At 40.6% G+C, this 60,948-nt stretch overlaps 3 protein-coding genes across 7 annotated transcripts; 1 reads left to right on the top strand and 2 right to left on the bottom strand.

Annotated features, from left to right (window-relative positions):
• The first annotated feature begins 681 nt into the window (after positions 1–681).
• phf11 (PHD finger protein 11) lies at positions 682–12,162 on the top strand. 3 transcript variants are annotated; one of them, XM_021317418.2, is made up of 17 exons: positions 682–920; positions 3,705–3,809; positions 3,897–4,030; positions 4,109–4,137; positions 4,218–4,270; positions 4,653–4,665; positions 4,754–4,827; positions 4,962–4,984; positions 6,930–7,000; positions 7,076–7,143; positions 7,228–7,250; positions 7,424–7,458; positions 7,547–7,611; positions 7,767–7,911; positions 8,909–9,271; positions 9,683–9,754; positions 11,799–12,162. In XM_021317418.2, exons 1-17 carry the CDS (start codon positions 810–812, stop codon positions 11,873–11,875), a joined length of 1,461 nt encoding a protein of 486 aa, XP_021173093.2. In that variant the 5' UTR covers positions 682–809; the 3' UTR covers positions 11,876–12,162. The 3 variants fall into 3 exon arrangements, with proteins under 3 accessions (XP_021173093.2, XP_012719670.2, XP_021173094.2); XM_012864216.3 differs by having other exon boundaries at positions 4,650–4,665; XM_021317419.2 differs by lacking the exons at positions 4,653–4,665; positions 4,754–4,827 and having other exon boundaries at positions 683–920.
• A 4,385-nt stretch (positions 12,163–16,547) lies between these two features.
• On the bottom strand, positions 16,548–33,370 carry LOC105927539 (RCC1 and BTB domain-containing protein 1). Of its 2 annotated transcripts, XM_012864338.3 has the most exons (12): positions 33,094–33,348; positions 30,260–30,426; positions 28,005–28,155; positions 27,751–27,917; positions 26,539–26,697; positions 26,357–26,464; positions 24,460–24,602; positions 24,192–24,382; positions 20,444–20,570; positions 20,206–20,357; positions 19,932–20,062; positions 16,548–18,008 (listed from the first exon to the last, which is right to left on the bottom strand). In XM_012864338.3, the coding sequence occupies exons 1-12, from the start codon at positions 33,128–33,130 to the stop codon at positions 17,868–17,870; spliced, it is 1,674 nt and encodes a 557-aa protein (XP_012719792.2). In that variant the 5' UTR covers positions 33,131–33,348; the 3' UTR covers positions 16,548–17,867. The 2 variants fall into 2 exon arrangements, with proteins under 2 accessions (XP_012719792.2, XP_035995006.1); XM_036139113.1 differs by lacking the exons at positions 16,548–18,008; positions 19,932–20,062; positions 20,206–20,357 and having other exon boundaries at positions 20,464–20,570; positions 24,160–24,382; positions 33,094–33,370.
• Positions 33,371–37,747: 4,377 nt separating this feature from the next.
• On the bottom strand, positions 37,748–59,587 carry kpna3 (karyopherin alpha 3 (importin alpha 4)). Of its 2 annotated transcripts, XR_002428257.2 has the most exons (18): positions 59,373–59,587; positions 52,742–52,786; positions 49,842–49,931; positions 47,865–47,894; positions 47,727–47,779; positions 47,538–47,633; positions 46,715–46,800; positions 44,873–44,959; positions 44,622–44,791; positions 43,460–43,504; positions 43,218–43,349; positions 42,980–43,108; positions 42,572–42,676; positions 42,268–42,339; positions 41,842–42,004; positions 40,707–40,801; positions 40,238–40,626; positions 37,748–38,062 (listed from the first exon to the last, which is right to left on the bottom strand). XR_002428257.2 is itself a non-coding variant. In XM_012864339.3 (17 exons), exons 1-17 carry the CDS (start codon positions 59,439–59,441, stop codon positions 40,528–40,530), a joined length of 1,566 nt encoding a protein of 521 aa, XP_012719793.2. In that variant the 5' UTR covers positions 59,442–59,587; the 3' UTR covers positions 37,752–40,527. The 2 variants fall into 2 exon arrangements, 1 of the variants encoding a protein (XP_012719793.2); XM_012864339.3 differs by having other exon boundaries at positions 37,752–40,626.
• Positions 59,588–60,948: the final 1,361 nt, after the last annotated feature.

Raw genomic sequence — 60,948 nt, 5'->3', positions numbered from 1 at the left:
AATATTCGGGAAATATCCCCCCTTAATTCTCATAATATGGAGTTTTTCTCACAATATTACCACTTTTGTCTTTTTTTTTTTTTTTTTACTTTATTGTCCTAGGATTTTTTTTCCCCTCATATTAGTAACTTTCTCTTTAATACTCCCCCAAAACGTCTGTTCCTAATCTGTTACTATACCAGAATTTAAAAGATTCACATGTGACACGGTTTTATGAAATAATGAAGACCACACTGTTTAGATTTCACCAGTTGACTTTTATATTCATAACACATACATACACACACACACATAGTATATATATATATATATATATATATATATATATATATAGATAGATAGATAGATAGATAGATAGATAGATAGATAGATAGATAGATAGATAGATAGATAGATAGATATGTATATATTTATATCTTATAATATATTTATATTATTTAATATAATATATATATATATAAAGAAGTTAGGTTATGTTGTAGTGAACTTAACTTTAACATATATATATATATATATATATATATATATATATATATATATATATATATATATATATATATATATATACACTTTAAAGTTAAGTTCACTACAACATAACTTAACTTCTTTCTGCCACATACAATCTGGCGGTGACGTTGACGTACAAACTGGAGAACTGTATGGGGGAATGTTTTGGAATACCTGGCAACCCTGCATGATGAGCGGTGAGGGGTGTGTTTTGAGCTTCGGGTCAAGGAAGGAAAGTGTAGCGGGTTAAACGCAGACGTCTGGCCTGGGGTACGTTTTAATTATATTTTTTGCGTTGAAAGATGAACCATGGCCAACCCGCGTCCTGCGTCCTCTGTTGCCGCTCCAAGGAGACGAAGATAACCGGAACTTTGTCGACAAAAGAGCGGATCACGGCGCACCAGAACTGCCTGGTAAGCATCACCACATGTGAACCATCTCAGTCACAAGCAACCCCGTGTCTTCTAGCTGGCTGCGGGTAATGGAGATGGCTCCAAAAGTGAAGCGTTTCCACACGCCACATGTAGAAGTGAGCTGCTTTTTGTTTGTTAGTTACAAGAAAAACAGCGAACAGACGCTAAAGTCGAAACTGGTAGCACTGCATTGGTCTGTGTTTGAAAGAAACATGGATTTTGCACATTATAATACTAAATAAATCAGGCAGTTGAACACAGAAATGTAGCAAAACGGGAACAGTTAACTTCCAACTGCCTCTAACTGCCGTGGTAACTGCCATGGTAACTGAAAATAAACCTGAGATTGGGAATGTTAAAGTGAAAATGGCACTACAAAATAAGAGCTCATTCAAAACAAAGGTCCTTTCAGATTCACGCCTGAAAGGCAACACAAAAACAATAACTTGATTTTCTTACAGGTTTCTGACGTTGCGTTGTTGTCAGGGGCGTACACACACGTTTTTTGTTGTTGTTGGTTGTTTTTTTTTGGGGGGGGGGGTATTTATTACAGGCACAGCTTGTGTTTATGTATACCTATTTTTAATTAATAGCCATATGTTGTCTGATGCAGATTTATAATAATGTTCAACACGGCAACTTGGTTTTTATCGAACAATCAAACTGGCAACAACAGAACAAAGTATTAAATTGCCGCACCAGCCAAGTGCATCTTAGGTGCCTTATACATAATTCTTAAGATGAGTAAAGCAACATAATTACTATAAATTGATTACGGTAAATGTTAGATTAGTGACTCACAGCCAGCCTTTAAGCTACACTTTCAGAGTCAAATTTGACATTACCCTTTTTTTTTTTTTTTTTTTACACAGTGAGACACAATGTCTTTGTCTTGATTACATAATTCTGTACGTTTATCACAAAATATCTGCCCCTTATAACCTTATGTTGTACAAAGCAGGTTACCCAGACACATTTACCAGGTATGGGTCACATGACTTATCTTCAGAAGTCTGAGTAACTGATGACTATTCAGCTTAAATGTATAATGAGAAAGAGTTGTAAAATATTTGTAGTCAAAATTAAACCAATCATAAGAAGTATCGTATGCATCAGCATGAGGCCAGCGTGATATATGAAAGAAATTACTCTTAGAGAGTTAAGATTAATGAGACTGACTACGGGCCCTGAGATCTGATGACAAGATGTCTGCTCCATGTTGTATTTTTACACACACAGAAATAGAAACTACGACACAGCCTACATGGCTCACATTTAATGAACTGCATTAAAGGAGTTATCGATAGTCAATACCCAGCAGATTCAGACTAAAATGTATTTAAATGAAATGTTTAACAGACAGAGGTAACTAGTCTTCAGTATTTGCAATAAAAAACAATATAAACCAAGTAGAAGTCATGGGGGCCATTAAGGCAAATATAATAACTCCATCTTTGTGATACATTTAAATCAAATTCCTTTCTAATTTAAGTGCTACATTTTTTATGTTCTCCGGGCACCTGGTGATGGAGAAGACGGAGCAGGAGGGTATTCTCAGCTAGCTTACACACGTTTGAAGTTTAAACTTTTTCCATCTGATGTTTAGGAAGCAAATGCAGAAGTTTTGTTTGTTACGTGGCAGGTTAGACGGGCCTCCACCAGGGCAGGGCTCTGACACACAGCAGGGAGATGAGAGGAGAGAGGAGGAGATGCAGCTGCTGCAGCTGCAACAGCGCATGTCCGTCTACCTGTCTGCTGCGCGTTCACTCGGAGAGAGACGCGTGGCAGGGTCATTCACAGAAAATGTGGTGGAATGATACAATAAGCTTTTAAATCCAGAAACGTTAGCCCGCCACATGCTATACCCTGTAAAAGATCAAATGAAAAAGAAAGAAGAAAGAAAATGTCCAGTAGGGCAGAAGAAAAAAGGGCAGGTCCTCCAGCCCCTCCTCGGGTCTATCTGTGCACGTCCCTTGTAGTCAGAAAATATCCCACTTTTAGAATAGCAAATTTATGCCTATAATATTTGCAACCTTTCAACATCAGAGAACATGCAAGTGTTTTTTTTTGTTTTTGTTTTTTTTTGCAAATGTGTGTAATTAATTAAACGAAGTGGTAATATATCACGAAAATAAAGCCACACAACTGTTTGCACAATCGTTTCAAATTCCTGATACTAATAATAATGCAGATAATTTAAGGTTGAAGGAGTCTTTATTGTCCCCATAGGGTAATTTGTTATACAGCTAGCAGTAATAAGCAAACGTTTAAACAACAGTCACTCAGCCACAATAATAATAATACGGTGAAGCCGGATCATCCAAGGTTTGCATTCATTTATAAGCTTTTAATTAAGGTCCCTTTGGGGTAAAATTCAGGAAGATAAGCAAACGTTTAAACAACAGTCACTCAGCCACAATAATAATAACAATAATAATAATAAAAAGATTTAGTATTTCCTTATTTGTGAAACCAGTGTTTCCCATACATATTCTTCTTGAGCGGCACGCAGCCAGGTAAATTGAGACTCGCTCAGGAAGATAGAATTTGATGTCTAATCCAGTTTAAATGTTTAAAACGAGCCTTTTTTTTAGATCAATAAAATGTGACAAAACGTATGAAAACTTTTACAAGAGGCTGTACATGCTGCAATAATAAACCTTCCCACAGGTTCCTCCTTTATTGTGGTTGTCTAATCTCACGGTGAAAATAGCTCATTGGACCTTCTCCTCACCTGTCTGTCTGTCTGTCTGTCTGTCTGTCTGTCTGTCTGTCTGTCTGCAGCTCTTCTCGTCCGGCATTTTCTGCACTAACTCTCCGCAGTTTGACGACCTGTTTGGCTTCTCGGTCAAAGACGTGCAGAGGGAGGTGAAACGAGGAGCCAAACTGGTAACTGCTGTCGAAATCTTTTCCCTGGCAGCGGATGCCACGTGCCCGGCATGTCTTTAATGGCCGTGATCACGTTCTCTGGTTTAGTGTTGCAGCCACTGCAGGAGAAAGGGGGCCACGGCAGGGTGCGAGCTGAAGCGCTGCAAGAGGACCTTCCATTATCCGTGCGCTGTGGAAGGGGGAGCCCGGACGTTTGAGGATGACAACTATGGGAAATACGGGTATGTCTGAAACAAGAAAAATGACATTCTAGAAAAAAAAAAATCTATATTAATAACTTTACCTTTGTTGTGCAACAGACTGTACTGCATGGACCACAGTGATCAGAGTAAGATCTGCATGTGTCTACGTTTGTACTTTTCTTTTTCTAATCAATGATCCGTTAAAGTTTTCCTTTTTTCTGGGCAGCTGGAAGCGCTGTAAGGAGAACCAAGAACCCCGGTGAAGCCGGATCATCCAAGGTTTGCATTCATTTATAAGCTTTTAATTAAGGTCCCTTTGGGGCAAAATTCTGGATTAATGTATGTGCCAACATAAATGGTTATTTCCCTTAAATTATCTCTAATTAAAAATAAATCCAAATATCTTTAAAAATATCTGATCTGGACCACAGCCTTTTTGTTTTATCAACTTATGATACCCATGCTTTGTTCCTATGAGACTTATTGCCTTGCCTGTGAGAAGAAAGAAGGAAATATCCGCTTGTTGTGAGTTTTCACAATGAAATATTTTTTTTTATTAGTACATCTTACCATTCACATTCACATCAAAGTAACCAGAAGTTTTTTTTTTTTGTTTTTTTTTAAGGTTTTCCTCTGACAAACATGCTCTTTCTTCCAGAAGAAAAAAACCAACGGTGAGAGTTGTTCAAGAGCTTCGTGCTCTCTGGTTTATTTTGTTTTCTACATTTTTATTCAAATCTTCTAAACCTTTTTTTTTTTTAGGAACTCCTTCAGTTTTCAGACAGTTGTCTTCATGCAGCAGTGACACGTCCGGTGTTTCACTTTCATCCACCAAAGTATTACATTTAAACGCTTTTAAAAACTCTTTTTTTTTTTTGGGTGGCGGGAGGGTATTTAGGTTACTTCTGTTTCTTAATGATCCGATGTTTAATTGTGGTTGTTTTTGTTTGTTTGTTTTTTTGCTTTTCAGAGAGAGCTGAGTTTTGATGACCTGTAAGTAACAATTTGGATTGCTTCTTTGAAACTTACTTCTTGTCTTTTTTTTTTCCTTCTTAATATATCTTACAATATTCCAAAACACATTTGAAAAAAAAGAGGATGAAAATTCAACATATCCAATTTGAAACTGTAAAAATTTTGCTGTTTTTTACTTTTTTGGAACATGATCCCAGAAACGCCTCTTGGAGAAGTTACAGGATTACACATAAAGCATGGCATTGCGTCAATGCCATGCTTTATGTGTAATCCTAAAGATTGAAGCGTTTGAATATTAAAGGTGCGTTCACAAAGCTGCCACTTGTGCGTTTTGCGTTGCTAGAATTTCCTCTGCGGCCTCTCTTAGCGTTGCTTCGCGTCCCGTCGCTCCGGTGTGAAACCTGTGCACCGGGACATCATGTAAATCACAGCCGAACACCTTCACTCTCAAAGTGTCTGTAGACATTTGAAGCAACAAACAGCCTAAATAATCTGGAAAGCAGGAGCACGAGTTTTTGTACTCTAATGTATGCAGGTTAAAAATTACACATACACCACCTTTAATGCCACTTGGAAAGCTGTAGAGAAACCATGTTATTTATTTTTTTAACATTCAGAAAGGCCCTGAGATCGTTCTGGCTAGATTTCTGATCACTCTCCTTATCCCTTTTTTTTTAATGCACTCAGTGATTATGCGCCTTTAAAAGGTGGCCATTCCAGAAGCTTAGTGTTAGCTAGCCGCTCCAAAACTGGTTACAATGAATTTAGGATCCTGTTGAGTCAAAGTTAGTCCTGTGACTCCTTATGTCACATTCAGGTGACAGGAGATTGGTCAGCATGTTCAGGAACAACAAAGGGAACCATCAGAGGCCAAGACTGGACAACTACTAGAACATTGTCCACAGGGAAGTTGGCTTTACATCAACCTGGACTTGGAGGGTTCTGACCAAGAAAGAAGCATTTGCTCCGAAATGGACACCTGCAAGATTGATTGAGTTTACCCCTTTGCTGACATAATAATAAATGATAATAATAATCATAATAATCGATACTTTATTCTTCTCACAATGGAGAAATTTGGGGGTGAAGTGTTGGTGTGGCAGGGAGATAATTAAGACGGCGTACTGGTTCTGAAATTTCTAGCTCCACCTGAAACACAGTAATCACACGCATAAGACTTGGATTTGATTTCAAACACACATCAAGACAAATTTACGAATGGCAAAGGTAGCTTAAGGCTGTGTTCACACTGCAGGGCATTGCGACCCAAATCCGATTTTTATTTTTTGTTTTTTAACCCATATGCATATCCGATATCCGTCCATTTCATGGCAGTGTGAACGCCCCAATTCTGATCTTTTCACCCCACAAAAAATCTGATCTGTGCCACCTCCGTATGAGGCTCTAATTTTGGATACATATCAGATATTTTTCAAAGCGCCACATGTCTGAACGGCCATGTCCCATTTTATCCGTCATTCATGATGTGTTCTTAATATGGTCGGCTGCCATTGCTCAACAGCTTTGTAATAATAAGAAGGAGAGACGCAGACCAGTATCTGCGGTTTTTTTTTGTTTTGTTTTTTTACATTTGTTCGAGTTTTTCTATAACAAAACTTCTAGAAACAATCACATTCACCATTACGTGTCCCTCTGTTATCTGTAAATGCGGGTCGTTTTGCAGTCCTGAACCGTTCAGAGAGCAATGACTGTGGTTGCATTTAATAATAGTACAAACGACCACCTCAAAAAAAATCTGACTTCAGCAAAAAACAAAAAATCGGATTTGAGCATCAAGACCTGCAGTGTGAACGTAGCCCAAGTTTCCGGAAACAGCCCAACCTCAGCACCAATCAACGTTACGAGCTGGAATCAACCTTTACTTATGGTCTTCGCTTGTCTTTCCCATCTTGTGAGCGGCTTAGTGAAAGCCATGATGAGCCCTTTGACCTCTTTCTCGCAGGGAAGAAGAGGGCAGTGCGTCCGAGAGGAAATCAAGAAAATGGAGAAAGATATCTGAGGACTCTAGCCCAGGTTAAAACTCTCATGATAGCAGAAGGGTAACTAATGTTGCTTTACTGTATTTATACGGCTTCCTTTTTTATGCAGACGAGGGACTAATCCCCCCATTGGAGACAGATTTAGAGGAAAGTATGAACTCTTTACAGGAGCACGTGGTAGGTTGGATCTTATATTATTTCTCTTATATTAATTACCGGAGGCTGAGTGTTTATTAATCTGATATCTTTTGTCTCCCTCAGTCAGCCGTGCCTCTGCTCATAAGGTGCCCCAAATCAGTTCTTTTACTTTCTGATTGTACATAAAAAATGTTTATAGAGTAAAACAAATGTTTTATTTGTCGAACATTATGGAAAATGCATAAACATTAATTACCATGTGCAACTTTTCTTTAAATGGGCAGTAGAGGATAATTGTCATGATGTTCTGTTTTCACAGCAAGGACTCGGAAAATCCTTCATGTTCCCCAGCAGGTAAGCCTGCGCAGCAGTTTTAGCTCAAATACAACGTGGATTGTAATGTTTCTTGCTTTTATTTATTCAACCTCTGTCTGTTTTTCAGGGATTCAGGTGGAGGATGTGAGTGCGGTTGCAAATCGCAACGAGGATGAAACGCTCATACAATCGGTGCGTTCTCGACCAAGTCTTCAAAGCGGTTTTTTTTGTGCACCTATCGAGATTCATGTCATTTTTCTGATCCTGTTTTTGATAACGCACGCCGTTTAAGGCCAACGCGAGCGGCAGGATGTGGTTGTCACGTCAGATGTGTTGCTTCCTCTCAGGATGCCGAGTCCGAGAGTCTGCTGGCACCGGCGGCGCACAGCCCTGAGCTTCCCTCCAGTCCTGCGCCTCAGCCGGCAGCTGACGAGTGTCTCCAGGTTGAGTGGGTGGAGAAGGAGGTGCAGACAATTAAGAGAGAACTGGAAGGTACGATCTCCATCGCTTGGTTTGGTGCCTCCTTGTAATGAGATTAAGAAGTCGTTAGGAGCGGTGGTTTAGTCGCCTTTGCTGTCGCTTGCTGACATGCAGACCTGAAACTATTAGAAGGCAAAATCAGCTGATATACAGTTTGCAGTGTTTTTGCAGTGGTAGATAAAATCAGGAAGTCTATCCCCCGAGGGCTCATCTTTAAGTCTTTTTGTTGTTGCTTTATGAAGAATTAATTCTATAACAGGAGCAAAAAGAATTATATGTTCATTTAAACTGGATTAACATATTTATGTTTAAGACCTGGGTCAGGGGTCGGCAGCCTTTCCAACCAGCAGAGCCATTTTTGCCCTCGGTGCAGCTAAACAAATTATGTTTAGAGCCACAAAAGTTACACAATTTCTTTGAAACAAGAGCTTGTTCTTATAGTATACTATAGGAAATTTGTTTATTAAAGATCTGGTTTTATTATTTAAACCAACATTATTTTATATTTAGGTTTAATGCATTTTCTTCAATCGGACATTTGACTTTTATAGCAAATGGCATCAAAATGATGAAAAAGCAAGTCGTTTTGCAACCAATTGACAAAAAGATACTTCATTTAGCTATAGTAAAACATTCTAGACAGCATTAGTTTCTTTCTTTATGGTAATGTTATGCATTTATTGCAAAACTAAATGCATCTTAAAGGTAGCAATTTTAAATCACGTTTACATTTAGAAACATTTACAAATTTGTTCCCCCCGCATTTTTGGTCTAAGTATTTAAGAGCCAAAGCTGAAGGTGTTAAGGGCCACATGCGGCCACAGCTTGGAGACCCCTGACTTTGCTTGAGGGTTCTAAAGATTTGATTGGTAGTTTCTTTTGGATCCCTGCTACCAGAATGGAGCAGAATCGCTCATGCTTTGGTGTGTTTAGGTCAAATCAGTCATCTCGCTTAAACATTGTGACCTTTAGAATGGCTGGGAAGTCAAAGCTCCGTTTCTTTTCTCAGAGAGCAGTCTTGATCAGTACCCGGACCGAAGTCCCGAAGAACCCGTCAGCAAACGCACCGCCGTTCCCGATCCTTCCCCGGAGCACTGTCAGCCCGTCAGCCCCCCGCCGAGCTCCAGCTTTGACGCATTTGTCCCTCAACCCGTCTTCATCCTCTCCTCTGCATCCCCGTCTCCCACCGGTCCACCTTCCCCGGACCCTCGCCGGACACCTCCCGCCTCGGAGCAAAAGCCTGACGTCGACTCGGCCAGCTTCTGGAGAAGCTGCAACACGGCTGGATGTACGCGGGCCATCTTCTCGGAGTTCACTACAGAGATGAACAACATTTCCAGCAGGATCCAGTGCGATCAGGCCAGCCAGGAGGGTAAGGAAAAGAAAAAACAGACGCTGCAGCTGAGAGCTCATTTACCTACCAAACACTGGGGAAGGTGGAGAAACAGGGCATTTTAATAGACTTGTAATACCACAGTAATAAAATCTAGGAAACAATCCAGTTTTTAATTTGAGTAACAATATTAGGAGATCAGGATTTCACGAACACATATACTTCTATCTTAAGGTAATCTGAGTAATTTCGGCTTCCCTGGTGTGTGAAAATGATGTAACACCGGTTTCTCTGAGCCTCTCCTGAAACAGGAAGGACAAGAGAGCGTGGGCATGTTTTCCCCCAGCGTACTGTAAGCCTGGCGGGCCGCCACCTTCACGCTGCGCCCCTCCGTCGAGCTGCATGACGCATCGCTCCTCCTGAATCACTCAGTCTCTGCTCTCCTCACAGATTATGACCGTGCACTATCAGTGATGATGGCTTCTGGAAGACTTGCAGACCTTGTTACCAAGCAGGAAGAAGGTAACTTAGTTCAGTTTATATCGTCAAAGAATACGCTAGATTTTGGGCATTATTACTTCCTTTTGAATGTCCAGAAAACTAGTAGGGTTCTCCGAGGTGCTGCACAGCCTTCTTTATAAACAGTAAGTGGAAACTGATGCTTTATGTTTTTCCGCTTTCTAAGCTTTAGCTCCAGCGTAAGCAGTGCCAGTCCCCTTGTGGATTTCTTCTGTTTGCCTTTCCGTCACACTTAATTGTTTCAGATCATTGAAACAATTTCTATATCAGACAAAGATGACCGAAGTAAATACAAGATGTGGTTTTCAAACGATGATTTCCTTTATAAATGAGGGAAAAACAGCTATCAGAACCAGGTCATCCCTGTATAACAAGTAATTACCCTCACTTATTAGAGCATAAAATAACTGTGAATTTGGCTTTAGGAGCTCATTGACTGACTTTCACACCAAGTAGGCGAAAGAAGTTCAAGAACAGATGAGAAACACAGGCATTGACATCTATCCGTCCAGAAAGGGTTACAGAAAAAGACAGATTACAGAGAACCACAGCGAGAGCAGTTAACCACGCATGGAGAAAACATGGAGCGGTGGAGAACCTTTTCAGGAGTTACCTGCCTGCCAAGGTTAGTAGGCAAAGACTCATCCAGGAGGTCACAGAAGAGCCCAGAACAACATCTAAAGCCACGCTGGTCTCACTTGCCTCAGTTAGGGTCAGGATTCAGGATTCAAGGCCAAAGTCACTGCAGACTACAAAAACAACCCATTTCCCAAAAACATCCTCATGATCCCCGGCCCCCAGGAAAATATTCAGTGGATTGACGAGACAAAACCGGAACTTCTTAGGAAGGTGTGCATGTCGTTACATCTTTGCTAAACATTTCATAAAGAGAGCATCATGCTAACAGTCAAACACGGTGATGGTGGTGTGGTGATCTGGGGCTGCTTTACTGCTTCCTAGTCCGGACAATCCTCTTTAGAACTGCTCAAAAATCCCAAATGAAGCTTTTTGGAGGCATTTAGTCATGTCCACAGTTGCTGTGACATGAAATTAAACAGGTTAGGTTTAAGCTGCGTTCACTTGGTTTTCACTGTGAAAAATAAAATTATTTGAAAACTATATTTTGTATTTACTCAGGTTATCTTGGTCTGATGTTAAACTCTTTTGGGTGATTAGACTAATTTAAATGTGAGAGTGAACAAAAAGGGGGGAATATTTCTTCATGCCACAGTACCGGGTGTTTTCAGATTAGCTACGAACATGACAAGCTCAGTGGCACCACAAAGCTTTTTATTAATGCATCAATAAACAGTTATCAACAGAACTGCTTATAAACGTGTTGTTTCTGTATTGTTATGAGGATAGTAGCTTTTTTCAATTGCTGTTTTAGATGCTTATTGTCCTCAGCCAGATTCAAAACATGTCGGCCGCATGTCGCTCTTAGCCCAACATGTTCTCACATGTTCTCTATCTTATCTCGTTTTCTGTTTAATTTTAATGTAGCAACTTGCAGCAAGATGACATCCTGGAACATTTCACAATTAAAACCCGTCTAGCAGGCCTTCTTCTCATCTCGAGTGAGCCGGCCCGCAGCTGGGCTCATTTGAAATTTAAATTCTTAACAAGAAAAACAAAACAAGGAAACAAAACTCCAGTGGTTTTTATGTTTGTGGCCTTGGGGGTTAATTTGCTCTTCATTCTGTGAATTTAATCTACTTAAATGGATTGGACTCCTGGAAATGGACAAATGGGGAATGTATTAAAGTTAAAAAAAAACATTTAAATGAGCGAAAACTTGGGTTTAAAGCCAGAATTGATCAGAATCAGTTTTATTCGTCACGTTTGTGCAAACATAAGAAGAATTTTGACTTCAATTCCCCTTATTCTTTCAATTAAGAAGACATTTTAATGTCTTCTTCTTATTTTTCTGTAGATATGCATGTACCATGTTTTATAAAAGAGAAAGACAAGGTGAAAATAGCTCTATGATTGAGTCAGCTTAGCTTCCAAGCAGGTTTTAACTCTCACCTGAACACTCTGATTTTAGAGCTGGAAAGGAGGCAAATGGAGCTGCAGAGGGCGTCGGCAGCTCTGAGGGACGTCGCCTCCGCTCTGAGGAGATGAGTCCAGCCGCTGGTTTAAACGGCACAAGGACCTCTGTGAAGGTGCTCGTCTGGCGTCGATGATCTCCCTCTTTTATTGCACCCAATTTTATACCGTAGTATTTTAAGGTTTTACATTTGATAGTTTCCTCATATTTATTCTATTTTCCATCTGTAAGCTCACCGTTTTTGTAAAAACAATGTTTCTAAATATGTTAATTTGATGTGTTGATGTTTTTATCTATCTTGTTTTTACGAGGTACGATGTGGGATTATTTCAGAGAAAATAAACATTTTAACTGTTTTGAAGATGGTTTTTGTTGGTGATTTTTTTCTGTCAGGGTTTTAGGTTTTGATCAGGCTTTTGTTTTGTTGAGGAAAATAAATATCTTAGTTGTATTCATGTGGGAGTGCCGAGGAATGCATGAGTTTTGACTGTCTCTCCCTTTGAGGGTAAGCTAAACATTACATGAGTTTTATGGCATTGGGGGGGGGTTAGGTCATTTGGCTTGACCCCTTACCGGGAAGAACATCCTCTTTGTTTGAGAAACAGATAGCCCACAGAGCCCCTCCCTCCCAAACTCAGCGTTTGGGAGGGCAGACGCTGTATTAAAACTTAGATCAGACAAAAGCTGCAATACACAGGAGAAGAACGTAGGTACACTGGTAATGTAAACTTTTGTCTCCTTGGAATTCCAATGAATTAAATATGCATATTACAATGTTTACCTCTGATCAATGTTTTTTCTCATTTACTGTCCAATCTTAAACCGGGGTAAAAATGGGCCTTGAGAGCTAAGTAGGATTAGGCCAGTACTAATAAATTAACAGTTTACTATTTTTTCACTTTTTCCTCCTTGTTTGGGTTTTAGTTATGATTTGACTTTATTTTCTGTTAGTTTTCAGCTGCTCCTTCCCCTCACTCAGCTTTCCCTTCACTCCCTCTGCAGTCAGACACACCTGTTAGTCACTAATCAGCCAGACTCACTTCACCTCCCAGCCTCCCTACTTAAGCTTCCCTCTGCTTCCACTCCTCTGCCGGTTCGTCATCTTGCAACACCTCCTCCTTGCATGTCCACCTGTATAATCCCTGCTTGCCATTGGAACGCTGCCACCTCTACTTCTCTTTAAGGTTCGTTCTCTGCTGAGCTGTGGATCCTGCTGCCTTGCTCTGGTTTTCCCTCTGCCGTACTGAAGGGCCTGCTGCTGTGCTCTGGCTAGCTCTCTGCTGAGCTGTGGATCCTGCTGCCTGTCGCTGGTTTCCCATCTGCCATACTGAAGGGTCTCTGGGCTCCAAGAACTCTCTCTCTGGACCGTCAGCTCCTGCCCTCATCTACACCCCTGTTCCTGTGCTGTCCTGCCTCTCCGGTCACATCATCCACCATCCCATCAACCTTTCAATAAGAACTCTCAATTTTAGTCCCGTGTGTTGTGGTTCTGGGTTGATCCATAAACAAATTGTGACATTTTCTTTTTTGGGGTTAATTTTGTTTTTGTAGACACAGTAAAAAGTATAACATCTGTTCTTTCAAAACATGTCTGACTTGTTATTTTTCATGATTCCCATTCCATTTTGGGTTTATTTGAGGTTACTTTTTTGTGTAGGCCTCCTAGTTTTAAATCAGTGTATGTATTTTGTGTAACCTTTTTTGGCTTTCATGTCACTTTATGCTGGTCTCTAATTGGTTACTTAAAGGTTCCCCTCAAGATGCTAAGAGCTGCACCTGAAGCCAATCAGCGCTCCACTTTGGCCCGACAAACCCGTATATGGCTGTTTTCTACACCTCTAAAAACTGTCAGCCAAAGCCGTTTCCCTAAATCCTTTGCAAGAATCAGCCTTAATATTTCTAAAATAATTCCCTAAATGAGTTTTTGAGAAATAACTATAGATTTAGCGCCCACTAAACACGTTTGGCCCTGCGATAGACTGGCCACCTGTCCAGGGTGTACCCCGCCTCTCGCCCATTGATAGCTGGAGATAGACACCAGCAACCCTCACGACCCCACAAGGGATAGACGCGTTAGAAAATGGATGGATGGACGGATGGATAAACACGTGTGAGGACATTTCAAGGTCCTTCAGAAAAGGCTGACTTGGTGAAAAAAAATGCTACAAAAGACACGTATCTTCTTGCTCAAACCTGTCATGTCTGGTATATGAAACAAGACAAACTCGCCTTTCCAACAACATATTGCGTGTCTTTTTTAGCACCTTTTCCGAGGAAGCAAGATCTGTGCATAAGCGAAACATTATTACGTCCGCTGAGCTAAATGAACGCAACAAACTCCACATCACAATTAAGGTTGTAGAAGGAAGCTGCAGTCACTTTTCTTTATTTCTGATTATAGACAAAACAATATTCAGCAACTTTACACATCTGCTATTTCATCAATGTTTTTTTCTCATTTTATGGCTGTGAATGCTGTTTTGTAGGTCACATGTAAACAAGATTCACCCAGCAGGCTTGTTTGTGTGGGAGCAATTCAAGGCTGCTAGACTGCTGTTTGGAAGTTGATTCTACTGGTTATATTTGTTTCCAGTATGTGTCAGATGCATGTTTTTTTTATTAGGAATTCGTTTTGCATATTACCTTTACACTGTTTTTTTTAATTCATGTTTTTTTTCTCAACAAAATTCCTCTAGTTGGAGAGAAAAGGATTTATCACTCATTTACTAAAGACAGAAACTTGGTCCATAGTAGAAATATATGTTATCAGGACGTACAGATAATATAACTCGCAGACACCACCGACATATTTCCACTGTTTTTTTAAAGGAGCATTGTGCAAGTTTAAAGTTTTTTTTTTTTTTTTCATATCCATGCCCTTACAATTGCCCCACATGTTTAATGAATGATCCTATATTTACTGCAGTTGCCTATTGTTATAAAAATGTTATTCTGAAGTTACTATGGCCTCACACCACTCGGACATAGGAGGCCTGCAGACATGATGGCTGTGTATAAGATCCACTGTTTGCTGATTGCAAGGCCAAATGCTGCAGCTGCTGAGGGATACTGATTGTTTACGATAGACTGTCTTTGTTATGTCTCAAGCCAAGGCCACTGTGCAGTATTAGGGGGAGCCAAAAAGCGAGACAGGGAAGACGCACACTGCAGCGGGACCGTGGGGTGCGATTACTTTCCATCTATGTGATCTCTGCTCTGTTTCCCAATAAAAGTGCTGGAACTATATCAACTCCGTCTCTTCATTTAGTAAAGATGGGACCCCAGTTATTATTGTTTAGAATTCCCATAACACCTAAAGGCCCCAGTAGTCGGTTCATGACAGTGATTTGGGTCGTATTCTCTGGGCGAGCGAGTAGGTGTGACATGCTGCTATTTTGTTGAGTTTCCGCCTTTACCAAGAGAACACGTGCTAACTTAATCACTTACAACTTTCTTACCTCAGAACACATCAGGCCTCTAAACAAAAGGCCTGTGCAGTCGGACAGGCACGTGCACGACACTGGTGTCATTTCAGCTTGTCACCATAGGGGGCACACTTCTGCAAGACCCCAGTTCAAAGGATATTTTCAGCTTGATGTTTGCATTAAAAGATAAGTGTGTAAATATCTTTAATGTCCTGCATACACATTTCAAAGTGCAGCAAAGGTAGGCCGCTTAAGCTGCTCCACTACTGCCCTCTAGTGGCAGAAGCATCACACGACAATTAGGTGCTTTGAAAAATGAATATTTACCAAGATAAATGTGAACTATTCAAATTTGCATGGTATTAAGAAATTCTGATTTATAAAAATAAATGCCCATCCGTGCTTTGAAAGTTTAACTGTGTAATCTTAACATAGAATAAGCATAATTTGGTGATTACTGTTCTATTGAAAGTTGAGCTGCTGCTGTTCATTTGGCACCAGAGCTGAACAGTTCTTGGTAAATTGCTCAAATAGGGAAAGAACATGGTAGGGTTTATACAGTCTGGAAAAGCATGGAACTTGACTTTGGTATTTTCCACATGTGGAAAAGCACAGAAAATGAAGAGTAAGGAAAATATTTTATTCTCTGTCCCAAACGTGCCTTTTTTACCCTCCTTTTTTGTCTTACTTCTTCACATCCTTCCTTGTGTCTTCCCATCCTTCCTTTGTTTTCTACCTCCATATCTTCCTTAAGTCCCACCCCTCCTGCTTTCCTTTCCTTGTGTCCTTTCCTCCCGTCCTTCTTAATGTTCTTACGTATCGTTGTTGTCCCACCCTTTCCCTGTCCTGCTCCCTTTCCTGCCTTGCAGTTTTCTCTTTTGCTAGTTTTCATTTATGTGCTATAAATGTGTGGTATAATCTAGTATATTATATTTTAAAACCACTCTAAAGGGTTGGGAATGCTGGGAGGAGAAATCTGAAAAACGTAACATGAACAATGTTTAGGAACCTGCTGTTATTGCTAACAGATTGCTCTGCCACTACAACGTACTCCCTTTAGTCCCAGTTCAATTTTTTTGTTTTTGTTCTTCCTCGACTAATATCAACGCGTAATAGCAGTAATGTTTGTTACAGACAAAAGGAGGCCCTCTGCATGTTACTTCCTAATACTTTAATCAAATAATAAATAATCAAATAAGAAAAGCATAACTCTGGACACAGATGTCGACTAAAAGAAAAAAATATAACCCAGTCAAATTGTCTTTGGAGAAGTATGTCAGGTGGATCTGCTGGTGAACATCAGAGTAAAACAGAAGCCTTGTAGAAAACAAACAGACAAAAATGTTTTATTAATCTGATTTCAGAGGTCACAACGTTTTACTGGCACATTATCGTTCAGCATCAATGGAGAGATGATCGTTGTGATTTATTGTCTTGTTTTATTTATTAAAAATAAACTTTATAATAGCAAAGATGAATTAATAAGAAATCATAATACTGTTAAATGTAATTGTTAGCATACATGGGATATTTAAGAAGAAAATAAAACCCTTGTTGATGTCCAGCAATAAGCAACTGAACTGACCATCACCACAACCTGGATTATTTTGTAAGTAAAGCTACACAAAATTATTATTTTGCACTATGAAGCAAAAACTTAAAAATAAATTAAAATAAAAGACCCTAATGAAACAAATGAATCGATAAAAATCCCCAATCTAAGCCTGAACGTGACTTTCTGAGGCCAGCTGATAACTCAAGTACCTTTGCATGCTTTTAGCAGAGACTGAGGCATCAGTAGCTCCCACATCGAGGATGACCTACATAGATGAACGCTTCATCGTTCATGACCTGTCAGTCATTATTTACAAGTGCAAAGAGTCTCAACCTGAAAACCCTAAAACTAGACAGCACAACCAAATCATCAATCCCTCTGACCGAGAGCAGCACAATCATTTAAGGGCAGACCTTCCTAATTTACTAAAATGAAAAAACAAAACCTAATACTTTAGTTTATTTATGAGTATTTTATGTTGAAATGAAACAAAAAAGCAATAGCACTCCTCACTTATCCATTACACAATATGTGTAAATAAAAAAAACAAGGCACTATGGGGAACCAGCTGCTGCTCCCAGTGTGAAAATATAGTCAAAGGTAGAGTGGACGATCTTTCCACAAAAGTAGGTAAGAAACACCAAAGTCCTTTTTTTTAATAACTACAGATGCTCAACACTGTCCTGACTGCTCTTCCACTCCCCAGGGGGATCATGTGGAAAAAAAAATCTCCCACATACAGTTTCTTTCTTCTGAGGCCTTCCTCTTCTTCTCCTAAACTTGTAAGACAGTTTGCTTCTTGTGACTTTCAGCCACGCACACTGGCGTTGTACATTGGAGCACGTCCCAACGATCGGCGTGTGGGACAACCAATAGATAAGGTGATACTCCCGGAACTGAAAGCTGAAAAAGATCGTCCACTATACCTTTAATGCACACTCATGTTCGCACTGAGATCAACACCAACCCTGATTTAAAAAAAGCAGAGCTTTCTACTGTGCAAACATTCTTCTGGATTTGATGGTTTGCAGGAAGCTCCTCTGGAGTCTCTCATCATGTGTTCCCATCACTTCCTGCAGTCCAGCTTTAGTTTTTGAAGGCGCCACAGCGACTGGCTCGGCAAATGAAGTCTTTAAGCAGATTGCCGTCGATCTGCCAGAAAGCAGCCGTCTGGGTCACCTCAGTCAGGTGGTTCACACAGAACTTGAAGCAGAACTCCTCCAGGTCCTAAAGAGACGAGAGGAAAATAACAGAAGATCTCATTTTGGTCAAACAACATGAAAACATGTCTATCCTTAGCAAAAAGGTAGCATACCTGATTAATACGTTAATTTTTATTAAGTAAACTTAAGCATAAGCTTAAGTCTTAATATTAATGTACTGAGACTTCTGTTTATACTTTCCAGTATAAGTCAAGTATACTTCACTGTACTATTGTTAAGTATATGAAAAATAGTGTATAAAAAGTAAGCTTCAAGTACACTGCCTCATTTTAAATACACTTGAATAAATCACTTTTTGCTAAGGGTAGATAACTCTGTCAGCTACTCAAAACAAATGTTTTTTACACCACAGGACAGAAAATGTATCAATGTAAAAACACAGCTGATGGGTTGATCCTAGAATATACAGGAAGTGGCTACAAAGCCTGGATCTGTCAACAAATGTCTGCCCAAAGGAGGACAAACAGGCTGCCTGCCTTTGAATTCGCCGGCCCTCTGATGGTGCTTTACTTTTCTGGTTTCAAGACTTAGTATCTGAATCAACGGTGCCTTTCGTTTCTACAAAAGTTACAATATTTCATTGTTAAAACAGTTTTAAACGCCATTGTCTTCCACTTTTTTTTCCAACTTTAAAAGTAAAAAAAATCAGAGAGCAAAATGTGCATAGGTAACATTTACGATGGTCTTCAAGTTTACGGTGAAGCTGTAATTTGAACATATGACGCATTAAAGCGCATTTATTGGCTCGCCTGATAAATGTTGTGTGAAAGGGTTTAAAAGAAGCAGTGTCACACTGCAAATGAAAAACTCAAACCTTGTTTGAGATATAATTTAACTGTATTTCATAAAATGATCAGCGGGTCTATGAAAAATGAGTAACCCATCATTTATATTGCCGTGGCAGGACAGAGAGTCTTATTTCTCCAAGTCACTCCCCAAACTGGGAAAGACAAGAGAACATGCGATTCAAGTAAAGCAGATGTGTCATTATCTCAGAAATCTGGGGGTAAAAAAGCTGTAAGAATAATAACTACTTGCCTAAAATGGCTTATGTTTAAATGGAGTGACCTCTTGGAGACATCGAGTCTGGGGAGGACATTAGAGAACGGCCTTATCTGTCCTATCATCGCAGTTACTAGCCTCTACTGAGAGTTTAACAGAAACCAGGTGCCCTGATCAGAGGAGACAATGAAAGGGTGAAGAGAAATTAAATAGAAAGGTATCTCATCCCTGTTGTGAAGCATGGTGGAGAATGTGTAACAGAAACAGACCCGCAGCACCACAAAGCCTCATTAGAACGCACCCCTGCGTTAACTACTTAAAACATCAGGAGGAATCAGATAAGAAATCCAGTGGCCTCTACCAGAAAACCAAAATATATAGCACTAATGCACAACACAGGTCATCTCAAGGCCCTTTATAAAGGCAAATTCAATCAAATCATACAGATAGTCTGCAAGGAAGATGTGTAAGGAAAGAAGAAAGGTAGGAAAAGATGGAATACAGGAAAGGAAGGAAAAAAGGAGACAGGAAGGATGGGGGATAAGGGAGAAAGGTATGAAGGAAGGCAGGATGGAGAGATCAAAAGGAGGAATGGCACCAGGATGGAAGACAACAGGAAGCAAAGACAGAATGGGGAAGGGCTGAGGGTACAACGAAAAAAGGAAAGGCGAGGGAGGAAGGAAGGACCCAAAGAAGGAAAGATAAAAAGGCAGTAGGTCTGAGCGACTGACTGAAGGATGGAGGATAAAGTATGGAAGAAGGGAAAAGAAAGTAGATGTTTTTGTGAAACTCAGAGGCCAAACTGTCTTGACTTGAACTCCAATGCCTGGATTGAATTTAAGATTATTTTATTCAACATGTGCATTTCTAGACTTGCTAAACATTACAGTACAAAGCAGCTAAGTGGCTGATGGTGCCGACTAACCTCGGCGTCGTAGCGCACCGCCGCAGACAGCAGAGAGAAGGCGTTCTCCACCGTGATTCCCCTCTTGATGATGTGCTGACACAGACGCTTGAGTCGGTTCTCGCAGTAAGACGTGGCCAGGTCCAGCAGCCCTGAGGGAGCAGCAGCCACCGACAGGATCAGCACAGAAACACGCCATCAGAAAACCTGCTGCTGCTGTGTGTGTGTGTGTGTGTGTGTGTGTGTGTGTGTGTGTGTGTGTGTGTGTGTGTGTGTGTGTGTGTGTGTGTCTGACCGATCGCATCTTCAGGGGGCAGCTCCACGGTGTCAGTGTAGAGGAACTCGAGGAAGGAGCGATAGACGGGATAGGAGAACTGGTCTATCTCGATCACCTCCTTCATGTCTTCGTTCCAGTGGGACTGGAACATGGATCGGAAGTGTTCGCACCTGGACGGCAGACGTTAGACAAGGGCATGCACAAGGCGTGAAGGATTCAAACAGGGATCAAACATCTTGGGCGGAGAGTCCCTGACCGGATTTTGAGCACCGCTTTGTGGACGTAGATGTATCTGCCGTCAACGCAGAACTTCAGGTCGGCCGTCTCCGGGTTATCAAACTCCTTCTTGAGAGACTGAGCCACAGTCAGGAAGTCATCGTGCTCTAAAAGGAGAAAAGCGCCACGTTTACTTGAAGCCAGAAGTTTACATGCACTATATAAAAAGACACATTTTATTTTTCCCTCCGTGTGAAATTAAACCGGACTCAACGCACAAGGAAGGGGAAGGCTGTTTTAAGGCTTAGGTGCCCCAAAATGAGAAAGCTCGCTCACCAACAGTGTTTTTAATGCAGGGTGTTTAAATACAGCCCAGGAATCAGCAAATCTGTGCACTGTGGCTTGTTATTGTAGCCTATAGCTTTCATTCCAATGCCATTTGTTATTTTTCTACATAGGCTGGGTCAAATTTTCCTTCTGGCAAAGAAATGGATCTATAGTCAGAAATGCTTTGATGGGAATTTTAATGTACTGTAACAGTTGGCTCCTATATGCTCTCCCGTAGTCTTCCTCCATCCATGCTGGTAAAGAACAACTCAGACTAAGGCCTGCAAACACTGTAGTGTCGGCTGCTCGAACGACCATTTTCTGAAGTGCACCGGCCCCTCCTGAAGCAAAAACACACACAACACTGCCCCCATACTTGACAGTTAGAACGGTGTTGTCAGGCTTGTAAGCTTCCGCCTTTTTACTTTTATTTGTTCCCTTTACTGAGCTAGGTTACCTAGCCCAGTATAGGTCGGTTATCACAAACCTTGGTGTCAAAGTGGATGATGATCTTAAATTCGATAGGCAGATAAAGGCAACTGTGAAGAAAAGTTTCTTTCAGTTAAGGCAGTCGGCCAAAATAAGGCCCATTCTCCCCAGAGATCTTTTAGAGACAGTAATCCATGCCTTTATCACTACCCGGCTGGATTACTGTAACGCACTTTATTTGGGGGTTAGTGCCTCCAACATTGCTCAACTCCAGAGAGTGCAAAACACTGCGGCACGTCTTTTATCTGGCACTCGTAAATATGAGCCCCAGGGGTCTGTACTCGGGCCCCTCCTCTTCATCATCTACCTCCTTCCCCTTGGCAATATCTTCCGCAAATTTAACATCCAATTCCATTGCTATGCTGATGACACCCAGCTCTACCTCTCCACACAACCATCGTCCTCTCTTCCCCCCACCTCCCTCACAAATTGCATCTGTGAAATAAAAGCCTGGTTCACCAAAAACTTCCTTCAATTAAACAGCAGTAAAACTGAGGTTCTCCTCATCGGCACCAAATCAACTCTTTCCAAAACTGACAGTTTCCCACTTGTTATTGACAGTTCCTCCATCTCCCCCTCCCCCCAGGTTAAGAGTCTGGGTGTCATCCTCGATAGCACCCTATCTTTTCAATCCCATATCAATAACATTACCCGGTCTGCCTACTTTCACTTAAGAAACATCAACCGCCTCCGTCCCTCCCTTACCCCACACACTGCTGCCATACTTGTGCACAGCCTTGTCACCTCCCGACTGGATTACTGCAACTCTCTCCTCTTCGGCCTTCCTCAGAAATCACTCCATAAACTACAACTGGTCCAGAACTCAGCTGCTCGCATCATAACAAGAACTCCCTCTATCCACCACATCACCCCGGTCCTCCAACAGCTTCACTGGCTCCCCGTGCAGTTCCGCATTCAATATAAAATTCTCATGGTGACATTCAAGGCCCTTCACCACCTAGCCCCCCCTTATCTGTCAGGCCTCCTGCACATTCCCACCCCCTCCCGTGCTCTTAGATCCTCATCTGCTTTACACCTGTCTGTCCCTTCCGCCCGTCTCACCACCATGGGGAGCAGAGCATTCAGCCGCTCTGCCCCCCGCCTCTGGAACTCTCTACCACCCCTACTTAGAAACACGGACTCACTTCAAAATTTTAAATCACAACTCAAAACTCATCTGTTTAAGACCGCCTATTCTCTTTAATTATCAATTTCCCTGTCCCAGCCTCGGTATTTATTTATTTTTTATTTATTTTTTAAATGTTTTTTGTTTTGATTCTGTTCCTGACATTCTGTTTTTTACCCTTCTGTACGGCGACCTTGAGTGTCTAGAAAGGCGCCTTTTAAATAAAATGTATTATTATTATTATTATTATTATTATGAGCACATTAACCCCATTTTTGCCTCATTACACTGGCTCCCTGTACATTTTAGGATTCATTTTAAAGTTCTTTTATTTGTTTTTAGGTCTCTCCATGGTCTTGCTTCACCTTATCTTTCTGAGTTGCTGCACCTTCATGCACCCTCCCGTTCACTCAGGTCAGCCGATCAGCTGCTTCTTGAGGTGCGAAAAACTAAACGGAAGCTTAGGGGGGATCTTGCTTTCTCTGTGGCAGCTCCAAAAATGTGGAATGACCTTCCATTGCAAATTAAATTGCCTACTTCTATGTCTGATTTTAAATCGCTCCTGAAAACTCATCTCTTTGCCTTGGCCTTCTAAACTGTGTGAGATGTTGATTTTAATCTGTGATACATTATTTTAAATTACTTAGATTTTATACTTAGATTTTATAGTTCTGATTTTAATTTTGTCTTTTATGCTTGTATAATTTTTTGAGTCTGTGTAATGGTGGTATGTTGTTTCACTGTACAGCACTTTGGTCCTTAGAGAAATGTTAAGGTGCTTTATAAATAAAGTTGGAAAGTTGGATTGTAAAGACATCATCAGACAACGGCACATGTCTGCAAAAATGAAGGACTTTATCCCCGGCCATCCCTGACCTTCCAGGCCACGCTGGTTCAAGACTTGGGATTATGACTCTCCTACAGGGTCCAGGGAGCATCTTCACAAGGTCTTGTCAATATTTTGACATCTAGCAAACATGAATTTTTTTTCCTAATCTTTAACTGAACTAAAATGGAAAATGTTTATTCTGTCACACAGTGAGGAGAAAACAGCTATGTCTTTTTTTACATACATTGAATAAACTCTTACAAATATTTCTAAAACTCATCTTTTTCTTTTTCTTTAATGCCTCCGTGGTGCAGAGTCGATAAATCTTCTCAGTTTTACGGCTTCGGCTTCTTGTGAAGGCTGCGCGTGAAAACAAAACATAACAAGAACCGCTCGCGGCTGAGATGAAAAATGGCGTTTCTGTAGCCAGAACGCAGCTCTCAGTTCAGTTTTAATTCCCAAGTGGCGTCATTAACTCACACGGACCGAGACGCCTCGGGGTAAAACTGGAAAAAAAAAAAAAAAAACATCAAAACGGCACGGAGCATCAAAATGCGTCAGAGGGGCACGTCTCAAAAGCATGCAGGTTATCTGTATTAAATCGGATGTAACCGTTGTAAATGGCTCTGTTCACCTGGAAAACAGGGTGGAGAAGCTCGGATCAAAGGAGGAAATACGTACAACACCAAAGACTGGGAGACGAGCTCCAGGGATCAACAGCTTTTTACAGGGGGAAAGAAAAGTTAAATAAATATCTCTCTCAGCACAATAAATCCTGAGCTACTGCCTTTTCATAGAGAAGAAAGAAGCTCTCCATGCATCTGTCCATCTACATTCAAGCCCTCGTCCTGAGGTAAGGTGGAGGTGATGCAACCGGGGATGTCTGTGTTACTTTCCTGCACCTGAGAGCCTCCTGAACACCCCGGACGGACAACTCGCTGCGTTATTTGAACGAAACAACAATATGAAATCTGGGTTTTCGTACCTAAACACTTGGCCCCAGGCTTCTTGTCTTACCCATGGAGAGAGGCCGCCACATTACGGAGGGCGTGGCGAAGCATGCGAAGACGTCGTCCGTGCAAGAGAAGTGGGTGAGGTGAGGCAGCACGATGGACTGGCCCCGGCACTGGCCCCACATGTACACCTGACCGCTCTGGGTCTTAGCGGCCGACGTGTGAGTGGAGTGACAGGCGGCCACCTCCACGATTCTGTGAGGAAACGGAGCCGTCAGACGGAGCGGAAGCTGCAGGGGACATAGTCTGAGCGTGCGGAGAGACTCCGTCACCTCTCCTTCTCCATCAGGATCTGAACGGGGCTCAGCAGGTTGCTCTTGTTTCCTGTGCCCAGCTGACCATAAGTGTTTGCACCCCAAGCGTAAAGTAGCCCCTCGTCTGTTAGCGCCAGCGAGTGGGCGTAGCCGGAGACAATCTGGGGAGAAGAAGGACAACATTTGTTAATCCTAGTAGAGTTTATGGGTTTGGATGGATCAACATGATGCTGCTTGACTCTGTTCTTGACAATTACAATAAAGGTCATTTCAAATGAAGCAATGGTAAAAGTATCAGCGGTAGCAGAAACATTCACAGTATTAGTAGTAGTCACAGGAATAGTAATTGGAGTAATGCATTAGAAGTCATACTAAGTAGTAAAAGTAATCATAATAGTGCGGATGACAGTATTAATAGTAAATATTTTAATAGTGATCATCATATTAATAGTAGTCATACATGTTGTATTATTAGTAATAATTATAAGGTAGTTATAGCATTATCAGTAATATTAACAGCAGTATCGGTGATAGTAGTAATAGTGGTAAGTAAGAATAATTGCAACAATTATATAAGTTATAATAGTAGTGTCAGTAATAGTACTAAAGGTAATAGCATTAGGAATAAGAATAGGAAGCATGGAAATAGTAGTGATAGGAACTATAGTAGTACTAATAGAATAAGCATGAATAATAGAATAGTTAAAGTAATGGTAGTAGTAGTACAATGTCAGTAATAGTATCAGTGACAGGTATCATAGTAATGTCAAGCGAGTACTAATAGCACTACTAAAGTACTAATAGTACTAATTAAAGGAATAGTAAAAGTAATAGTAGTAGTGATAGCAGTAACAGTAACGGACCAGAACCAGTCTAAACTAAATTATATCCCAATGAATCATGGGAAACGTCACAGATCATCCAGTTAGTACAAGGAAGCAGGAGGACTGCGTCTTCAGATCTTTATTCAGGTCACGACTGGATCTCTGATGGAGGGAAGGATCTCCTTCACAAGATGAAATTCTTGGGCTGTTTCTTGGCCAAGTGAGCTCATACTCTCTGGTCTGAGGAGGAGATCCAGACAGATTCTATACATAAAGCTCTGAATCCTGCAGACTACTGTGTGTTTTTTTTTTTACCTACTCTGTCCATGAGCAGGCCAAATTACTCATAGACACTTCTGATTGGCCAACAGGTATGCTAGCTCTCCCACTACCCATCACTGTGAAAGCTTAGAAGCCTTCATCCACATCTGGTTCCCTTTCTGCTTCTTTTAGGGAAGAAGTCCATGAGTGCTGACCCGAACGTTCAGCAGCAGGGATGCAGATGAAAGGCTGTCCTTCTTCACTTGATCAACGTTCTTTGGTTCTTATCAGAATGATGCAGTTTATTACATCTTTTTTTCATAATTAGAAAAAAAAAAACACTGATTATTCCCAAGTATTGTAGCTCAGAATGTCAATTATTGCAAAAGACAAACATTACATTTGCTCCTGTATTCCATAATTCCTATTCAGAGCTCCACTTATTTATTTGATAGGAAGATGGATGGAGCTAAATGTAGAAAAATCTTGGAAGAAAACAGGATTAGATATTAGAGGCTGCCCAAATCCTGACACTGGGGCAGAGGAATACATGCAGCCAGAGCTCAATGGAGCGGTTAAGATCAAAGTATATTTATGTGTAAGAACGGCCTAGTCAAAGTCCAGACCTACACACAATTGAGAATTTAAGACTTGAAAAAGAAATGTTTATAGATACCCATAAAATCCTAATAAAATGGATAGAGGCCTGTAGTTGTGATGTGACAAAATGTTAAAAAGGTCAGGGGTAGTACGCACTTTTTCAAGGCACGGCATGTTTGTCTACCAGCATTTATCAACTCAAAGCTTCGTCCATGTGTGGAGTCCCTCACCTGTTGCACACACGCACCTTGCAGACCCACGAGTCGACAGGGAGTCAGCTGGTTCCCGTTGTTTCCAAGTCCAAGCTGCCCATTCCCGTTGTAGCCCCACCCGTACACCTGGAGACAAATAAAGAGTGCGTCAGGGCACGGGCACGGCCAGCACTGGCTCCGCCCACATCCCACACGGTCACCTCTCCGTTGTCCACCAAGGCCAGAGACGAGGTCTGGCCGCAGACGATGCTGACGGCCACCTTGCTCTGCAGGCAGCTGGAAACTCTGCGAGGCGTGGGCTGGTTTGCTGTGGAGCCGGAGCCCACCTGGCCACAGTTGTTGTAGCCCCACGCGTACACCTGGGGGACAAGGTGGTGACGTTGAAAAGGGAACGACACATCAAGTGGAGTTAAAATTGTGACAATAGTCCAACAGAGTGCATCTGCATGCAGCTTCACTGATTCAATACACTGCAAAAACGAAACTAAAATTTTGTCAAATTTTCTTGAACTGAGTGCATCTGTCCTTGATTTGAGCACGTAAAAAAGATGATTTGCCAATGCAATGAGATTTTTGCACTTAAAATAGGAACAAGTCATCTCTAGCATCTTATTACAGGTGCAGTATATCTAATTATCTTATTTTAGGGGTCAAAATACTTATTCCATTGGCAGATAATCTTATTTACCTGCCCAAATCAAGGACAAATGCACTAATTTCAAGAAAATTTGACTTATTTTTAGTTTTGTCTTTGCAATGTACTTTTCTGGACCTGCTGGACGGTGAATCTCAGCATTAAGTGTTTTACATTTTAAAATTGTTTTGTTTTGGGTGTTTTCCCCCAGAATATTCCTGTATTTAGCTCTGTTCCTGTCCCCACACTCTAGACTACATTGTTCCTCAACTCAGCATGATGCCGCCGCCATCACCATGCTTCACTGTCAGCAGGATACTTTCCTTCATATGAAGTGTCAGTTTTCTGCCACATGCGGCATTCTGGGTGTAACTCTGGTCCCACCTTATCAGAGCAACGTCATGTCCATGTTAGAGCGTCTTCCATTTCCATTTCAGCTCAGTGTGAAACTCAAAATACCTGCCCACTGACGGCACCAAAAGGCTTTGGTGAGACCTTTCAGAATAAAGTTTAAAGCCTAAAGCGTATAGTATTTTGCTTTTACCCCAAGGTGCAGCTTTTACTGTAAACCTGATTCCAGCTCAACAGATTCCTTTATGCTGAGCTGATTTTCCAGGTTTTAGCTTAGAGGGGTTTAGTCACAACTGGACTTTGGTTTCTGCTCTGAACAAAGCTGAGTCACCCGTGCCAGCAGAAAGGATTGAAAACAGCTTTCTCTCTGACACTCTGGACCTAATATCATGCAAAACATTTATTATATTCCTGCCAGGAAACTTACTTCTCCTGAGTCAGTCAGAGCCATGGAGTGGTGGGAGCCACATGCCACCTCTGTGACCTTCTTGTTGAGCAGGTTGACAGATACGACCATAGGAGCTACTCCTTGGTTGGTTGTCCCGTTTCCAAGCTGGCTGTAGCCGTTGTGCCCCCATGCAAAGAGCTCTCCGTCTGAAACACACAGGCATTTGTCGATCCGCTATACATTTGTGTTTTTGCAGCAAGAGTGAGGACGGGTCAGACGTTGTGTGACGCTACCGTCTGTAGCCAGCAGGATGTGGGGTCCACTCCCGTAGCTCAGGCTCACCACCTTCCTGCCGCTAAAAAAGTCCAGCTTCTTGGGGACGATGGTGCTCTGGCTGTCCCCAGTTCCCAGGCAGCTACTGCAGTTCAGGCCAAAAACAAAGACCTGAGCAGGCAGGGACAGAAAACAGAAGACAGTGATGGGAATCAGAGAAAAGGAGGGCTAAACTGAAACAACACTCCTTAGGGTACCTGCACATTTTCTTGTAAAAGTCCCATAAATCCCAAATACAGTCTCTGTAAAATAGATCTATAAAACCTAATTCTATTTAGAAACATTCAGAAACTCAAGAGAGCCACGGGTCCAGCTCAAACCCCTTATCTAAGAGGCCATAGCTATGGTGAAATGTTGCTTTTTTGTTTTCTTTGGATTGATCTGACTGAAAAAAACAAACAATGAATGAGTTCGACCAAAACGTAAGTATTGATGTGGATAAAAGAAGTTTCTAATAAATCAATCAATATATAAATTGCTTTATTTTTTAGAAATTCATATTTTGTGTTTTAGGTAATAGAACAAGGAATCCAGTCTGTAAACAACTTTTCCTTACTCAGCTGTATTTTTCCCCCTCTTTTTTTCAGTCTTTCAAAGTCTGCATAGGAACCCTGAACACCGCTAAGCTGAGAAGGTTGCAGGTCATTTCTGGGCTATCACCTCCAGCAGGAGGCGCTAAAGGGGATTTATACCTAAGAGCAGCTTCAGCACAAGGTCCAAAGTATGAAGGCAAGAATGCATCAGGCTGTGCAGATTTTGAGCAAAGCCAATCTAGCGTAGTATTAAAGGCTACATTTAGGCTATCAGGTTCAGTGTCAACATGAATGTTAAAATCCCCCACCATGATGACTTTGTCAGTGTTTAACACTAAATTAGAAAATAAGCCTGAGTACGGATCTAAAAACTTAGAATAAGGGCCAGGTGGATGTGCAACACAACCAAAAGAAGAGGTTTTATTGCTTTGCAGTTTGGATGTGGGAAACTATGGGTTAAATGGTCAAAAGATTTGTAGTTATTAATTGGCCTGGGACTAATTAATAAATCAGGCTGAAAGATGGTTGCTACTCCTCGTCCTGTAGTTCTGGGAATGTGAACACTTGAATAATTAGAAGGAGTTGACTCATTTTTACTAACATAATCCTCTTGCAGTCATGTTTCTGTGCGACAAAATTAATCAGATTACTAGAAATCAATTAATTAACTAACAGTCTTTGGACGGAGAGACTTTATATTTAATAGACCATATTTAATTTTTTATTTAATTTATTTGTTCAGTTGTAGTCATATTAATTTATATAAGACTTTATGATTTGCTCCTTTTAGATCCATTTTTAATAAATTTAATTGTAGGGCTGGATGATATAGAAAAAAGCATATCGATAAATTAAATCATATTGATCGATATTGATAATTATCAACACATTCAAAACATGTATTTGAAGTGGAGCCCTGGCCCTTTTACCCTGTAGCTTAGCGACCTATTTTAGATACAGAACCCACAAACACTGAATTCAAACTCAACCCGTTATTCAACCAACTTTGTACCAGGAAGGAAAACTGTTATTCTATTGCATTGTTTCAAATTGACCTTTTATTTCTATCATCGATATACATCTATCGATATATATATATATTATTATTGTTCAGCTCTATTTAACTGATTGATTAGAATCTCCTCACATTTTTTTAAAACTTGGTACCAAATCAACTCTAAATCAAAAACAAAGCTCCCACATGAATTTCAGGGGATTTTCTGAACATTTGGAACCATTTTTTTCCCAGAGAAATTCTACAACATACAGTAAATTTAACATGGGTTTTCTCTAATCCACCCAGGACCAAAAGAATACATACACTTCCACTAATAATAATACTACTACTAATAATAATAATAATAATAATAATTAGAAAAATCCCCAGTTTAATATGAAACTAATCCCCAGGATGTGTGTAAACTTATAACTGGAGCTGTGAGTTAAAAAAGAAAAAAGCTATAAATCAACACCTATTTTTAAAATAAGTGAAGTTTTGGTCAACAAAACATTCAGGAAATGACTATGAAAATGCTAGTAAAAGTGATTCAGCAAACACATTAGCCGAAAAGCTTTATAAAAAGTTTTCTGCTACATAACTTTCTAAAACACTGAAGAACGTGCATCATCCCTGTAACCCCAACCCAAAACAAAAAAAAAACACGTTGCCTCTGACATCTCACCTCATCGTCGTTGGTGATGTAGATGGCCTCATTAGCAGATGAGCCGAAAACGCAGGCCGTCCTTATCGATGAGAGCTCCTCTGGCCCCATGAGGCTGAAAATTGGCCATTTGGTTACATCCACCATGACGTGCCCGCATAGGTCAACCTGCCACAGCGTTGCTTCCCCTGTTTTGTGTGGATAAGGGTGCTTACAGTTAAACATCCGGGATATTTTCCCCCTTATCGACACCTTTAGACAGTCACCAAAATATCCAGGAATCTGACAGGTGCAGCCTGGTCTGATATGTGGATCCGCTTTCAGTCATAATATAGCTCAAAAAACTTCCCACCCACAAGCACCAATGCTGAATACGAATAAGATCTGAACACACACACACAGTAGAGATTAGAGATAGGCCGTGTCACAAGGTTTCATAATAACTCAGATAAGGGCTTATATGCACTGCAAAGCTTTAAGGGAGGGAAAATCTTTTCTGATTTAACTTTTAAGCTTTAAGAACAATGTTTCATCTCAAAACATGTTGAGCTGACAAGATACAAGCATAAACGAGTCGGGATTTGATATAGAAGCAGAGCTCTTTGCACATGCAAAGGTCACCACAGTAAAATAAGCAATATTTAGTGGAATAATTCAGAGCATAAATGCATAAAATTCATTATCGTCTGATTTTGAGGGTTCAGTGAACCCATAAAAATCATTAAATAGATTATAGAAAATACTAATAGATAAAATGTGCAATAGGCTAATTTGCACAAACAAATGTTTCATTCACACGATGTGTTTAAACCTGTTAGCTGGTAATGATGCTATGATTGTGTGTCAGTGAAACAAAACAAATGCATGCAAACATTTTTTTATTTCACTACATTGTTCAGATCAAGAATGCTGCATTTTTTTTCCTCGTAATGCTTTCAATATATTTCCATTTGACTTTAAAATTAAAAGAGTAATTTGTTACAGTGATGGACAAACGACTGATCAAAAAACACAAATAGATAAATAAAAATACCCATTAAGTTGATTTAAAAAAAAAAAAGGTACAGCATGGTCCAGGCAGAGAATTGATGAGTTCATTTTTGATGCATGAAACAGAAAAAGCAAAGAAACGACAGAACAGAACATGTTTTTTTACCAGCAGATTAAGTTTCAACTATTAACCGACAGATTGGTGCATCTCTTGAGCAGAATAAAGCCGGTCAAGCCAACCACTGACAGCCGAGTGTGGCTCAAATTAAAGAAACTGTCTTTGAGTGTCGAAGACGAGTTTGCATGGAAAGAGAAGTAAAAGAATATGTTTGTTGATTTGTGCTTCCAACATGCCCAACATGGGGTCTGTCTGCATCTGTCTGCTTCTAATGTTGTTTAAACAGGTCTAAAAAGAGGAAATAAATCATATTCCTGCATCTGTCTTCTCAGCTTCTCAGTTCATTGTGCAGCTGTGCATTCATGATGTTCGGGACCGTTTAATGGCCAACACAAGCATTTAATCGGAGAAGAGCCTTTGTTATAAAAAATTGAAAAATGACAAAATCAGTGTTGGTTGCTCCTCAAAACAATGTCAACCAGCTTTAAATTTCCCACCGAGTTCAAATTTACTGACATTACCTTTAAAGATAAAAAGATAAAATACAGATGTGTGTTTCTGTATCTAATAAATGTAGATTGAGGACGTAAAAAGAGTTGGGTAGTAGTTGTATGGGGGCTTCACAGTTTTTTGTAAACGGTAATAGAGAAACGCCTGTGCGTACCCTGGGGTCAATTAAATCACAAGAGGTACAAAAAACAAGCTGATATGGTAGCAATGATACAGATTGTGGCACATAATGGACTTCTGAGGTGGTTTGACGGATTCTGAAGCAGTTTAAGTTGCGTGTAAGACATTAATGCTTAAGATCTCTGATAATATAGCTGTAATAAAGGGATAGAGCTGCCTGGTTTAAATGTGCTCTCCTCTGGTGGATTGTGAGGGAGTTGCAATAAAAAAAAAACCGGCAGAGCAGCAGGTATGCATGCAAAACCCCAAAAACAAATGCAATCTGGAGATACCAGCTGGCCCTGGCTGCTCCTTACCATGCGTGTTACTATTTAACTATTTTTTTCCTGAAATCCACACAGTGCACCAAAATATACCTCAGCAACAACAATACAAATGTAAGAGCTCCACAGATCTCTGAATTATGTGCTTCATAGTTCATACCTTATGTGACGTCACGTGTGCAACAGCTTGTTTTGGGAAGAGTAGATTTTATCTTGAACAGAAGATGATTGACAACAAGATCATCCAACAAACAGAAAAGCCGACCTATTGGCAAACTAGATCCGAGCAGGATGTTGAAAACCCATCCATGGGTTGTCTGCAGACTTCACAGAAAAGTCTGGCTTGTTGTAGCTTTTAAATTTCCCACTTTCTCCTCCTGTCACAGCTCGGTTTAAAACGTTTGTTTGTGAAACATTTTATAATCCTCGGCGGATTAGGGACCTCTGTGAAATGTGGACTAAATACACGAGTTGGAAGTACAGACGTCAATGTTGTGTTGTGCAAATGGTTAAATAAGAAAGGTACTCTGTTGTGATTGTGATCAGCAAACTAAACAGAGGCAGGAGCTGCAGGCTGAAAGCAGATAGCTGCCTGTTAATGTTTGCCATTGTTACAAACACGTTATTCAGCAAAAGCGCCGGAGGAGGAGGGGGCGGGGGGGGGGGGGGAGCTGCTGCTAGACTCATCCAGGGAAAATCCGATTTATTCTAGGTTGCATTTAAAAACAAAACACCGCATCTCAAGTAAAAACAAAACTGGCTTTAAACAAATATATAATTTTTATTTAGCTTACCTGAGTGATGGGTCGGTTTCAGAGGACGGTCCTCCATCTGACGGCTTCACCGTGGCATGTCGGGGGGTCGACCCCTGTGCTGGTTTTACTTTCGCTGCTGGAAACAAAAAACAACTGCTCCGACTGGCGTCTGTTTGGGGAAGTGGCTGGAGGAGGGCAAAGTCACGTGACCGCGAGACCAAAACAATCGAGTGACAGCGCGACTTCCGGTTTGCTTAAAAGTACCCGGATAACTCGCTAATTTGTCTAGAAAGGAGCTCGAAAGTTTATTTGTTAAAGATTTATAAGCGTAATCTAGGCAGCATTGTAATAAATAGAGCTTCTGAATTGCTACAAGTAGCGCTAATCTCAAAATATACACGATTTTTATGTTAAACATCCATTCGTGTACAATTTAAAACGTATCTATATATGTAATAAAAGTAAAATTGCAATAAATGCTCAATCTTTTATATTCACATATGTAACATAAATAAAATTGCAATAAAGACATTAAAACGTTCCTATAAACTTAGCAATAGCTCCTATTTAAATAAACATACATTTAATTATCCAAATAAAATTGTTTGAATCTAAAAGTAGAATAAATATATTTTTAAACGTGGTCTTGTCTAATTTTCTTGTAGGTAATCATTTATTTCTACCTGTAATACCATACCTTGCACCACTAGCTTTATTTTTTGGAATACTTCAAAGACATGGTTCACAATGTACATAGAAGACATAGAAACAATGTTCAAAACAGTCACCCAGTCAAACGATGATAAAGATAATGTTTCTTTTAAAATAAATATTTATATATACTTAATCTACATAAAATAGCAATACATTGCAAATGTTACTATTCATTAAATATGTATTTGTGATAACTATTAAGCTGAAATTAATCTATCACACATTTTCTATCATCTAAATCTTTCAACAATTTATAAAACAATTACAATTAAAAATCACCAATTAGAATCTGAATTATGAATTGTACACCATATTTATTACTTATACACTGTGTCTTAACTAACAATATCTCGTATGTAGCAATAATACTTTGATGGGCAAAGCTGAAGTATAAAATTCATGAGACTTTGCGGCACAGGAATATAAAAGTTAAAGATACTTATAAATACTTTAAAATGTAGTGAACACACATTCTGGGTTGTTTTCACATTGCTTATATATTGTATTCAATAAAGTGTCTTAAAATAAGTATATTTCTAATTTTGCTTAGATTAAAACTACTATTTATTGTGTTATAGATGTTTTGAATTATGACACTTCTGGCACTCAATAGATTAGACAATGCTAAATGCCATAATCCTGGGTAAACAAATTAAAATAAAAGCAGTAATGTTGAGTAACGTTTTCTTTTCTTTTTTTTTTACTGAGGCCTGACTATAGAAGTCTATTCTAGACTTCAGCACCTTCAACTTGTATTCAGACGAGATGATGCAGAAAGAAAGGGAAGTTAAAGAGGGGGCAGAGATGGTCTCTCTCTGCACAGCAGATGAACTGTTGATCGAGAGTTTTTCTCCATGTTGTCACCCAAGAGGGCTCAGCAGCATGACCTGCTGACGACGACTGATGTCATCCGCTGAGTAGTTGCCAGGCTACAAATAATTTCTGTGGTACTCTGCGGCTTTTCAATAGAGTATAAAGGGACCTTTCATCTGTACAATTTATTTGTGGAGTCCTTTACCCCTAATTATGGTGTAACAATGCAATGTTCCCTTTGAGAATGAATACAGGATGAGTCAAACATTCTGCTTCTGGAATGGATCTGCCCACTTCGAAATTTCCCTGCAAATATCTAACACAATGACACAATGTACTCATAACCCTTAATCCTTCATAATTTGTAGTTTCCAATCAAAAGCAATGGGCTTCACGGAGATTGAATGTTACAGACAAAAAAAAAGCAAATTAGTGCATGGCTAACGTAGAAGGAACTTCAACACTTCCTTCACTGTTTTTAGCAAATACAAATAATTTTAAAAAGTGTTGTGTGCATCTGTATTTACCCTCGTTACTCTGATACCCCCAAATAAAATCCAGTGCAAACTGTCTTTAGAAGTCACAGTAACTCTACAGAACACCACAGGGATTCAGCTATGAACAGGTGTAAGCTGGAGTTAGTTTATATAACAATACACAAAGCTTTGGAAATATGAACAGGGAAACAGGTCAGAGTTGATGGAAAGACACAGATGAACTAGATACAGGGTTTTATTGGACGATTGTTTGCAGCTGCATAAGACTCCAGATTGGACCTCACACTCTAGTATCTGGGGTGAGGACTGAAAATTGATGTTTTCCTTTTAATCCAACTTGAAGAATGGATGGAAATTTCAGTCTCCAGCACCGCAAAGCTGACAGACCTGAAAACATGTGGCGGTAACAATCAAAGGATGTTTTCTAAGGTATTGGCTAAGGGGGCCAATTAGAAATGCACACAACTCTTCAGTTTAAAAAAAAAAAAAAAAACACTTCAACCAATATAACCAATATATACTTCTCCCTCCATAGGTTACAAAAATCTAAATTTTCACTATCAAAATTCCAGACTCAGTTTTCAAATAATTTTTGGCCGTTTTGAGCAAAAAAGGCCACATAATCAAACATGTGGGCTGTTTGGTATAAAAAAAAATAAATAGAAATAAATAAATAAATAAATAAAAAAGCTGTTTTATGCTCCTTGTTCTTTAAACAAAAAAATAAAAACATGGTTGTGCTGATGTTGGGTTCTGAACGACATGTTTGGTAAAGAGCATTTATTGAATCAAATCTGGTATGAATTATGCAGCCCTTACACTTTTAATACTTTTTTTGTTGTAAAAGCTCATAAATTGTTTTTTGGAGCTTTGTTCAATGAACCAGACCCAGTTTTAAAACCACACAAAGTTCTGTTGTGATCCAACAAGGATCACTTTTAGAAACCATTTCTCCATCAGGGGATTCATCCCCTTTTTAACCGAAGTAGGGCCTTAAATCTATTTTCTTATTTGTACTTTTTTTTTTTTTAAAGTTAGATTACCGATAACAATTTACACACTTATGAGAAAACCTCTTTTGATCTCTTAGGCCTTCTATTGAAACCAAAACAAGTTTCAATAGAAGTCCACATGGAAAAATAATCCATTTCTAATCCATTTCTCTTTTTCAACAAGAGAATATTAGAAAAACTATAGAAAAGTGAACATTTCTCCATGTTCCATTTTCTTTTAAAAAAGTTAAAATCGCATCCCATGCTTTTTCAGACTGTACTAATGTAGAAGTTACCAGATATTGGTCCATGGTCGTAATGTGACAAAATATGAAAACCTTCACATGGAAAAACTATGAAACATAACATTTCTGCTTTAATCTGTACCAGGAAGTAAACGTGTTAATATGGATTTAAGCTCCACTTTTGAAGCTTGTTACCTTATACGGCACATTGTTTAGGCCAACTCCATAGGAAACCTCTAGTCTAAGGCTAAGTTAATGATCACCTACTACTACTGGGTCTTTGTCTCACAACAGATGGGAACCCTCAGAGAAAAAATATATTTAATCAGCCACTGATTGTGTAAGTTCTCCAACTTAAAAAGATGAGGTCTGTAATTGTCATCATAATTAAACTATGGGAGAAAATGAGCCATGAAAATGGCCAAGACCAAAGAGCTGTCGAAGCACACCAGGAAGAAGTTTGTAGACCTGCACTGGGAAAAGTGAATCTACAATAGACAAGCAGGTTTGTGTGAATGAATTAACTGTGGGAGCACTTGTAAGAAAATGAAATACATGATAATCTCCCCCTTAATTTGGGGCCCCACCTAAAGATCTCATCCTGTGGGGTCAAAACGATCATGAGAACGATGAACAAAAATCCCAAAACTACACGGAGGGACCTGATGGATGACCTGCAGAGAACTGGGACCAAACAAAGGCTACCATCAGTAACACACTACGCCAAGAGGGACTCACATCCTGCCAGACATGTCCCGTACATGTCCAGACCTGTTTAAAGTTTACCAGAGAGCATATGGATGATCCAGAAGAGGAGAGGGAGAACATCATGTGGTCAGATGAAACCAAAATATAACTTTTTGGCACAATCTCAACCCGTTGAGTCTGGAGGAAGGAGAATGCTGAGTTGCGTCCCAAGAACAGCATACCTACCTACTGTGCAGCATGGGGGTGGAAACATCAGGCTTTGGGGCCGTTTTTCTGCAAAAGGGACAGGATGACTGATCCATGTTAAGGGAAGAATGAACAGGGCCGTGTATCGGGACATTTTAAGCCAAAACACCATCTACAGAGTGTGCAAACCTGGTGAAGACTTTCAGCAAAAGTTTGTCCACTTTCATTGCTAACTAAGGTTACACTACAAAGTAGTGAGCTGAACTTTTGTTATTGACCAAATACTTATTTTCCATCATAATGTGCAAATTCTTTAATAATCGACAATGTGGTTTCCTGGATTTTTCCTGATTTTGTCTTTCATAGTAGAAATGCACCTATGACAAAAATAGTGTACCACTCATCCAAGTAGAAGTACTTGCACAATCAGAGGTTGACCAAATACTTTTTTTGCCCCACTGTATTAGGCTACTTTAAAAAAAAAAAAAAAAAAAAGAAGGTCCTGGAGGTGTGAAACAAACACTTAGAAGCTACAAGGAACACAAGGCTAAACAGCAAGTTTATTTTGGTTAGAATCAGAAACACAGACGATGTCCTGAGGGTGAGATGGGAAAGGAAACCAGAACCTGTTGACTGAAATGACGGCAAAGGAGAGTTGTGGGTGCGTGGGGTCGGGGAGGAATAGTGCAGAACATCGTTTCAGTGGCTAAAGATATGAAAGAGTTGTTTTTGACAGCTGAGAGGAGCCCTGACCGTTCCTCATGGCAAACTCCCAATGGTAGGGAGAGCACAAATTACCCCCGCGTTAAGATTCTCCAGTTGCCCAGTTTTTTCCTTCTTCTATGCAGATGATCTATTCATAGTTGAAATGAAAAAACAAAAAGGCACAATGATTTCTCAACTCATTATTGTCTTTAATATGCACAAGAGTTGAAAGCATCAATGAGCCACCTTAAAGAGAAGAATTCAATCTAAAATTTATAAAAAGATACAAACAATCAGAGGCCAAAACGCTGTCTGTTGCTTCTTTTGTTCCCCCCTCCTATTATTTCACTTAAAACAGCTTTTTTTTATTAGCAAGTAAAAATCTTGCAAACATAAGCTTGTATCCAATTTGGATACAAGACAACAAAATTGTAAATCTTTAAAGTGGCTCGGTCTAGTCTGCTAGGTCATGACTGTACACCCTCGCTATAGATTTGTTCAGTAATATTAGCTAATCCCCCCCCAAAAAACAAAAAAAAAAAGGTCCTGGCTGCTTTAAACAGCCCTATCGGATAATTAAAGCCCCAACTGGGATCCAGACGCTGCTCTGAACACCCCACCCCTATAATCTGAAGAGTTAGCAGCGAACCAGCGGATCATCTACAAGACCGGGCGGGGCCGGGGTCAAAGTTAGTCACCTTAGTCCCGGATCTAAACACCAACTGGAACGTGGGACGGTACATTTTCAAAAAACAGCCGTCACCGCCAAGAGGTAAAAACAAAGACAAAACACAAACCCAGCCTACTCCAATTTATCAGCATGTCCTCACAACACATCTGCAAGATATATTGTGAAAGACCAAAAAAAATAAAAAATTAAAATTAAAACAGTAAGACAAAAAATATTGCTTCCAAAAAACAAAACAAAAACCTTCCCCTGCCAACTGGGAGATTGATCAACCATCCAATGACCGTCAGCTGCAGCAGCTTTGTACAGGCTTTAGGTAAATATATTCATATATCTGTTAGACGGTAAGGAGAGATACACATCACATTCTTTTTTTTCCTTTTACAATTATTCAAAATCGAGGGATGACATGTGACCTCTTAATAAAAAAAAAAAAAGGTGTTAAGTACTGTAAAGATCTGGACCTGCACTCTGTAGGAGTCTAGTCTTCGGTGAGCGTAGGTCCCTTTCTGCAGGCAGACGTCACTGTGCCTCTCAATTGTGTGCATAAGACTAGAGGAACATAAAACAAATAAAAAAAAAAAACGTTCCACAGATTATACCCGATGAAGCTGAAATGTGAAATTATCCGTTCATTGTGAGATTTTTCTGTTAAAAAAAAAAAAAAAAAAAAAAAAAAAAACTAAAAAATAGCCTTGTGGTTTTGAATCTGGACATTTCAGGCTGAAGGTTTATGTAGAACCGCCTCCCCCTCATATTTGAGTTTTCACATTACAGGGGAGCCTAGAAGAAAACAGCTTGCAGGGCGAAGGGGTGAGACACGAGTGTCCGGGTGGGGGGAGTGAAACGGCTGATGTGTTCCTTCTTTGTGAAAGTCTGTGCCTTCATCACCCGCCTTTACATCCTTTGACCAAAAAAAAAGATAAAAAAAAAAAAGAAAATATATGCTGCTGCTGCTCTTCTGAATCTGAAGCAGGAAGTGAGCAGGTCTTACAGCTGTATGTGTTGAGGGGAAAAAAATATGGCATTTTCTTCACATTTGGTGAATTCCTTTAGAGTCTAATATTCAATAGAGGTCACACCAAAAAACAAAACAAAATAAAAAACAGAATTGAGTCCGAAGTTCTGTCAGTCGGTTTGCCACGGATTCCTCTATTGTTTCACCGTTGAGCCCTTTCACACCTCCGCCTGCCCAAGGACCCTCCTGGGAGGGCAGATCGGAGGGGGTCTGTGGTAATCATGGCTTAGCTTAGGGGATTATCTCTTTAGTGGGCGAAAGCGGGCCGAGCCCGGTCGTTGGGAAATGTTGTGACCGAGTGCGTTCAGGTGTCCACTTGTGTTTGTGTGCAGGGGGTGAAGGGAGGCAAAGCACAAAAGTAAACCACAAACTAACAGCAGTATTTCTTCCCCAGAGGTGATATGACGGCTTCTAACAGAAGTATGCACACAAACCTTAAGTGTCAAAACGTGTGTATCCATATATGCATTTCTATACATTTATATATAAATGTGAGTGCGTGTGTGAACGTGGTCGTTTCTTTAAATGTGCTTGTGTTTTTGTCCTTGTGAAGACATAAAATTTGGCAATTTTCGATCTTGCCAAGAAGGCTTTTTTCCCCCTCCTTCTGGTTTTACCTTTAAGTGATAGAAGCACTGGCAGCACTGACAGTTCTCTTCATGCAGGTTGTCAGACGAACAACCGCGGCTCCCATGAAGAGTTGCACTAGAAGGGAAAAAAGAAAAACCCACAAAGAAAAAAGCTCCCCCACAGTACAGAAGTGGCTGTGATTGAAGTCCTTTAGTGGCGAGGCTGGCGTTTAGAAAGCCTTCTGTACCGGGTTGCCAGATTGTTGGGAGAGATGGATGAGTGTCTGCGATGGTGACGGGGTACCCGTGCAACTAGTGGAACCAAACATCCTGGCTTTTTAGAAATTAAATTCCTTTGTTTGCATGTTGGACGCAGGGTCAAAGTTGAACGTTCCTCCCTGAGTGGTTTCAGGGATCAGGCTCGGGTCTTCATCAATCTGAAAAACAACAGATCAAACGGATTTAGAGTCTAAGACTAAGAAGTGAGCAGAAGACAAAGTAGTGACGGAGAACTTACGTCATCCCCTGAAAAGTACTGATCAATGATCTCAAAGGCTAATTTGTAGATATCTTCATTCTCGTGTTGCTGCAAGTTTTCTATTTTCTCCAAACCTTAAAAAAAAAAACAAAGAAAGGAACATGAAAAAAAGAAACTTGTAGGGTTTTCTTTCACATACTGAAAAGTCGATTACATACATTTTAAAATGGAGACAATACAAAATAAGAGTAGATTTTAAGACATTTTGTTGATCCAACTAATTTGGCCTGTCCCAATCGTATTCAGTGTTTATTGCTAAAGTACTTTCCACCCTGCGGCATGACGCTCACAGGTAAACTAATAACTTTAATAATAATAATAATAATAATAATAATAATAATAATAATAATAATAATAATAATAATAATAATAAAAGAGGCTGTTCTGGCCACGGCAGCTCCTATTCTGTATCAGGTGATCTGCTTGTTGTTCAAAGAACCACGTTTATTAAAAAAAAAAAAAAAAACACAGGACAACTTTTTCTGTCAATTCTGTCGAAATACGACAGAGGCAACACCGAGAAATGTTTAGTCATAACAGACCAGAATAAACATGCTAGCATTAGCAGACCACTTCAGTAGGGTGCTGCAACATTGGTACTTTTTATTGGTGAGCAAGTTATAGCTTCTAAAAAAAAAAAAAAACGAACTACCAAACATGTCATGGTCAACTTTTCAAGTCATTCTGCCATTTAACCAAGATAAAAATCTAGCCTCCTGAAATAAGTTTCCACCCACATCCCTCTGATGACAAAAGGCATAAAGGCAACAGATGAGAACTCAAGGATGGCCATTTCTACTTTTCTTTCTTTGCTAGTTTTTAAATCTGATTCCTCCATCAAAAGTGTACTCAGTTCATAGTGTTTTCACCTCTTGCCACTTGTGATGTCAACCCAAACTGATCCTTTGTAAGGAACTGGAAATCTATACTTCATTATCAAGAATCTCTGTTGACTCTTGATTAAATAAAAGAGACACCGGCTCTAAATTCACACAACATGATTACTTTAAAAGGTTTAGTTACTGATGTCTATTCTTCAATGACTCTGTGACAAAAATAAAGTCCCAGTAGAGGACATCCCCAATATTAACTGTGATAAAGGATGAAGACAAACCTCCACACTCCTCGATGATTTCAGCAATGGTGCTGGCTTCGTCTCCAGCCATAATCAGGATGTTCTTGAGGCCGTCCAGGACGACCTGCACCACCTGAGAGTCCTTCACTGACAGCAGGTTGCAGAAGGGCGGGATGACGTTCTGCTCCACTAGAAACTCCACCTACACAAACCCATACATACACACCACATTCATACTTTATTGCAACACAGGTACGCCGTTACAACTCTGGGCAAAGGGGGGGGGGACAAATCTCACTCAATGTTCACAATAATAGTTTCTTAAAAATATTGCCTAGATTCTTCCTGCAACTGAGCCTCCTTTTAAAGATTCAAACAATATAAATAACAGGTCAAATCTCCATCAAAGCAATCTGCATGCGAGCATTAGAATAAAACCATGTCTACATGAAAAACCGGACCCACCTGGTCTTTCCTCCCACTGATGGTGAGGTTGCTGATAGCCCATGCTGCCTCCTTCTGCGTGCCAAAGTCGCCCTGTGGAGAGACGGTCTGTTACCAAGACATCCTACCACAGCATATTGACAGAAAAACCTTGACAACGTCTACCTCCTGTAATAATTTCATTTCTCTAAAATAACAATGAGCGTTTCAGCTCTAAAAACGACTTTTCCAAAACGCCAGCTTGGTTACCGCCTGCTATGAAAGTGAGACAGAATAGAGAAGCTGGAGCTTAAAATGTTGAGCAGCTCCTCTTCCATGCACAAACCTTAGCCAGTTGGTGGATGATCATAGGAATTAGCCCGGCCTCGATAACAGCTTGGACCTGCTGCTGGTTCCCAGCTGTGATGTTGGACAAGAACCAGACAGCTTCCTGTGAACAAACCCATCACAGACGGTCAAAACTATCGCTCAAACCTCCCTACAGCAAAACATGCTTTCAGCAACAATCCCTTTCGGCCTTTAACCCATCTCCAATCCTTCCATCACTGAACCTTTTGCACTAAATCTGACATCAGTTTAAAAGCCACAGCTATTATAATCCTTTAACATCTTAAGGTTAGGCTTTGATTAGCATACTTTCACCCTATCAAAACGTTAACTTTCACCACAAATAGAAGGTTTCGGCCATTTTGATACAGAGAGAAGCATCATTGAGCTCGTGGGGGAGCGATACCTTGTTAATCTTTTCCTTAGGATGGGTGAGCAGATTGGGGAAGTGTGAGAGAACGTCGCAGTTAAGAACCACCTGGGTCTGCTCATCTGTTCCCGTCACAATGTTTCCCACAGCCCTCAGAGCCGCCGTCTAGAGTTGGAAGGAGACGACGACAACTTCCACTTAATTACCGAGAGCGAAAAACGTTCGGCGAAAAAAAAAAAAAAAAAAAAAAAAACTCAGGGGAACAATGTCTTACCTGAACTTTCACCTCCTGATGGCTGAGGAGAGGCACGAGAAATGGAACAACTCCAGAATCAATGACCATCTGGATCTGTTCGTTTCCGCCGTCCGTCAGGTAGGACAGAGCCCACACCGTGTCTACCAGGATCTAAACACAGACACAGCTCTGAGGAGAGGACTGGCAACAAGTTCTGTACAATTTATAGCAGCAGGTCTGAAACCGGCTGGGACAAAAACGCACTCCACTACGACACTTACGTTTATATCGGTGTGATATATTAGCACACAGAGAGCCGGCAAAATCTGAAAAAGAAAAACAGGTTGGGAGAGGGTTAGATGTAGGGGAGGCAGGAAAACAAAAGAAAAAACAGCATCTTTAATCGGTTTGTGTTGGGACTAGTAACGTAAATTTATCAAGCTAGCGTTAGGCTAGCTGTTCAGCAATCTGGTGTGCATAAAAACAGCAGCAGCAACACAAAGACGTTCATTAAATAAACTGGATCTTAATCGTCTCCAACTGAACTGCGTATCGGTGTAAGAATGTGTGATAGTAGCATTCGCCGAATGTGGCTCTAGTGGAAAAGGCCTTGAGTGGTCCGCATGACATTAAGTCATCTGGATTAATGGAGTCAGATTTCTTTAGTAAGAAATAAAGAGTACAGAAACACCATAAGATATTGCAACATCCTGGCATATCAGTATAAGTAAGATGGTTTGAGATCTATTAAAACGATAAGTCCCCATCAGTTTTCCCATTTGGTTCACTGCAAAAAGGGAACTAAAAGTGAGCGAAATTGTCTTGAAATCAGTGTATTTTTCCTGGACTAGAGCAGATAAATAAGACTACTTGCCAATGGAATAAGATTTTTGCACTTGAAATAAGATGATGGAGATCAGTTGTTCCTATTTTAAGTGCAGGATATCTAATTATTTTATTTTAGGGGTACAAATACTCATTCCATTGGCAAATAGTCCAATTTAGCTCCTCAAATCAAGGAAAAATACACTAATTTTAAGAAAATCTTACTTACTTTTAGTTCCGTTTTTGCTGTGTTGTTTAGCCAAGATCAAATCTACCCTCAAAGAACAAGATATTGTGAGCTCATTGACCAAAACACACAAGGTAGAATTATAGCTGTTTTTTAAAGGGTGCCTTTCAAAAATGTGTTTTTTTATTGCTGGTATGTTACCATAAATGCACTACAAACAAAAATAGCATGAAAAGCTGGGGTGGGGAAAAAAAAAAAAAGGCAGAAACAAGTTTGGAAACCAGACTTCTAATTATCACAGCTTTTTACGCGTCCTCCCTCAGGGGGGACGCGTAAAAAGCTGACAACAGAAGATTCCCTGGAAAAGATCTACGTCACGGCCCTACGGAGCTCAACACTAAAAGCATGAACTCTTCTCCAGACACACCCACCTCTTGCACTGTCTCCATGGGCGGAGGCGGATCCTTGTTACGGCACAGGTTAACAATGACCCAGGTAACGTTGCGGAGGAAGGTGATGGGGATCGATGGGTTGATGAAAGAGAGCAGAGGCTTCACCACGCCCAGGGAGATGACGTAATCCCTGCACTGTGGGCCGTCGCCTGAGCAGGAAGCCGTACAGGTGTCAGCGTGGGTTGTTGCTTACCTGTGCACACTACTGTCAGCGGGGGGGGCAACCTTACCTATAATGTTTCCTAAAGCCCATACAGCCTGTTCACAAACGTTCTGGTGAGGAGAGTGTAGCAGCCGCAGGAACAAGGGCACTGCGTCTGGATATGCAAACATCAACAAATCAAAATCCAGCCAAGGTGACAGCTTGTGTAACTCCACAGATAAACGTGTTTCCTGGGAACACTCAAAGCCAAAATAAACATAAATCCACTGTGGCAACTGCTGCCCAAAACACCTCGTGAAAACCTAAGCAGTGGCCACAACAAAGGACGTAAATAATTCACCGGCCCTCCTCTTAATGATAAAAGCAACAGCCTGTGTTCTCAGGGCCACGGCCTGAATGTTTGTCTGCCTTGTCAACTTTGGCATAGACAAAACAGCTTAAAAACAATCTTACATGTCTAAGCATTACTTGACTTAAACACTAATCTGTTCATTTCTACAGAGAAAATCTCATTTCTCTCATCTTTGGATGCGCTGTAATGACTACTCAGATTTTGATACATTCATATCTGTCCAAAACTAATGATTTTAAGAGTTACTTGACTTTTTCCCCTCTACTTTATTGCTTTAAAAAGCTGAGACCAAACGGGTAAAAAAAAAAAATAAAAACAGCCAGCTTGGTGTCAGCTTAACCTGTTCATCCTTGCATCCATACTATAAACATCATTTCTCGCTTCCTGTTAGGCATGCAGGGCTCGCTCATGACGTATCCGATTGGATCTAATGTCTGATGTATGGAGTGAATTTTGTCCCATTATTGTTGCAAGCAAAGAAGGCGTTTTGTAAATGGAAATTTGAAAGAAAACAAAATGCTACTTAGAAATTAAACTTTGAATGTAAAACTTTACTGTTTTCCCAGATTTTTTTTTTTAATAAGTACATTTTTTAAATTTTTACTTTTTCAAATTTATCTTTTTCCAGATTAAGTTTTACAATTTGCATTATTTTCAAATTGCATTTTACAGATCCCGGTTTCTTCAGCTCTGGGGCTTTCCTCTGGAGTGAGGAGCAAAGACATTTCTATTGGTCTGCACGGACGTTAGCATCGACATTTTTATTGGTCAGCGTGCGCGTCAAGAGCAAGAAGTGAAGAGAAGTTGATCTGTAAAAACGTAATATGAAGAGAACGCAATTCGTAAAACTCAATATGAAAATCAGAAATATGAAAAAAAATTGATTTGAAAATCTAAAATTTGTACAAAGAAATTTGTAAAAAAATAAATAAATAAATACAATTAAAAAAAAATATGAAAAAATATATATAAATTTTTTTTTTTAAATCTGCGAAAACAGCAGTCTCTCTAAAAACCTTTTTGTTAGTTTTTCAAAGTTTCATTTCTGGAGTGCTTTTCTTTTTTAAATTTCCATTTACAAAAACGTGTTCTTTGCTTGCAACAATAATGGGACAATATTCACTCCATACAATTTATCGTTATCACAATATGGCAGACAGGAGTTGTCTGGACTGTGATGTGTTTCAGCTAAATACATAGAAGTATGCGTTCATGAACTCTACGCTTGTGGTTCTCTTTTATTCTAGCAGATGTTTTCGCAGAACATCGAGATAGTCTGGAAAAAACCACACATTAAGAACCTCCGACACAGTTGCTTCATTGCCACAACAGCAGCTGTAGATGCAAGTATTTAATGAAAATATGTTGCTAGAAAGGAAATAATCAACACTAATCTCTGTTTCACTAGCATAATTCTTTGTTATGAAACATCCTATTTAAAAAAAAAAAAAAAAAAAAAAAACAACCAAATGTGCTTGCTCTTCAGCCTACAGAGAGTACATAAACACAGACTGAAGGGGTAACACTGGGGAAGGCACCAATGCAGGGTCAACATACTTGATTTAACCACAGCCTGAGTCTGTGCTGATGTCCCGGAGGCGATGTTGGTCAGGGCCCAAGCTGCCTCGAACTGAAGCGAAGGGCTGTGAAAACAAAGAGCAAACGAAATCAGCTGCAGGTATTAAAAACATTAAATGTAATATATCAAAATATTGTGGTCACGAGTGATTAATCCATCTACCATAATAAATATTTAACTGGCTCTAATGATGATCTGGACTCCTTGGTTTGTTTTACTCATTGTGGATGTCCAATAAACATTTCTATGGTATGACTAGAGTTGGTGTTTGAGTCCTTTATCTCATTCAGCATTCAGAGCCCCTTGTTAAAGAGTTTTAAAGCTCTTATTTACTTTGTCTTGCCAAGAGGCGATTGATTCATACAACCTTGGCTTGTCGCAATAGTGAAAAACTATACTCTTTTGCTGAATTTGAATGCATTATACTGCATGATGTCCAGAGAGACGTGTGCGATCCATTAGAAACTCCTGCACCACGTCTTCCTTAAGGTTCTTGTTATCAAGCAGCTCAATCTCTCCCCTCAGTGAACACAAGGTCCTGGGAATTGGGGAACTCTTAGAGACAGGAATGTCGATATATTTGGCTTGGCCTGAGCTGAGAGAGCCTGCCAGCTGCCCTGCATGCCTCCACACACACTCGCGTGTTGTTACAGTGGGAAACAACAAGTCTAGTGCACACCAAGCTTCTGTTGCAGCAAAAAAAAAAAAACTGCTACAGTAGCATCAGATTTAGAAATGGATGAAAAATGACACATTTGTTTAGGACGTGGTAGAAGCTACGGCTTATCAGAGCAGACTTACTTGTCATCCCTTTCCAGACATTTTACTAAAATAGGCAGGATCCCAGACTTTATCAAGTCATCAATAGGAGGGTTTCTGTCACTAGAGAGAAGTTTTCTGACAACACAAATGAAAAAAAACACCAGGATTATTATAAATGAAAAACATGCATATTTTTAGTCTACACTCCCTGGCTTTAGAGCCACTAACCTGGCTGCTTGCACTGCGCTGAGCTGTATAACTGCATTGTCACTGGTTGCATTCTGTAATAAAAACAAACCAAAAACAGGATTATAGCAACAGTTTATGTCCAACACTGAGAATATTAAGGAGCAATTGAACTCCTACCTGTAAGATTGCGTCGAGTGTAACATTTTGCTGCAAAACAAGAAAAAAATAAATAAAAAGTTAACAGCTGATTTACCATCATTAGTTACAATATCAACATTCAGCATTACTCTTTATATGAACCAAATGGTGTAGGTATAATTTTGGATGGGGAAGCGTTCCACGTCAGGGGGAGTTTGCAGATGATGACGCTCAGAGCCTTTTTTTTTTTTTAGCAGTGAAAGCTGCCACAGTTCACACAAACCAGCAGCATTTCAATAATTATACATTGTTAAAACCCAGCTTTAAATAAAACGATCATAGTGAGAATGTGTGTGTGGATTTTTTGTTAGTTTTTTTTGGGGGGAAGGTGGTAATTAGACTGTTATGGATTAGAATATTTTGAAAATCTGCCAAGGTAGATTCTGTCAGTTATCAATTTATTTTATACAAATTTTAATCATTCTTCACCTTAAACTAGTTTTAAATAGCAAGTGTGTTGGCTACATAAAAATAAATAAATATAAACAAATAAATATTTAGAGTTTTGCAATATAGCCATGACTGAGCATACTGTGAATCTTCCAGGTCAACATACTAGATGCTCATTGTTCCTGACACAAACTGGTAAGATTACAAAAACTTCTGTTCAGAAAATGTCCATTGGAATAAATTGTCATATTTTCCTCTTTAAATGCTTTGGTTTTACAGGGTTCCTACAGCATAAGGCAAGTTAAATTCAAGACTTTTTAAGACTTTTTAATGCCACTTGAAATAAAAAGTTAAGACCAACTTCACGATAAACAAGATAAACCTGGTTGCGACAACTTCACCCAAATGTTTATTTTAACATAAACCATTACTTTCTGGCTCAGTAGACATATTAAAGATTTTGAAAAAACATTCCATATAAGAAGAAAGCTAAAAAAAAACAAAAAACAACACACACAAATTACAGATATATTTTTAACAACTACTGAACTGAAATCACAAACTTTGTTTTGTTCCCTACTAAAATAAACTATAAATCAGTTTTAAAAACCACAACATAACCAGTGCCAACTCTTTTTTACAGCTATAGTCCGGCTGCAACAGTTTTTTTTTGGTTCCGCTATAGGGACAGAACCAATAATGGTTACATTGAGCCGTTCAGTAAATTTAAAAAAATATAATTGTGTCAATTATTATACTGTTTGGTAAGGATCACAAAAATAAAATCCTATTTATGACCTGGTAACAATTTAAGACCTAAGAAAGACTGATTTAAGACATTTTAATGCCAATTAAGGCCTTAGTTTTATATTATAGAATTCAATGCCTTTTAAGACTTTTTAAGGATCCACAGGAACCCTGTTTTACATCAGAACATTGTGATGAAAATGTGTCTATTTTGGCATATCACACCCACAAAGTTCACATTTACTGAGCATCAGACAAAAAAAGGCAATCTCTATGATTTAGCCTTAACAAAACGTCAAAATCCTGTCATGTCTTTCTGGCCCGGGTCATCATAGTTTGTGTGTGTGTGTGGGTCTGACTGAGACTAGAGTACGATACACACAAACCCCGCTCCAGGCTGTGGTGCAGGAGCTAAAGCAGAACGTGGGTGTTTACTGCTGCCTGACCCTTGTGCTGCTTTTCCCATTTAACAAAGTAGAATGTCATTTTTGCATCAAAACAAACAGCATTAATGCTGAGGTATGCAACGTCCTGACTTGTCGTAATAGAGCACACCCCCTCAGCTCTGGGCCAGACTTTCTTCATAATCGCCTTTAAGCGCAGCTAATCGCCCTGTTTTCTGAATCATATCCAGCTCCTTTCTGCAGCTCGTCAAGCTCAGGTTTCGCAATATGTCTGGGGAATGTTTTGTTTGCATACAGATCTTTGTCATTCACCCTTATTCCCCCACAACTTGTGACTTTTTCCTTCATTATGAAAAAGGAAATCAAATGTGTGCAAAAGCAGGCTGTTAATATGCAGACGTGCGCCCACACTTACCCCTTTAAAGTCCGAGTCGACGTCAGAATCCTCCAGACTCTCCTCCTGAGGGACGTTTCTCTTCTTCAATAAGTGTTCGTCTCGTTTGTTCTGACCAAAGGAGGAAACACGGGAGAGCAGTGAGGCGAGGGAAGCAAAGTGTTACTACATGCACGAATGCTTAAAGAAACACGAGACGTAGAACAATCCAAACGTGAAGCGATCGCTTTGAAAGAAGCGCTTAGAAACTTTGTACAAACTCATCTCAGACACTGGACCCAGGAGCCTAAACCCCAACCCGCTGCAACTCTGGCGAGCTCATATTCATTCAGCATGCGCCTGCTAAAGCATGTGAGTCAGCGGTAGGAGGAGATTCCCCTGCCCTACATTCCTGGGCATCATGCTGATGTGCGTCACCGATGACTAATCAGCTAGTGCAGCGCTTCTTGTTGCTCTGATCCAGCTAAAAGGAATGCGCTGGACTCAGAACCGCTTTAGGAGCTGCCGTAAGAAACGTTCAGCAGCCCTGCTTGAGCCAGTGGTCTCCGGCCATGTGCCGACAACCTCTGCACATCAAGTTAGAGCCTGTGGACGATGTTTAGATGACCTAAAGGCATAGGCTAAGATTTAAATTTAACGGTACATGTGCTGCTATGAAAGACATCAGATATCTTTAATTATACAAGCTTTATGCTCTGAGCGGAGAAGATGAGCAAACTAAAGTTTTAGGAAATCTAATCTGCAAAACATTGAAGCTGCAGTGGTTGCTTGGGGACGGTTGTGGCTGCGCAGCATCCTTCTGTTTACATTAAGACAGATGATGAAAAATGAGAGGAAAATCAGAAATAAAATCCAGAAATGTTCAATCTATCTATAAACATCATTACTAAATAGTTTGCTGCTAGGTAGCGATTTTCTGTTATCTGCATTTTAACATGGATGTATTTTGTGAAACAATCAGTGCATATGCCTGAATTTCAAAATAAAAAGGCACATCTTAAAAATTCTGATATGGGTGGATATTTTCATTTTTCATCGATGTAATTGGATCGTTAATCATTTACTCGATGTGGATCTATTTATTGTTATATAAACTGACCGTGTGTTCATTTTTTTCAGCAACAATAATGCCAAAGTGTTAAAAAAACTTGATAGTTAAAACAAAAAGTTGTGACATACTGCCGTCTTCAACATACCCAGGACTACCTTCAGCTAGCACCCTCGTATATTTGGACAGAAGGGGTTAAACTAGCTCAAGTCCGTGTGCTGCAGTCAACTTGGGACGACCTCATCCTGCACCGTCTCAGCCAAACAGAGATGGAGACCGTGGTCCTGACTGTGGGCTTCAGCTCAGTCTTTAACACCATCAACCCAGTGATCCTCCACCAGAGGACTGGCCTCCACCAGCTTCCTGACTGAGGCTGTGAAGCATCTTCTCCCACTCAGGAACCATCAGCACCAGAACTCCCAGAGAAGGGTTCTTACCCCCTCCTCTGTGTACCCAAATGGCCCGTCCAAGATACTCCTGAACTTTGCAGATGACACTAATCTCATTGATCTGCTCCAGGACAATGAGTCTGCACACAGACAGGATGTGGGCCGCTCAACGCAGTGGAAATGATTGTGGACTTCAGGAGAACTCCCCCCACCATCCTGAACAACGCTGTCTGCTTTGAATCACTTCTGGTTCCTAGGAACCACGCTTTGATGAGACCTGAGCTGGTTCCGACACCTAGACCCTGTTCTGCAGAAGGCCCAGCACACATTGTACTTCCTGCAGCAACTCAAGAAGAACAACCTTCCACTGCTGGTCTTCTTCTACACGGCCATCATTCAGTCTGTCCCGTGTTCGTGCATCACTTTGTGTTTGGCTCGTCCAAACAGGACCGGTCCAAAGGGCAACAATTGGGTCTGCAGAGAGGATCGGGGCTGGCCTCCCCTCCATTCATGTTTCATCCAGGTATGTGGGCAGCATTGCATTTGCAAACATCTGCCACAGAGACACCCCCCCCCCCCCAGGCTGTCTCTCTGATGAACACTTAACAGGCCGATTGGTCCGCTACACCGCCATGACACAAACTAAATATACTGCACTATCACAACTCGCCCCATTTTCCTCTACATATATATTAAAAACACAAAATATTCACATACTGCTGCTTATATGTACCTATGCTTAATCTCTGTATGCTGTGAGCGCCGTCACCAAACTAATTCCTTGACTGGACGATCCTGACCAATAAAGACGATTCTGACCCTAAAACAACAGAACCTTCTGCAGATCAGGCTAAGAGCCACGGAGACGGAACAAAGAAACAACTTTCCATAATCCTCATCTTGTCCTTGTGTTTAAGAAGCTCCCAAATGTCCACCGTTTTAGAAAAATGGGGCCAGGACTGCGTGGAGAAACATGGGAATAATTCAGACGCTGGGCTCGTATAAATCCCAGGGAAATATCCTCAAGGGTTTGTTTTTTTTTTTCCCTCCAACCATTTCATCACTAGCTGGAGGCGGGTGCTGGCGAGCCAAACAACCAATCAAAATGTTCAGAGCACCGTGTTTACAATCCCACAGTACGCAGGGCTGCTGGCGCTGAAGACGTCAAAGGTTAACCCGTCGGGTCGGTAAAGTGTTAACAAACCCCACGAATTGTTTAAAACAGCATTAATAATTAAAGCCGGTCCTATCAGAGCTCCTGTTCGCAGGGATAATGAAATGGATAACGGACACCGATCTGTCTGTATGATTAAACTCAGATGGCATTTGTTGTGAATTGGCGCTACATAAATCAACTGAAATGAATTAAAAAGCGTCAAAAGCCCCCCGTTCTGGTTAAATACTGCATTGTTGGAGTGAAATCAAATAAAAACACCCTGTTGTGTTCACAAACTGGTCTGAGAAGTATTGAAGACATTTCTCACCTTTCTCAACTCAACCGTCACCTCATTTCGATGTCTTCTCATAGTCTGGAAGAAAGAGGAAAAAAAAAAAACAGCGAATGAGAAGCTATTCTATTTACAAAGATGAACATAAGAGGTGAAATATACATTGGAAGGTTTGCATAGTTTTAAAATAAAGAGTACAACTGGGTATAAATCACAAGATCCGAGTAAAACAAGTAAAACCGTTTTTTCATTAGATGGCACGAGAATGTGTCCATTTTCTGAGACAGAATCCAGTCAGAGGACGACGCTGCAGGGGAAAAAGGGGTTGTTAAGTAACTCAAACTGGGTCCAAGTGATGAAAGACAGTTCATCAGTTTAGCTAATCGCTGTATTTGTGTCTCCAGATCATCCAGAGCTGTTGGAAATGCTCTACGATCTTGTGACTGTTCAAAAAGGTTCATGTTGCCTTCCTAAATAGCCTCTTGCGTACTTTGGGGCAGTCGTAACTCAGGGGGCAGGGGAACAGAGAGGCATCTCCCAACCACTGCAAAGCACCAATAATGCCCAAATGAGAAATAAAGAAAGCATTTTTTACATTACATAAAACATCTAGGGCTCTAAAATGAGCATCAATTATTTGTACTAGGCATTGGTAATGAACTTAGACTTTCTGACAGCTAATATGTGAGCAGAATATCTCAATTCTAACTGTATGCAGACATTATTTGCATTGCTGGTATAAACTCACAACAAGGACCTTCTTTTAATTGTACTGGAAAACTAAGTCAAGGCTTTTAACTAACTACTTTTTTGCAATTCAAAAACAATGTCAGACGTGGCACCAGTTCTTGGATAGCTAACCTCAATTAAAAAAAATATATATAAAAAAAATAAACTTTTCCTGTGCTGCAAGCAGAATCATCCAGTTTCTAAAACTCAATTTCATGGTAAGGTTCTCAGAAGGCCAGGGTCAGATGTCTGGCATGCCTGGAATAGCATCAGGAACAAGCTTGGCAGAGACAGCAACGTGGTGGCCACGTGCTTGTCAAACAGATTCCTGGTTCCAAAACAACTAGGGTGGAAATTATTCCTCCAATTATTCATGTAACATATTATTAAAAACTTCCTCGAAGGCAAATCTTCTGCCCAGAGGCTTCATTAACTTCCTTTTAACTATTCAGCACTCTCACTTCTGCCAATGAAAACCTCCGCTGCTGATCCGTGGATGCCAGCTGTGCTCTTCAGCCATAGAGGGGGACGGCGACCGAGAGGCAGCTACCATTGTTACAATCAATGCTGGAAGTTCACGCCGCAAACTGAGAGAAAGGTAAGGAAACCTAACCCCAAGGAGAGTAGATTCAATACCGGACCCCGAGTTTAATGCCTGTGCTTTAGTGGATGAGAAACTGAAAACCTAAAGTCAGTGGATTTAATACGACTTCATTAACTTCCTGTTGGGACCGACCTCTGCTTGGAACGGACTTTCAGCCATTTTGGGAGTAAATTTATTCTTTATTCAAAGTCAAGAACATTAATTACAGTCAGGCGATCACGCATATCAAAAGAAGAAGCATTTCGGGAGTGACCTGTGGCGATTTTTATGTGAACTTACGCCGCCGGTGGTAAAAATGGCGGCGCCCCGGCGCCTGCAGTAGAGTGACCTTGTGGCGACAGGCGAAACAAAGCGCAGAGAAAATGGCAGCAAAAGTGTGGGATCACCTTCAAACTTAACAGAAAGGACAACAGTGGCGTGTGTGTTTGTACTGCAAAAGTGAATTAGCATCCAGCGACAGACCACGATGCTGCAAACATCTGCTGCAGAGGCGGACATCTTCACCTGTCAGCTTGTGACCAAGTCAAGAGTTTATCATCAACTTGCACATCAGAGAGACGCATTTTAGTGGCAGACCACTTCTATTAACAGACGCCTGCAGATAACGACGCCATCATAGGCAAAAGATGACGATGCTTGAAGTAAATCAGAGGAGCCGTCTCATATCCAGCGACAGTCGGCTTCCCGTGTTTTCATTTTGCTGCGGAACTTTGTTATGATTGGCCAACACGGCAGCCAATCACATGTGAGGATATAGGATGATACCATTTATCTGAAAGCAGAGGGGGGGCAGTGGCGTCACAGCGAGTGAGACAGCGGTGAGGAGAGAGTGAGCGTGCATCGTGTTGTCACCTATTCTGTGAGAGACACCTGGAAGAGTCTCGCCGTCTGGCTGCAAAATTAAAATACCTTCATGAGCAGGTTCCACCACAAATCTGCAGACATTTCACAACCGTCCTCCCCACAGTACAGTCGGAGGAGAGTTTGGTTCTGGTTCTTTTCTGTGGCTTGGTTTGAAGCTTTTTGTTAATTTAGGACATTAAAAGGCTTGATTAAAGAATGCCTTTGTAACAGAATATATGCACAAAAGGAGGGATTTAAAAAGGCTGAACAAAAAACACAGAGAAGCGCTTTCAACAAGCAAACCACTCATTTTTCGGTGTTATGGTAAAATATCAGGCTATAATTTAAAAAAATAAAACTAAATGAAAAGATAATCAGGAGTTTAAAAAAAAAAAAAAAAAAAATCGGCTCTTCTTTGGGGTCTGCACTTCCCATGACCGCCTGCTGAACAACTGAAAGTGAGGTGTGATACATAAAAGACTATTTATGCCTGACTTTAGATTCAACGTTTACCTTTCTGCTAGGTAATTATTCCTCATTTTATGTCTGTTTTCACTCAAACAAAAAAAAGAAGAGCAACTTTGCAGTTAAATTCACTACAAGGTCTCTATTTACATAACATACTTTAAGTAAAAAAGGAAAATAACATCAAAATCCAGAACATGTGTGACACAGCCACTTTTTTGTGTGTGATCCTTTCACCACAGTGAAGCGCTGTATTGATGTTGGGTCAACCAGAAATGGCTGATCTTTTGACAACGTTAGAGCTTTTTAGCTTACTTGCATCCCTTTCTACTAATGTTCAAGTGTAAACGAAAAGACATTATTTGATCTTGTATTATAAGCAATTACTTGTCATTTCTCTTTCATGTCCTATTACTCATAACCCTAAGTTGTTAAACGAAAAACTGACAAAATGGGCGAAACTTTGTCCATTTACTCAAATAATCCTCAATAAATCGATAAAATGGTTGCTCACTAAAATAATCGTTAGCCGCAGCCCTAAAAACAAGTACCCTCATGGGACGTCGATCGGTGAAACTCAAACCAGCACTACAGTAGATTTGGAAGGACCATTTTCAGACATACCTTTGTTTGGGGATTATCTCAGGATTAACACTGGACCGGAAGGACCGGAGCACAAGCATGTTTTTGTTTGACTCAGAGAAATGCCTTCTGAGAAATTGCAAGAATATCAAGCAGAAATTGAATAAATCTAGATATTTGCAACTCAATGGCCCAGACTTAAAAAGCGTCCTTATATTTGCATCTTTGAAGATATTATCGAGCAGGTTTTTAAATCAAACTAACAAATACACACAGAACACAACAATTTGGTAATGAAGTATAGATTTGGAGCGGTAGGATTTCACTTTTATTTTAATTTTTTTAAGTTGACTGGGGAAAACAACCTGTTGACAGATTTCAACTCAAGATCCAGTCAAGTCTACTTCCATTTGTTTGATTGTTGCCAAACACTTCTAAAGATCCATGCGGCTCTCTCACAGGAGGCTGCTAGCTTTTTCTCCTGCTGTACAAAAGTACAACTTTAAACATCTCAAGTAGAAATTTGATTAAAAGATTAATACGAGCCTTCCCTGCAAGCTGAACTCTTGCGGTATTTGCACCAGAAGTGCCTCGACCAGCGCAAATTTGTTGTGGTTTCCCATGGCACCTGCTGCTTACATTTTCATTTGATACCGTGATTGGCTAAAAACAATTGGTAGGCGAGCAAAAGGTGTCGCTTCGCCCAATCAGCTCGCAGAGCTCTGCTGAATGTCCCTCCTTTCCACGAACAGATTAGATGGGAGCAGATTGATAATGCGGAGAACGTAGAGGGATACACACGATCAATCTGGCCGGCCAGGTTAGGCGAATAAAGAGGAAAAAGACATCAAGAAAAATCCAATCATGAGTCCTGTTTGCTAAATTACAACAACAAAGTTCTCTGGGGTCAGAGGTTTGACTGGGCGGGTCACTATGGCTGCCACGCGAACGACACCATCAGTTGCAGTTGTAAACAATTAGCACTTTTACATAGTTTGGATCTGATTAGACCAACAGCTCCCATAATACTGTACAATCACAAATTGTCAACATCTTGTCTTAGTATTTAAACGCAAACCATGAAGAAAATTGCCTTATCGACTTGTATCGCTAAAAGTAGCTAGCTCCGCGACAATTAGCGAATCCCACCGGCTTCCTGCTATTCAGCTACAACAAGCCACACTTGGATGCGGTTTCACCCCAAGATCCGAGCTTCGACTTCAGAGACGTAATGAAAGGCACCGATACGATAAGGGGGCTTGACCAGCTGCGTTGTGTCTTATGTGACGATACTAAAGAAATCTGACTCTAGCCAGATGAATTTTGCTCCGCCTAGCTCCACTCATCCATCTGGGACAGATCCATAGGAATGGCGTTTCAGAAGGCTGGGCCTTATCAAAAATCCTTGCATATGATTGGGTAAGCCACTTGTCTGTCATCTTTAGGGACGTGCTATTTCAACCACTCACACCGAAGCTAACCCGTTACGCTGTGAAAGCGACGCAGGAAAGAAAACTTTTTTTTTTTTTTTTAAATGTGTTTGCGCCTCTAGTGGCACGCGTTTTATTGACAGTGAGCTGACAGGAAGAGAGGGGAAGACAGGCGGCAAAGCGCCACGGGTCGGAGTCGATCCCGGGCCGACCGGTCGGGAGAAGGGTGAAAACATGGTTTCCACCAACAAAAGCCTTCAGAGGCGTTCTCTGATGTTCTTTTAATGAAACAATATTAGGTAGATTGGACAACACGGAAGAAATAGCAGCATCAATGTTAACGCTTGCTTCCTCGATGCGAGCCGCTATTGTTGAATCAAAACAGTCTCACGTCACGGTCGCGTCTCCACTACGTCACATCTATGAAACTCCAGCCCTGCGTCCTGATTGGCCAGACAATAAAATTGGTTGGAGAAATCACTTTCTATGGGAGATGTCCCAGATGGATGTGAGTGAAGCTAGGCGGAACGACATCCATCTGGCTAGAGTCAGGTTAATACTGGAGGCGTGTGCGCTTAGAAGATAGTTGCTGTTTTTTGGGGAAGGCTATATTTGTATCATGATTAAAACACCATTTGGAACAAAAACTGAACCAAAGACGACATTATTATTATTATTATTATTATTATTATTATTATTATTATTATTATTATTATGTTCTCAGGGCCTACTGTCCTACATGTTTTTATATGGGCCTGTGGCTCCAGCACAGCGGATTCAAATGATTGCATTACCTCCTCAGAATGCCATCAAGTCCTACAGAAGCCTGTTAATCACCCGGTCACTTAGTTTCCGTGTGTGGTAGCTGGGGTAACACCTAAAACACGCAGGACGAGTGGGCCCCCGGGGATCAAGGTTGAGAACCACTGCTTTACAGGCGACACACTAAGCAGAGTGTGACGAATTGAACAGAAAACAACCCGAGCTAGTAGCTTTAAACGGAGAGGTTTTGTGATTAGAGGCAAGTTAAGCCCTTCATAGCAATGCAGTCAGTTTAAAAACACAGTCTCACCGGCTAAATGAATTAAATTAGCAGGTTTTCAAACGGGTAACACGGAGGGGGGGGGGGAAAGCTCTTCGTTTTCTAATGTACGTGTGACTCAAAACACTTAAATGTTATGAAAGATCCGTATCTTTTGGCGCAACACCGTCCAAGCGTCAAAGATGTCATGTCAACGCAGGTTGTTACCGGCTTGCTAGCTTAAGTCAATGTCGCCTCTCCTATCGAGCCACTCGACGGTATAAAGGTCGCCCCGTTTTCTTTAAAAAAAACCAATTACTTTCACAATGACCTATAGCGAAATAAAACTGTATCGTTCTCATCTTTCCAGCTAAGCGTTCAGCGGCTTAGCTCGCTTTAGCAGCCTCTCGACGTTAGCTAGCTAACAAGAAGGGGTGGATGTGGGGGGAACGTGGGCAAGTCGTGTAACTTTTTATATAAATCGGCGTTTTACATGATAATGCCGTCGTGTCGTGGCGTGGACTGGGCGTGTGTGTTTGTTTCTTAGCGCCAGCAGTTGGCTGCAAGGCGCCGGAAACGCCACGGCGGGGAAGCCGGGCAGGCCCAGCCTCGCTTGTCACCCGGTGTCCATCCAAGCATCCGGCTAGCATGACAGCTAACGCCGCCTCTCGCCCCCCTTGAGGCGCCCTGCGGACCCGCTGCGGCGTAGCTCCGGGCTGAGAAACGGGGGGAACCGGACGAGAGCCACGGCGGACGCGTTTTTAACAGGCTCGGACGTCCTCGGCGTGTTTCTGACGCACGGCTCCCCCCTCCGCGGTAGCTGAAGTCAGCTAGCTGCCCGGCTAGCTAGGTAGCTGACAGACTTAAGTGTCAGGGAGGCAGCTCCAGCCGGGGGCCAGGCTACCCAACGAGGCCCGCAGACAGTGCGCTTATTGCGCTGAAACACATCCGACGAAGACCCCCACAAGCCCCGCGGCCCCGTCGTCGGCTCACCTCGACATCGCGCCCCTTGTTCTTGAAGCTCTTGATGCGGTGGTTTTCCAAGCCGGCGTTGTCTGCCATGGCTGCGCGGGGTGTAGCTCTGACTCCGGCTGACTGTATCTGCGCCGTCAAAGGCTCGGCAGCTCCTCTGCTGCTGCTGGTTCCGAGGGAGGCGGAGGTAACAGCGAGCAGAGGGAGGGGAGGAGCTCCTCCTGGCCGCCGGGCTGCCCTGGTTTCCACCGTTTCAGAGAAGCAGGAGCTGCTAAATTCACCCGCTGTCTCAGACGTGGGAGGGGCCTCCTTCGGATTTATAACAGAAATACAGGCGCGTGCGTCTCACCAAATGAAAAAGTCACGGCTAATAAATTAATAAATAAATAAATAATATTTATTATTATTATTATTATTATTAAAAACGTTATATCCATGTTTATAATGACCGACACAACCCGGGAGAAGACTGCTGATTCGGCAGTTGTACAACAAACTCTTTGCTAAAGTACCTTGCTATTTGCTGGGTGTTTATACAAGCTAGGGCTGGACGATATATATATATATATATATATATATATATATATATATATATATATATATATATATATATATATATATATATATATATAAAACGATATTGATAAAACAGAAATCATATCGATCGATATCGATAATTATCAATACATTCAAAACATATATTTTAAGTGCTGCCCTGATCATTTTATGCTGTTGCTTATAGAGACCTGTTTTTAGATAAAGAACAGACGGACGCTGAATTCAAACTCAACCAATTATTCAACCAAGTTTTTACCAAAACGGCAAGTTTAAAAAGAAAAAAGAAAATGCTCTCTCTGAACTGTTAAAAGGGGCGGGGCTTGGTTCCTGGGTCTGCCTGTGTGATTGGTTGGGAGGATGTAATGACTGTAATATTAACCAACATGGCTACAATGCAAAAAGAAGAAAAGCCATAATGCTATTAAACTTTTTATTGACCCTTTTGATATACATCTATCAATCGATATTGAATTATCGTCTAGCCCTAATACAAGCATTAGAGAGTTTTGTGGAAGGAAGAAAACTGTGAGGTAGTCAGTGCTTCAGTCTCCACTTGCAGATGTCAGCCCTTGCAGCAGGAAGGTCATAGGTTTGAATCCCAGACAGGGCATTTATTTATTTAATTTTTTTGCTCAGTTTGCATGTTCTCCCCGTGCGTGGGGGTTTACAACTTCAAATTCACGCTTACAATGCACAAATCTTATTGGAACAAGATTACCTTCATAGTTCTACCTGAGTACTCCACCAACAAAGAACGCCTTACAAATTGTGTCAAAGGGCCAACACTACCAGCACCTGATGGAAAATAATATTTTGCACAGGTCATTTTCCAAGAGCGCCACTTATGACATGCAATCAAAACATAATGAATGCACTCTGAGCTATTTTAAGCAGTTAAACCCTTGGGAGGAAAAAGTGATAAGCTCTTAGACTGATCGCATAATCATGTGACAGATGCTGTAATCTTCTTAAGTTTTCTTTGAAATCACATCTCAGAGTCAAATTCTCCCGGCATGTGATATAACGGTTTCCCTTTTCA

This window comes from Fundulus heteroclitus, chromosome 7 (assembly GCF_011125445.2).
Source record: "Fundulus heteroclitus isolate FHET01 chromosome 7, MU-UCD_Fhet_4.1, whole genome shotgun sequence".
NCBI classification, from domain to species: domain Eukaryota; kingdom Metazoa; phylum Chordata; class Actinopteri; order Cyprinodontiformes; family Fundulidae; genus Fundulus; species Fundulus heteroclitus.
This window is presented reverse-complemented; position numbering and strand designations above follow the sequence as displayed.

What these genes read in the sequence shown, in the direction of transcription:
- phf11 (XM_012864216.3), top strand. Translation starts at nt 810, where the DNA reads ATGAACCATGGCCAACCCGCGTCCTGCGTCCTCTGTTGCCGCTCCAAG. An exon ending in GAGCTGAGTTTTGATGACCT is followed by an intron (nt 4,985 to 6,929) that starts GTAAGTAACAAT and finishes TCTTTCTCGCAG; the next exon opens with GGAAGAAGAGGGCAGTGCGT. An exon ending in ATCTGAGGACTCTAGCCCAG is followed by an intron (nt 7,001 to 7,075) that starts GTTAAAACTCTC and finishes TTTTTTATGCAG; the next exon opens with ACGAGGGACTAATCCCCCCA.
- LOC105927539 (XM_012864338.3), bottom strand. Translation starts at nt 33,130, where the DNA reads ATGGAGGACCGTCCTCTGAAACCGACCCATCACTCAG. An exon ending in ACATCACCAACGACGATGAG is followed by an intron (nt 28,156 to 30,259) that starts GTGAGATGTCAG and finishes CTGCCTGCTCAG; the next exon opens with GTCTTTGTTTTTGGCCTGAA. An exon ending in CTCTGACTGACTCAGGAGAA is followed by an intron (nt 26,698 to 27,750) that starts GTAAGTTTCCTG and finishes CTTGTCCCCCAG; the next exon opens with GTGTACGCGTGGGGCTACAA.
- kpna3 (XM_012864339.3), bottom strand. Translation starts at nt 59,441, where the DNA reads ATGGCAGACAACGCCGGCTTGGAAAACCACCGCATCAAGAGCTTCAAG. An exon ending in TATATCACACCGATATAAAC is followed by an intron (nt 43,350 to 43,459) that starts GTAAGTGTCGTA and finishes GTCTGTGTTTAG; the next exon opens with ATCCTGGTAGACACGGTGTG. An exon ending in CTAAGGAAAAGATTAACAAG is followed by an intron (nt 42,677 to 42,979) that starts GTATCGCTCCCC and finishes GTTTGTTCACAG; the next exon opens with GAAGCTGTCTGGTTCTTGTC.